This window comes from Amblyomma maculatum, chromosome 1 (assembly GCF_055883805.1).
Source record: "Amblyomma maculatum isolate TAMU_Amacu chromosome 1, ASM5588380v1, whole genome shotgun sequence".
NCBI lineage: Eukaryota > Metazoa > Arthropoda > Arachnida > Ixodida > Ixodidae > Amblyomma > Amblyomma maculatum.
This window is the reverse complement of record NC_139344.1, coordinates 43,769,339-43,841,427: the sequence shown is the minus strand read 5'-3', so window position 1 is coordinate 43,841,427 and position 72,089 is coordinate 43,769,339. Positions and strand designations below refer to the sequence as shown.

At 44.9% G+C, this 72,089-nt stretch overlaps 1 protein-coding gene and 1 long non-coding RNA gene across 2 annotated transcripts; one reads left to right on the top strand and one right to left on the bottom strand.

The window, feature by feature from the left end:
* Positions 1-21,424: 21,424 nt before the first annotated feature.
* LOC146202234 (uncharacterized) lies at positions 21,425-38,619 on the top strand. The gene is made up of 3 exons (XM_084600498.1): positions 21,425-21,643; positions 35,582-35,840; positions 38,345-38,619. The coding sequence occupies exons 1-2, from the start codon at positions 21,425-21,427 to the stop codon at positions 35,786-35,788; spliced, it is 426 nt and encodes a 141-aa protein (XP_084456624.1). The 3' UTR covers positions 35,789-35,840; positions 38,345-38,619.
* Positions 38,620-42,315: 3,696 nt separating this feature from the next.
* On the bottom strand, positions 42,316-51,478 carry LOC146202233 (uncharacterized). Its single transcript, XR_014702065.1, has 2 exons — positions 50,895-51,478; positions 42,316-42,475 (listed from the first exon to the last, which is right to left on the bottom strand). It is a non-coding gene; the product is annotated as an uncharacterized LOC146202233 (long non-coding RNA).
* Positions 51,479-72,089: the final 20,611 nt, after the last annotated feature.

Genomic DNA, 72,089 nt, shown 5'->3' with positions numbered 1-72,089 from the left:
ATGTGAATTTTTTGTAGTGCTGTTATTTTTTCAATGTTTCTGCAAATTATGAACAATTAATTTCATTATCTCCTGAACTAATTGGCCAGTTGGAAAAATGGTTACATGTTTAATATCAGTGCAAGAAACTGAATCAAGATGCCAGGTTTTGTTAAATTTTGTCAAAAAAATGGAAAATAATTTTAAGAACCATGTCCCCCCTTAGCAGAAGTGAAATGCAATACAGCTGACATAATTCGTGGTGTGTTTGGAGACTGTAAACGGCCCATTCTTACCATTCTTTTTCAGCGAATTTCTAACAGTCTAGAGTTATCATGGGAAGACGAAAGAGTTACACTGGCGGTACTGCCCGAATCCGTGAGAGTCTCACTGACTGTCAGAGGTTGGGCACACTACAAGCTGTGGCGCACCGCGCCAGCGCGGCTCGTTCATACACAACCCTTCAGACACCACGCTCCACATCATGTTATACTTGGCACTTGCTGTATTTCATTTTAAACCAGCCAAAAGACGAGACAGAGAATAGAAGTGAACGAGATGAGGCTGGCTTCTCTGTATCTCGTCTTTTGGCTGGTTTAAAATGAATGATTACCAACTCGCCCAGTCGTTAACCTTGTTCGTGTATTTACAGGGCATTCCCACATCTGCTACTGTGGTTTAGTTTAGCACTGGTGAACGCTGTCTATGTTGGGATACATGCAACATAAATAGCTTGAAAGTAAAAGATTGCACGGCCATCATTGTAGCTAGTTTGTAAAGCATGGGATGCATAATGTGGAGGTCTCGGACCTCAACGGTGGCATGTTTGTTGTTTTTGTTTTGTTTTTCTAGTTTGCAATGAGTTATTTTTCATTTAAGAGTAGATACTTTGCCAATTACCGTTCATCACCAATAATAATAATAATAATAATAATTGGTTCACAGGAAGGGAAAGGCGCAGTATGTCACACTTGTTATGCGGATACCTGAACCGCGCCATAAGGGAAGGGATGAAGGTGGGAATGAAAGTGGAAAGCGAGAAAGGGGAGCCGTAGTGGAAGGCGGCCACCTGGGGATCTTTATCGTGTGCTGACATCGCACAGACATCACCAATGCAGATTTTGTATTTTATTAGTTAATTATATGCTTTCCTCAATTTCATTCTGTTGGTTTGCATACCTGTGTCGTAACAGGGCCTTTATATATTTTTCCTTTCCTGCTAAATAGAAGAGCATGAGCCTCTCATAGCCTGTGTTTCTTTGGGACGTTAAATCCCATAAGCCAGACCAGCATGAGCCTCGTTTCTGATAGTCGTAGATCTATTTCATTGAACCTCTTTGTTAATAATAAGCTTGTCAAACTACGTCATACAAAAACATACAGTATTATGGGCGTGACAACATGAAGGTGTCAATCATTACAAATGTCACAAGTGTTAGGCAGGCATGGAGGGCCTATCATTAACGTGTTAAAATTAAGGAAGCTTCGGTGCCACTCAAGCGAAAACGTGGAGAAAAGGGCTACCCTTGAGTGCAGTCTATCCTCACTGAAGGGATCACTGACCAGTGCCTTGGAAATTTTATCAGAACAGGCATGGATAAAAAAATTATATGCTCAAGATAGGGAGTGGAAATGTGCTGCTTATTGATGTCAACTCTGAACTAGTCTAGTGGTGCTTGGGCACATCATAGTGGTATAGTCCACATTTCTCAAGCTAAAATAGTCACGCTTTTAGTCAAACTTATCGTTCGGGCTTCAAGTATATAAACAAGCATTGCATTTTCTGCTAGTTTGTTCCAAATTGTTGCTGAGGTCATTTGTGTTATTTGAAACATCTGTACAATGTTTTGGCTGTTAGTCTTGTATTTTCAGCAATGCATTGATCTTTGAATAAAAAGGAATCAAATAGGTTATTTTGGTATGTCGGGTATAAAAATTTCAGCTAATAAAATCATTTGACTTTAGAAACGTGCTCCAAAACAATTTGAATGCTTCAAAACTCCCGTTTTATAGCTTCAAAGTGCTCGAGCCTGCTTCCACCTCTCCAAGTTGGTTTGTGGTTCAGGTCATTATTGACAATTCTGCATGACTCAATTGATGTCTTCAGTTTGGAGTTTTGGGGAGGGTTGCATCCATTGGGAAGAGTGAAAAATGCTGACCGAAGATAAGAAATGCTGCATTGTGAAAATTGCGATTGCTATTGGGCATCCATCTCATGGATGATGGCACTTGAAAGCGTTTTGACTGGAGGTACTCGCACTGCTTGGGCTAGGCCAGTGCAGCACTTCATCTTACAGGAGCATATGTACCTAATTTTAGTCGCATTTTGCTTGTTAACAACATGCAAGACATTACTCTGTACAGATCATCACCTGGTTTTTATCTTCAACCGCTAAATAATTTATGATTGATTTTTTGTCTTATCTGTTTCAGGATGTCTATACTCCATTAGCACACTGAATGTTAGTAGTGCTGCTACTGCACTTAAAGTCAAGTGTTGGTCTCTGTTTGCAATATTTTTTAGCTGCTTTGAGGGTATGATGCTCATGGACAGCCTCCTTAACAACATGAACTGGTGTATTTGTGATGAAGACTGTATATCAAAGACAGCCAGAGGTTTTAGGATGCTAGCATTGTAACAACTGTCATGGTACTGCAGTTTTGTGAGGGATTTGGCCATCTCGTGGTTGTTGCCTGTTTGCTGTGGCCACCTTCAAAGTAAATAGCTATGGTCCTGTCACATAGTTTGAGAACTTCTTGTTACTTGTATGGAAACTACTGTTTGGCACAAAATGACTTGTGGCTGCCATCATGTGCGTTATAGAGGGCGAGCGACTACATCTGGGTGGAACAGTTCCTCATTCTTTTTCACAGCCCATAGGAAGGATTTCGCAAGTTTAGAAAATGAAAAGTCCACAGCTGAGTCAGTCGCAATTCTGGAATCATGCTGTGTAGTCGACAAACGCTACAATCTGAGAGCAACGCATGTCGTCTAATGAACAGTGCAAGCGAAACTTCTTGGATGCAGCAGCAAATGAAAATGCGCACACATGGTTTTCAAGATGTCTCAACATTTATTTATATGCTTCACAACCTACCAAAGCCCACATGCTTGCGTTATACCAAAGCACAATCTGTTCTGATGTCTGCGGCCAGTGTTGATAACTTCATATCAGTTCTTTACCACCTACGGTGTCCATTTCTGCTGTGCGTGTGCACTGCAGTGATACATTGTCGCACGCATGCAGAGAGCACTAGTACTGGCCTTACTTAGGGTAACCTTTTCGCTGTTTTGGCTTTTCTCATTCTTGAGCTGTGCTACATGGTGCACCGTATTCAGATATGTGGCGCAAACAAAGACAAACACAGGAGAAGATCCACAACACACGCGCACACTACCAACTGTAAGAAGAACCGGAAAACACTTCCTCTTCTACACTCAGGCACGTCTCAACTTCTTCTTCTTCTCATCTCCCTCTTCTTTGCCAAGGGGAAAATGTCACACTCTTCCTCGCACACCATAACCTTGTCCAAACATTGTTGTTGTTGTTGTTCTCCTCTAATGTGATGGCACATACCCACATAGGGGGATCGGCCAAGAATTGGGGTGCAGAGATATTAGATTTTGAGATGTATAACTACATCGGAAAAAAAATAATAATAAATGCTAGGGAATAGAAAAGGAAATGTAGATATGATAAACCAAAATATATAATAGTAAATACTAACGCACGCAGTAAGAGAATAGTAAGATTTATATGTACAGAATAAAACTTCAAAGCATATTAGTCAGGTAGACGTTTTGTTTCTATTAAGAAGTTTTGAATGGCGTTGAAAACATACCTGTGGCTGTACCCAAGCATGGTGGCACCGAACGATAATAAAATTTGGCTGCTCAAATTAAGACCCAGCTGTTGTAACGGCTTCTCTAAGTACCGTTTTCTCATCATGGTAAAACGGCGGCAAAATATCAAGAAATGGTCTATTGTTTCCGGTTCCCCGCAGAATGCACAGACAGGAGAAAGCGCCAAACCAGACCTGTGCATATAGAAATTTAGGGGCGGAATACGACAGCGTAGCCTTGTTAGAGAGACCTCAGTCTGCCTTGATTGACATGATTTCCTATTCCACGAATACTTGAGGTGCAGGTAGTCATCCGAGGATAAAATAGATCCAGACTGCGTGCTTAATAAGGCACGCCGCCGAAATCTTGCTGCTGTTATGTACGCTGTTGCCGGGAGGATGGGCAATACAGGGCCGTTCAGAGAATCTTTGGCTAGTCTGTCTGCAATCTCATTGGCTGTCACATTGCTGTGTCCTGGTACCCACACTATATGTATGAGCCTCAAATGTGAGGGGAGCAATGAAAGAAAGGTGTTTAAAATTTGCGAATCCATATTCGAAGAAAGCGACAAGCACAAAGAATAAGAGTCTGTAATTACAGCCACTGTTGAGTATGTTGTGTCTAGTTTGCGCAGAGCAAGCACCACCGCCAGCAACTCCGCCTGGAAAATTGGAGTAAAATCCGGAAGACGGACTGAAAAAGCCCAGTCTAAAAGCGGACAGTATATTCCAACGCCGGCTTTTTCATTAAATTGAGAAGCATCCGTTGCTATTGTTATGCTAACTGGAAGACTTTGTAAATGATCTTCTAATAATCCATTTAAAATGTGAGGTGCTAAGTGTTTCGCATTATTTGGGAAAATGTCATCAAAGATAATTTGAACCGACGATGCACTTACTTTTGTTGGAAAGATGTTAGAAAGGACTACGTGCAAAGGTTGTAACAGATTTTGCACTAGAATTACCTGCGGGGTATGAAACCGAGGCCATACGACTCCAAAAAAGGAGTCTGGCTCGCAACAAAAAATTGATATGGACCAATCTCTTCTTTCTTTTCTTCTATTCTTTCTCTTCTTTACCAAGGGGAAAGTGACACTTTCTTCCTCTCAGCCCAAAAAACATCGACCAAACATGACAGTCACAAATTCTATACTGTCTTGTAAATCCACACCACTGCATTGCCCAGTAACTCCTACCACACTGGACAGGTAAAAATCACCACATAGTCACAAATCATACACTAAAAACACCACCACACAAATACAGCAAATACAGTAGGACATGTCCATCTACACACCATAACTTAAGTAGTCCCTATCTATTGAGAAACTATATCTTGCCAACATCTAAGAAGCCACGAGGCCCATGTACTTAAGGGGGCCTCGTAATAATCAATACAAAGACTTGATGCGGCTGGTTTCCCGGGTATGATTATATGTGGGGTGGCAGAGTCTTTGCTTCAAAAAATGAAAGGGAAAAAAAGATCGCCAGATATGTTGAGGAATAAACGACCACAAGTGATCCCTTATATACATAGAGTTGTACACGGCCTGAAAAAGGTGGCTAGTAGGTTTGAGGTGCCAGTTGTGTTTTCTGCCCCCAATAAACTGGGTGGGTTATGTGCAATAATAGGGAGAAAAAACAAAGGGCAATGCGATAAGAAGCATGTTAAGAGTTTTATTGGATGTCGGGTGGGGGTGATTTATGAGGTTCCTCTGACGTGCGGTAATCTATATATTGGGCAAACAGGAAGATGTATTAATGATAGAATGAGGGAACATGAGAAGTCCATAGAAAATGGCAAAGGGTCAAATTTAGCCTTGCACTGCCAAAAGTGCAAGTGTGAGCCGTTGTTTAGTAGGTTAAACATATTAGGCAAGAGTCGGGATAAGATGGCACGCGAAATTGTAGAGGCGTATTGGATACAGAAGAAGAATGAAAGATGCATTAGTGAAGCTTCGTTGAGTTTACGTAGAAAAGAATTTAATTTTATTGAGCAATTCTCTTGAGTTATGCAAAGAATGAGATTATTATCGGGCCTCAAGCTGTTATTCTTGGCCTAAAGTTGTTATTCTTGGACTCATCTTACGTTTTTGGGGCCATGGGAGTTTGCAGAATTTTTTCCCCCTTAAGTACATGGGCCTCGTGGCTTCTTAGATGTTGGCAAGATATAGTTTCTCAATAGATAGGGACTACTTAAGTTATGGTGTGTAGATGGACATGTCCTACTGTATTTGCTGTATTTGTGTGGTGGTGTTTTTAGTGTATGATTTGTGACTATGTGGTGATTTTTACCTGTCGAGTGTGGTAGGAGTTACTGGGCAATGCAGTGGTGTGGATTTACAAGACAGTATAGAATTTGTGACTGTCATGTTTGGTCGATGTTTTTTGGGCTGAGAGGAAGAAAGTGTCACTTTCCCCTTGGTAAAGAAGAGAAAGAATAGAAGAAAAGAAAGAAGAGATTGGTCACCGCCATGTTTGGACAAGGTTATGGTGTGCGAGGAAGAGTGTGACATTTTCCCCTTGGCAAAGAAGAGGGAGATGAGAAGAAGAAGTTGAGACGTGCCTGAGTGTAGAAGAGGAAGTGTTTTCCGGTTCTTCTTACAGTTGGTAGTGTGCGCGTGTGTTGTGGATCTTCTCCTGTGTTTGTCTTTGTTTGCGCCACATATCTGAATACGATGATGCACCAACTAGCCTCTCAAGCCGTTATTTTGAGATACATGGTGCACACTTTTCTTTTGGTCTGGTTCCTTTGACGAGTCATGAATTCAGCATTTGTGCTTCTTTCCTTTTTGAAGGTGTAGTGACCATATGCAAATCCACTATTAGAATATATGAGCTGCTGCATAGTCTGCAGTCCTGTTATCTTTTTATTTAAATTTGGTGCGTCTCGTGAGTTTCTCTGAGTGTTTTGTTATTGTTCTGAGCTTGCATACTTTTTGTTTTTTCTCCCCATGACAGCCGATCCTGCACGTGACTGATGCTAGTCGAGAGATCACAACAGCTGCCCACCTTTCAAAGCATGGCATTCCCTGGTCCAAGTTGACTGCTCCCTGTGCTACTGGCTCAACAGTGTACTTACAAGTCTGCACTTCACTTACGAGCGTAATGGCAACACACACACGTTGGCCATAGCTTCTGTGTCAAAATAAAGTATTCCTACTTATGTGCCTTTTCATTCATTAATAACGCACATGATTGGAGTAAAAAACACTCCAGTGCCAAAACACCATGTTGACACACTCATTTATGTTTAGACTGCCTACCTTCTGCATTACTTCCCTTTTGTAACCTACCTAGAAAGGTAAGCATTTACTGTATGCGTCATAGAACCACATGTATTTGTTATTCCTTTTGAGACGGGAAATAATCCGCAAAGCCAGTGAAGTAAGAAAAGTTCACAGATATAACAAGGGGGAAACAGCGCAAGCTAAACACGGACAGAAAGGGAGGACGAGCTTTTTGTCCGCGTTTAGCTTGCGCTGTTTCCCCCTTGCGATGAACCAACTAGCCCGCAACGTTTTGTTCAAGTTCACAGATATGTTTCGTAGACAATTTTTAGAGGTAAGCCTAATGAAGATGTTTCGAACTGCAGACAGGGACTGATGATAAAAAGGCAAAGTGGGCGGTGTTTGTTGAATTGCATAAGATTGGTTTAATTCAGTATTTTGCAGATGAGCAGCAACTTTCTTAACTGCAGTGCCCTTGTCTGTGGGATACTTACACCCATACTGTCACCTCATCTAATGCTCAAACATTTGGCAGTGCTAATCACTTTACTAAAATATTGAAATCTTGGCCCTTCAAAGTGAATTGCGTTCAATAGCGAGGTGACATGCTTGTAGCAATGAGATTCTAACCTTGGATACCCGCTTAATACATTATTGCTGTGCCTCTATGCTACTGGGATGGTGAGGCAGCATACTAACAAGGCATAAAAAGAAGCGTGTGCTGTAATTCTTTTACATGTAACAATAGTTGAAGCCCTCGCCTAATTTAATGTGACTGCATTAAAAGGCCATATTTACCAAAAAAGGCAATTTGAGCGACAAGGATGAGTGGCAGATAGTGTGACCGGATGAATTGCAGCTGCCTACCCAAGCAGCTCCTTTGACATGAGAAAAACGCATTGCCTTTCAGAATCCCAAGTCAGATGTGTGAGTTGGGAGTTCATTTACATAATGTGGTAATTAGTAATTTTACAAATTGGTGTGCGTGATAAAAGCGCAAACTAATATCGGTGGATCAACAAGTAGCCAACTAAATGTACAGGGATGAGGATACAGGAGTCTTAAATGCTGTGGCATGTTTCCTCAACAGCGGTGCTGAAGTGCTCCGAAATATTTGTTGCATTTGCTCAATTTAGGTGTATTTCAGTTTCTGGTATAACCTTTAGGCACAGTAATTGTAAGTAAAATCGGCAGTTAAAAAAATAGCATTGTCAAGATGACAGCGTTCCAAAAAATTGAGAAATAGTAATTAAGGTACGTATAGCAGCAAAGGTTGCTATACTGTACCATCAGCATACACGTGTGATCCCAGCCATTTTTGGAACCATAAATGCAGTATTAACATCAGTAGTTTATCAATTCAGTTTCGGACTATCCTCATGTTTGACAAGATTTTAATGATGAAACCTTCAGCTTAATGCCTCCAGTAGCCAGAGTATTCTGAAGCATAGCATTGTTGCCTTATTTAATTACTTGGCACACTTTCCAACTTTGCAGTGAGAAATTTTCTTAGCTTAAAAAAGTGAAAAATTTGGCATTACTCTTTCAGGGATGAAGCAAGCTTTTGGAAAAGGAAAATAGAGTAAATGTCTCCGAGTGGACACCGTGCACTGTGAATGAAACTAATGAGCAAAAAAAAAATGCTTTCAAGCAAAGTATTGCAATGCTTAGTTGGTTGGTTGGTTTGTGGGGTTTAACGTCCCAAAGCAACTCAGGCTATGAGAGACGCCGTAGTGGAGGACTCCGGAAATTTCGACCACCTGGGGTTCTTTAACGTGCACTGACATCGCACAGCACACGGGCGCCTTGCTTTTCGCCTCCACCGAAAAGCGGCCGCCGAGGCCGGGATTCGATCCCGCGTCCTTGGGAACAGTAGTCGAGCGCCGTAACCACTGCGCCACCCCGGCGGGGTTATTGCAATGCTTAATATTACATAGAATTCCTCCTGGCACACATAGATTTCATATTTCAAGCTGCCAGTTTCCATCATGCAAGAACGACATCTGCTAGTTTCTATTCGCCGCGAGATCGACCTAGAGGTGGCGCCACCATCACTCCGGTAGTGTGGATCGGCAGCCGGCGGCGCTGGCAGGAACGCACGCTGCGTAGGTGTACTTCCGAGTTTACGGCGGTTTTGTTGGCGATGAAAACGTGTATTCTGCAGTATTTCTGCAATATTGCAGAAAGAAATCCAAGGATTTCGCCAATGCAGCAGAAGAAGCGCGGATTTTAGGAAAACAAAGCACGCAACCACCAGACTTCTAGATTTACTTTGCTCGTTTCTTGCGCTGTACCACGCTCACACGCCTAATACTTGGGCCTGCTTAATGACAGCTTTGTTTTTCTTATCGACTTTTAAACAGTTTGCACGTGTCTCATGCGAGTGAGACCGGCGAATTTAGTGTCGAGCCCACGCACATACAAGGTTCGTGCTCTGACCTGCAGTACTTTAGATTGAATCGAGAAAGCCTGATTCATTATATCCTACTTGACTCGAGAATTAAGCAGGTTAAATGTAGCACTGGCAGCGTACTGCATGGCGAGTTGCTTTAGACTGAGTGCACATCAACTCTGGCCCCAGACAAACACGCACAAGTATTCCCCAAAAATGATATCACTCTGACACTATACAGGAAACCTCGCCGCACATGAAAGCTGATTGTTGACGTGTACAGCGCTGAGTGGATTGAATTTGCCAAGATGCTTTTTGCGGCCACTGTCATAGAATGTGATAGTGTATTACTGCATGTGCCACTAACTGTAAATGATGTCCTGAAACCGAGGAAAGTATAAGGGATTGCTGATGTGTATGATGTTACTATATAATGGTAAATTGGTAGTGTAATTATTTCGTTTTGCAATGCCAATAAATTTCACCATGTGAGAGAACTTTTACACACTTGACTTGACAGAATTTACAATAATCAGCGATTAATTTTTAGTAACGTTAAAGTGCAAGCTATCAATTACTCGCTGCGAAGACATCGTTATAAACTGCGCATGGGCACTGTCATGTTCTGGGAAGCAATTTTAAAGGCCGGAAATTTCTTTATCACTAATTATTTAGCAGTGACTAAATCTTCTGCGAAGTAAAATATTAGGGTAGCTTCCAAAACAGGTGCTGGATATAAAACTATTTCGAAAGAAATGGAGGTCGTCTTATAATGCGACTATAAAAATATTTATTCCCGAACTAAACACTGACACTTAAGCCCGCATGAAGCTGTTTTACTCCCCTTGTCAGAAACGACGAGTTTTCTCGGAAGACAGCACTTGGACGAAAAGGGATTATAATGATTACAATAGGCTACCAGTAAAGTACATTATTCTAGGTGTATTATGAAGTATTTAGTGTTACAATTAGGTGCAGGGAAGATGTTTCTCAAACATTCGAGCATTTCTCTAAGGCAAAATGTGCTCACTACCACTTTTACGGATGCAGAGAAACCTTCAACAGCAGAAAAACAAAAATAAAACGATATTCATATTGGCCCGGATTTAACGCATGAAAGCGGCATCGGCTATAACAGATGATTGCAGAGGCTGGTTTTGGTGTCGTTTTTCTTTTTCTTTTTCATTGTTTATTGTGCAGTCAAATCCCACAGCAGAGGAGTGCCTTTCGAAACGGTCATGATTGAATCCCCCGTTCTCGAAATCAGCAGTCGAACCCATTACCATTGAGACACCGCGACAGAGGTTTAAAAGCAAAAAAAAAGAAAAAGTACTCACACAACTCTATCGTGCATACAGAAGGCATAGCAGGCACAGTTCAAACTGCATTCTGCTATATGAAGCAGTCTGCGGTGGCATATGTTTTAGTGGCTGCGGTATTCCAAACAGAAACGGAAATATGCCATTTCTGAGCATTTGCATTAACTTTTATTCACGGCAGCGACCTGTTTTGCTTTGACACGGCGCTAACGACAGTACCACTTCGTTTGAGACATTGCATGTCAAAGGATCTCGAGCGCCGAAGACCGCGATGGATGATGTCCTTATCCAAGCATGACATAATCGATACGGACAAGTATTTTTTTTTAACGAAGCGTGGGGTTATAGCCTGTTCATATTTATTTTGCAAGAGGCATATAGGTAACCAAAAGCGCACAGGAACCGCGAAACAAACAAAAACACCCCTGTACGCGCCGCACGCGCGCGTATATCAGTGCGGGCTGGCATGCGACGCATTCACACTGGGTAGGTTTCGCCGCTGAGCCGCAAGGTGGCGACTCTGCTCGATCTCGAGGCCAATACAGCACCTTCGTGCTTTCGCACTGGCAAGCCATGTTTTGCGAGAGGGTACCTTTCTAAGTGGACTCAGCTAGGTTTAACCTGATTTCCATGAAATATATATGGAAGGGTGCTTAAACCAGATGCTATCAGGCTTTAAGTATATCTGCAGGTAAGGGCCCTGCCAACTACTATTTTTAATAAAGAAAATTTGATATATCTAGTCGTCACTTAGTGTTTGGCATATATACTCCCTCAAGCACAATTATTAGTGGTCTGATCGAGCTGCTTGGTTGATACTAAAAATGAAAACGCAGCACTGACACCAAACATGGACGGGCTACTGCTCAATTAAAACGCCTGGAGAGAGTGCAACGTAAGTCAACTTAATCGCTTTCACTTCTTTTTTCTCGACTGCGACGTAAAGTATCGGCAGCATGCAGTGGTCACCTTTACAAACCAAGCATGCAATGCGTCTGGTCATCGACTGGCAGCTGTCGGCCGACGCATCGTCGCCGTCGATTCTCCCAGCGACGCCACGCCCTCCGCGGCACGGATTCAACCCTCTTTCCAGTTTGGTTGCTAATGGCCATCAATTTTCGCAGGTAAGCCAGCTCCACTAATTGAGCACATAAATAAAATATTTTATCGAGTTTAGTTTACAGCGCAGCCCTATGGCAATCGCGTAACCGGCGAAGCGAATAAAGAGCACATCAGAGGATGAAAGTTCGGCGATGCACTTTGATGCATATCTTACGCACTGGATTTGTTAGAGACCAACATGGAATAATTTGAACAAATTGTTCGATATACGCGGTCATTTGGCTGCCGGATATACCATTGCTTGTAAATCCGGCCGCGCAAAATATATAGTAAAAAAAAATTACTTCTTTTTCCACATTCTATGTTCCCAACAGACATATATTGCCTATAACCACGCACTGAGATCAAGCGCCACATGAAAATTTGCGCTTCCACTTCAGTTCGAATAATAGCTCTCGAGGTCAAATGTTCGAATGAGTCGCGTTACATATGCTGTGTATGCGAGGTGGGTACGTGGCGGACGAATTAAACTGCACTGCAAAAGGTGGTTTGGTTTGGTTTATGAGGTCCCGAAGCAACTCGATCAGGCTATGAGATACGCCGTATATAGTGGAAGGCTCCGAGAATTTCAACCACCTAGCTGGGTTTTACCGTACCGCGCAGTACACGCGGGCGCCTTGTTAGTTTTCGCTCCCATCGAAAAGCAGTCACCCCAGTGAGGATTGAATCCCACACCCTTTGACGCAGAAGTTGAGTACGCCAACTGCACCAGCACAGCGGGGGAGGGGGGACACTGCAGAAGACACTGTTGCGTTGTTGGGTGCTTGGTTTTGCCCGCGGCTGCTACGTTTTTGTGACATGGTCATGCAGTCCCGTTCCACCTAGCTTCCACTGGGCCATCGCAATTCAATTTCGACCTCCTATAAAATCGCAGCCATGCAATTCCTGGCACAAAGTCACCTCCTGGTCGAATTAGCATGGTTTACCCTGCTCGAGTCGCCAGTCAGTTCGTGTATACACGCTCGCCAACAAAGACGTTGGCCAGCGGCTCTTAAATGATCACAATGGTGCACTGCAATGCCGATCGACGCCACGTACACGCTTACGGGTGGCATGCAATTCGTTGCAGCACTGCTGCGGGTGCGAGCCGTGAAAAAAGAAACTATGCCGGGACTGCGGGCATTGCAGAATTAACATGCAGTTTCACGGGTTAGTTCGGCTGGAGGCTTTTAATTGTGCCCGTGTATGCGGTGCGATTTCTGCGGTGGTGTGGAGCAGGCAATAGGTAACAAGTGGTAACAATTTATTAAGCAGGCGCTGGTATATAACTGATAATACTTTTTAACTAGTTAAGCGCACTAGCGCCTCATTTACTAACAGCTATAGGTTTGCTGAGGTCGCAATTATAATATCTATATCAGTTTTTTAATTTTTGGAAACACCATTATCGTCCCCGCTTTTAGCACATGAATTTAGGCCGCGCATGGCAGAAAACGAAACCTCTCGGTAGAGGATAATTTAGTACGCGCGGCATATATATGTACGGGTGAACGTTGTAAGAACGCTTCGCTAGCCATTCCTCCCGGGCGTTCCCGAACATAATGAAAGGAGTGACACCCGCGGCGGTGCGTGGCGCGTATTGAATCGTAAAGATCAGCAATCATGACTAGCATGGCGATTTGCGCTCACCCGCTGTATAGTTTCGGTTTCGCCTGTGTACGGCCGAAACTACCCGAGCAGTTAGCGTAGATGGCAGCGTACTGCTCCGAAGTTGTCATTTGCTCCTTCGTAGCGCCCAGGAGGGACGGCAAGCTTCGAGAGCAAGGTATACCCGCACATATGAAGCGGGCGCATAAGAGAGCCAGGTCATAGCCTCCTCTATTTTTTCGAAAAAATAGAGGAGGCTATGGCCGGGTACGCACTCGATCATCACAGTGGTTTTAATTTAGCCCGCGCATCAAAATTTCTTGCGCTAAATACGCCAACAGAATTAGGTTTTGGGAAAGTTTACACTGATATAGATACTGACATGGGCGTCGGCGTGACCCCCTGCATGGTGCCAACAGGTTCTTACCTATTCACTGAAACTGCATTGTCAGAACACTTAGTGACATAATTTGTTCATTCTAGAAGGACAAACTCGTGGAAGTTTAAATTTTGGGGCTTGTGTTATTAAATTAAGGAGAAAAGTATGAGAGATGGAATAAACCCCACCCTTTACAACCCCCTTTACTGATACATTTTCACCAGGTTTGATTTGGTTGTTTAATCTGATGCAAAAATTCATAAGAATAGCAATAAATGGACAGCAGAAGACAATTAAGTGGTTCAGTTTGGTAGTTAAAATCTTAAGGGTCACTGTATCAAATGCTTTTTGAAGATTAAGAAAAGGTAGCTAATTTTATTTGAGTTGAACATGCCCATGCTTCTCATTTAGTGAATCAGTATATACAAAGCACTCATCACCTGATGGGCCTGCTCATCAAGACACTTACCGTAATTGCTTAACTGTGGCTGCTTCCTCTTTGTATGAAATAAAAAACTAACTTGAATTTGAGGCAAAAATTTCTAAGAAAGGAAAAGGCGCGAGTACTGAGTCATCAAAAGTGCCCTAAAGTTGAGATACTCGCTTAAAATCAAGAGACTTAGCTGCAGTATATGCAGCCAAAGAAGAAACAGAAAAAGGCTTTTGAAATGTCAAAACGAGTGATCTTAATAGCACCCCCAGAATTCAGCAAGAGTACTGGGCAATTTTAGACTGTATGGTTAAAGCAGAATTCATTTTACCCAAATTTAATACTCAACTTGGCTGTTCTGCCAATGCCAAATTTTTCTAAAAAATTGCAACACTTAGAAGCACAAAAAAAGCCTAGCCCTGAAGGCTTTTGCTTTCTTTTCTAGAATGCATTCATATCTTCAGTTAGAAATGTTAAGGTATAGAAGCAAGTTTAAAAGCGACCATTCAGAGCTTCATTGTAACTATCCAAAATATAAGTTATGAACTGAAAAATAAAACGACCCCTGTTTAAGGTCTAATTGTGTTTTTTAAGTTTCGCTCTCAGCTATGCTGGTCCCTGTAGACCTTTCCTCAACTCTTTAAACTGTACTTCAAGACCTAGTAGAAGTAGTAATAATAAACTTTATTTGGCTACAAAAATGAGTGCCAAAGAGGTTTGCAACTTGTAGAACCAGGGCCATCTGTCACTTCGACATGGAGGACTCCAGCCAGGTACACCAATTAAAAGGAGGAGAGTCAAGATGAATGGGGGACTGAATGGCAATGGTGCAAAGAAAAAGCAGTGTTCTAGGTTAATGCAAATGAGAGATATAGTTGGGACAAGATGCTTTAGGTGGAAACGGTAAAGAAAGAAATGCACTGGGAGAAGGAGGAAGAAACTTTATTGACACGGAGTATTAGGCACTGAGAATGTCCTGAGTACGGGTCACCAAGGCCAACCAGTCCGTCAGCTGATGCCAGACTAGCCAAGCCCACCAGGTCGCGAAACAAAAGTGCGGAAAATGAAATGTGCCGGGATGGTGAGAAAATTTGTTCCTATTTTACGTTTGACATGAGATTTAGTGACAGAAGAAAGGAAGAGATGTCAAAAGAAGAATGAGATAATCTCGAAAATGCCTGGAAAGCAGCTTCGTTCATCAAATTGACAGGTTGAAAGAAGCCGGCTATCCGGAACGTGGTGTCATCTCAGTTGCTGAAGGAACCTATAAAAAATGAAAACAGCAAGGAAGCTATGCCTAACACAGCAGACAGAATACAACAACAAAATCTGGTTGCAATACCCTATCTGCACAGCATATTGCATGATTTGAAACGAATAGGCAAAAAAGTAAATATCGAAGTAGTTTTTACAGCTTCGGAAAAGTTATCGAAGCTTTGTAGGATCACTCAAACGTGTGGAGTGCAGCGACGCGCATGTAGCATAAAACACCCGACTTTATTTCTACCCTGCAGCACAAGTGTGGTGTATGAGATCCCATTAAGCTGTGGGAAACGTTACATTGGACAAACGGGTAGATGCCTCAATGAACGGCTCTGAGAACACAATTATACCTATGAAAAACTTGCAAAAAAGAAACATCTGCAAAGGAAACGTTGCTTTGCACAGCAGCAGGTGCACAGGTTGTATGCCCTGGCTTCTACAGGGCTTAAAGCCAGGGGGTGTGTCAGAGACCCCCCCCCCCCCCCCTCCCCTCGTAATATTTAAGAGGAGTCCGAGATCCCCACAAGCTTGAATTCAAGCATGAGGACTGTAAGAATACAAACCAGGTAACCATTGTTTTGTTCTTGTCAGTGGTGTAATTGGAAGATTTCTTCTCTATCATTTCAACAGTTTCACATTGAGTATTAAAAAAAACCAGAGATGGAGAAAAATAATGATTTCTCCCCTTTGTATAAAAAGATTTGCGAAACAGGCAACCAGCCACTTTCTCTCTTTATTTCCCTTTCCACCAATGCTCGAATCACTACAGACCCCCTCCAATTGAGCCAGACTTTAAGCACTGGGCTTCACAAAACAAGGATTATTGGTAGAAGCAACAAGCAGATTACAAGAAAGATTCTGGAGGCAAGAGTCATCAAACAGAAAAAGGGCTTGTGCGTCAGTGCACCTTCGATTATGCTCAGTGAAAAAGAACTTGAGATCCTGTAAGTAGCGTAGGTTTACTCAAAACGCTTAGTATGTTATATCTTTTCTTTTATGGCAGTTTTCGGTTCTATAACTGGTGATTTTTAAGGCTAACGACACGACTTAATTCTGCTCATTCATACTTTATATTTTGACAATGGAAGCCCATATACAGCTCAACCTGGCTTTTTCATTTGTCTTCATCGAATGTTTAGCGGTGAGGCATGTGCTTGCTCATGGTGTATACTACTTCACTTGCGTTTTGGATTTTTGTGATTTCTTGTTCATTGTTACTTTTTTTTGTTTTTTGTCAATGCTTTGTTAGGAAAGAAGACTGGTATACGTGTATATGACGTTTTGACTTCGGCTGAGTCACATGTTATGAAAATGTGCATAAATTCCTCAGTTTTCCAGTAAACCTCAGTTGACAGTCAGTGCTGTGTTCATCTCCCTACCTCTGACCACATCTATTTCAATCTCAAAGACCTCATTCCAATAGTAACATGCAGAAGTATTGATACAGTCATAAATTTATTACAATGAATAAGACTTTGCTGTCAACCATGATGAACTTGACTTTCTGCAACATCTAATGTCAATGTCAAAGTGAAAGTGATCGCTCCTTCTGCTTATATGCTTCGCTTATTATTAAGGAGATTATTAAGTTGGTTAAGACCTCAAGGCAGAATATTAGTTTAAGTAGTTTAGTCACAAAACAAAAAAACACGGGAAAGAAATTATAACTGAGCTTTTTCTTGGTTGAAGCGCCGTACAGGGGAGAAAGTAATCATATTTACACAGGTGGAAGCAGGCTTAAGCATTTTAGAGCAGCTCAGGGAGCAGTAATAAAGTAACTTCGGAGCAGCTTTGAAGCAATAAAGTGAGAGTTTTGGAGCAATCACATTATGTCTTGGAGCAAGATTCTAGACTCGCTTTTAATAATAGAATTCTAGCTTCCTCACTTAACTCTTTGACTGTCGAATATTCAAAAAAAAAAAAATCACCTCCAGTGTCGAACTATTTCAAACGCTATGCGTTTAGCGCAATACCTGTACTGCAAAAACGCCGCGGGACGGCATGCGGCCGCAGCACCTGTACGGCAAAACCAGTCAAAGGGTTAAATAACAGCAAATGGAATGCTGCCTTCTACACTTCATAATTGAAGATCGTTTAACTAAGAGATTTATACTGTTTTGTAAGATTCAAAGGTAGACTTCACCACTTTGATGCACTCAAGTATCGCCACTAGTTCGAAGTTCACATCAATGAACAGTACATTCCTGCTTTCTATCTTGTGCATATGCTTTCTGATCCTGCGCCTGTGCCGATAAATTTCTGGATACTGGCCAGTAACGCCTTCAGGGAAGATAGGTGGCACTTTAAGTATAGCCTTTTTCCCCTTCAAATTCATTACTTTATGGCCCTCTGTGGCTGCTCAAATTATTGCTTGAGCTATCTTAGTTTCAACACACTGGCGATAGGCCCTGTATGACCTTCCAACACTTTTGAAAACACATTTAGTGACTGGCACCTAAGTGGCATCACCTCCATAAGAGTTCCAAGTGTGCTTTTGTCTGTCGTAGGCATGACAGGCTAGGTGGTGAAGCACCTGCTTGTATTCACAGCAGAATCGCTAGAAACAAACCGTGTAGTTCGTTGCAGCTGGACAAGTTTCCAATGGCTCGTAGTCATCATCGGCCAGACTATACCAACTGCAGGATGAAGGCCTCTCCTATACTCCTCTACCTATGCTAGCTGCATCCACTTTACTCCTGCAAACTTTTTAACCTCATCCGCTCACCTAACTTTCTGCTGTCCCCTGCGACGATTTGCTTCCCTTGGAATCGTTTATTACCCTAAGCGAACATTACATGCCCTGCCCATGCCCATTTCATCTTTTTGATTTCCACTAGAATGTAATTAACTCAAGTTATTTTTCTAACTCACTCTATGTGCTTCCTATTTTTTAATGTTACACCTACCATTTTTCATTCCATAGTCATCTGCATTGTCCTCAACTTAAATAAAACCCTTTTCGTTAGCCTCCACGGTTCAGCTCCATAGGTAAGTGTAAGATGCAACTGTTGTATACCTTCCTCTTGAGCAATACCGGTAAGATACTAGTCATAATCTGAGAATACTTACCAAATGCACTCCATCCCAATCTTATTCTTCTAGTTATTTCCCTTTCATGATCTAGATCTGCAGTTACTACCTGTCCTAAGTAAACATATTTGCCTACCACTTCCAGTGCTTCGCTACCTCGTAGTAGTTTGGTGCGCCTGCTTCACTCGCTGATCTCATTTTCCTCACCACAGGCGATTCAAAAGGCTGGGAGTAGGTGCTATATCAAGTGCACAAAACATTTTCCGTAACGAATTCCTCAAATTTGCTTATAAGCAAACATTATGCTGCATACTTTTCTAGTATATTAAAATTTTATACGTATTAGGCTCGGGTGACATGCATTACACCTCTGCTACCGGTGTGCTGCCATCGTTTTGACTACACCAGCCACATACCCTGTATACAGAACTCATAACAGACCATTGCCCAGCTGCGCTTCTCATAGTCGCTTAACTTAATCGTCTCGGATTGCGGTTCTTGCTGTCAGTACCAGTAATGGCCCACTGTGCCACAAAACCGTGCTCCACTAAATTTAATGCAGTCGAGTTGGAGCAATTTTGGAGCAGGGAAAGCAGGCTGGAGCAGAATGAAGCAAATGGAGCAGCACTTCCACCCCTGCATTTAAGATGCATGCAAAGAAAGGAATACTGCAATCAAATTCTAAGTTCATTCTAAGTTCAAAAGGCAAGCCACCATGTCAGTGTTACCACTCAGTATCCTAATTTCTAAGTTCAATATCACAGGAAAGACAATTGTGCCAAGCTCAAGTTTAACACCGTTCAACATGATCCAGTTACATATATATATTCCTGCCGAACATAATCACAGTTCCCATATTGTAAGAAATCTTTATCAACCATGCTTTTAATTATGTGTTTATTGATACCTCAGAGGTCCTAATGCGAGACTTTACAGAAGGGCTTGTGCACAGTGATAAATGGCGACAGGCTAGTGGTATACATGGCTATGATTAGACAGGTTCTTTGATGGCAGTATTGAAGCTTACAGGATCACTGATGAGGGATGATTCCAGTTGTGAACAGTGCTTGCGAAGAATGACTCATGAAATGTAGTTGTGCGGGCATGCGGTGAAACGCCACTTTTACGATGACCTGTGCGAGGTGTTCTATACACAGATTAGCCGAGACGACTGCCATGAGGTCTTGTATGAAAAGCTTGTGATAAAGGCAGGGGCATGAAGTACAGTGACCAGAACAGAGACTGTAACAGATTTCATGGCAGAGATGCTGAAGGAGTATTCGAGGGAATGAAACTGGTGGCATGGTTTTGAACAGGCTCATAAGGTTCAGTAAAATTACAGTAGTGTGGATCAACTATATGAATGGTATATTAAAGTTGTGATCACACAAGGGTTTTGTAATCTAATAATTTTACGCAAGAAGGTGCCAACCATGGGTAGGTTACGATAGAGGTATCCAACAGTTCTATTAGAGTAATTAGTTACATGGCTTACAAGGCAAGACAATGTTAAGCCATTAGTGAGGTGAACACCAAGATACTTAAACAAATTCTTTGAAAAAGTAGTACTAGTGTTAATTTTGTAAGTAGGATGTGTTGTTTTGGCAGTGGTGAGAAGAAATCAACAGTCTAAAGCTTCTCAGGGACGGAGGCCACATAGCACATCATTATTGTATGCGAATTAGATATAAGGCAGAAGCGTCAGACGAGTTGGTTACAGATCAGCGAAGTACACAGTCAGCAACTAAAATGTAGATGGTAGAAGTTACTGAAGGGAGATCGTTAAGAGTAAGGGACAGTGCTTTGTGGAACACACAGGTGAAAGAAAACTTTGAAAAACAGGACTGGGTATTTGCAGTAACAAACCGCGCGCGGTCGGTCAGAAAGCCTTGGAACAAATAGAGGTTTGTTCAATTCAGACAGCTTCAGCAGAATGCGGGCAACGTGAAAAATGCGTGCAGACAGGCGACGGAACTTCGGAAAAGCGGTAAAAGAAAATCGAGTACCGAACCTGCTGGATATTTTTTTCGAAGTTAATATTGGGATATATTGGGGGCGAAAGGCACCATTTCGGCTCCATCTTAGTGCCTATAAATGTGCGATTCAGGGAACGTAGGAACGGGAGAATGCTAAATATTTTTTACATACTCTTGCACACTACGCGAACGCGCACACCTCGTGAATAACGCGAAATAGAAGTGTCCTTTCGCTAAGGCAGTTTTGGGAAAACTGCTCGCAGCTTCGAAAAGACCCGTTTAATCTGGAGTGCCCGGCATTGCAAAAGAAAGAGCACATAAACGCCCTTCCAGAATCAGCCAAGCGATCACATACGGTGATTACATAAACACCGCAACCTTCAAAACGAAAGCCAAGACCACCTACACGTTGAGAATATTCTTCTTCCATGGCAGCACAAACCAAATCACGACCCCCATACACAGGCCTTTTACATACGCTCTTGGTTTCTAGTATGCCACACTGTGCACCATTCATGCTTCAAAAATAAATCTAAGACGCCCTGTTTGTGAAGCAACACGCAAATATGATTTGTTGCAGAATGAAGGGAGAGACCGACGGGGTCCACAGGGAGGAGCACTCTTTCAACTTCCGTGGATGCACGAAGCCTCTACTGCGTCTATCGCCTCTGTCGTTACTAACGTAATCCATGAAGAAACTGCAAGATGAGCACTGAGGCACGAAATGTGCACGGCGCAAAAATCGCGATTCACACTACCACCCATTCCAAACGTCGCTTACAAGCACACGACACGTGATCTGCCTCGGGCTTTCCTGCAAAAACGCCAATCCGAAAATAATAAACAAAGCCAAGCCAATCCATGGGTTGCATTAATGATTTCCGTATTTTCACCCGGTTGCACCAAGCTTCTAGCTTCTAGCTTATTCCAACCGGGTCGCAGCAACGCCGGCCGTGTTCCAGGGCCTGTTCCAGGCTGTGTTGAAGCCAGTGAGGCCGAATTCAAGTCAGCAGGCAAGAGCCTCGCCTCGGGCATTGCGAATCCTATGACCGGCCTGTTCGCTGAGGAAGCCAAACCCAAGCTGGCGATTGAGGTGCGTACTCGTCTGGATTGATACATTTTTTCGAGCGAGTGAAGGGGTTGCGTTTGATCAGACCAACCACTACAGGCCTTGTAGATAAATCAGCTGCATATGCAAGACCTGCGAGGTATTGTCTCAATCACAGTATTGCGGGATGCGGAAGACCGTGGCAGACCTGCGTTCCACATCATCTAAAGGCACAGGTGGGCAGTCTCGTGCCTTGATTTAGTTATTTACCCTCACTTTCGTCTTTCCCATCCCGCTAACATATCGGAACATGCGCGGGGTGCCACTTTTATAGCTTTTGCAGAGAAATATCGTGCGTTGAGCGTGGGCGCCAAAGATTATTGCTGCACAAGACTGCTGCTCATATGGCGGCGATTTTAGGAATAAGGTAAAGGGCGTGTTACTCATGCATTTCGTCCCCCATGCTTCCTCTGGCACGCTTCACAGGCGTGGCTGTCAATTTTCACTTTAGATAGGCTAACTGGTCGCAACACTAAATGCCAATATACTGTACTACTCTGATCACAAACGTGGCTCGAACGGCAAGACAAACAAGGAAACGAGGGGATCGAGCGAATTATTGTACAAGTGAACGGAACGTCTTGACAACCGGTGCAGATGCTTTGCTTAGAGAGCCTCCCTGTGGGAGCCATCTAAGCGGCACCGGATGAAGCTTCTATGTATGGCGCGCGTACGATAAGAGTGATAATGATAAACCCCTTTTGAGAGAAGAGAGAACGGGTGGATTTTGTTAGATCGTGCGGAACGAAGTTTGTCCACGTGCTCTCACATTCTGCATTATTGCGATCACGACAGTGCTTTTTTTTTTCTTCCAGAAATGACCAGGCTCCACGGTTATCTTTCTAAGCTCTGGGTGTGCTGATGGCGCATCACAAATTATAAATCACTTATTCCTAGGCGACCCGGTGTATCCAGCTTTTAGGGATATATTTGTTTGTGGGGCGCATGAGGATTCGGTTAAGGGCTGGGTCAGCGTTGTGAGCGATAAATCATAAGCATGGCGATGGTAGGTGGCACCTGAAAGGGCCTAAGCCCTGATTGGGGCGTAGGGTTGTGTGACGTCACGCGGCAGTGTGACACAGCCCATTTGGCAGAAGCAGCGAGGGGATATAGAACTCTCAGGGGTTCTTGCACACCGATTCAGACAGATGCTATATATACCCTTTGCGATGCAGGCTCTTGAGAAGGGCTTTATATCTATGTGCGATTATCTTTCACATAACATTGTTGCTTACAGCGGCACGATAGGGAGTATGCGTGAGATAATAGGGACACAATTACAGGATTAGTGATAAGTGTTTTTCAGAGTGCATACACACCAAGATCCGCACGGCATCCACGGATGGAAATCGTTAACACTGTCGCGTTGGTACTCTTGTACCTTCCACGAAGGCTCCCAGGTCAGTGAGTTCCACGAAGGCGTGCCTGGTCAAGCTTTAGTTTATGGTGCAAACAATCTTTGACCACGTCAATGTTTACAAATTATGTTTCCGGCGCTTATGGTTTGGTTGTTTGCGGTGAGGGTAACGGCGGGGCGAGCCGACCAATTTTAAACACGCAGCTTATGACATAATGATTGCATGTGGGTTTCGGACGTCTTTATTTTCTTCCGGTCCATACTATCGGGGGTCATGTAGATGAATGATGACTCAAGCAGAAGGGACTTTGTCATGCAACCTGACAGGTGGGCTACAAATGAAGCTTGAATAACTTCTTTTATATGTATTAAAGTCTGTGCCTCCGGAGTCCGGACACGACCTACGTGTGTAACAATAACCTACTCTGCACGAATGGCTGAGACCCTGCAAGTTTTAGGCTACCTAACGTCTATAAATCTTTGCGGCCAATCGTGGATATTAGAAGGTATTCAGTCGACAACCTTCGACGTTGAAAGCGTATTATGTCATCTTGCATTGAGAGACTGTCACACTTGCAGTCAGGTATTCCGTGCTTGCTGAAAAGGTAGCACTTTTGGCACCAAATGAAATGCGATCAGCGGACCACGTGGAAAAAAAAAAAAAATTTCAGCTGAGGCAGTCTCAATGCCATCGTTTGAGATGGGAAATTTGTTCCGTTTTGCGACTGTTTTGCTTCTGTTATTTATTTAGCAATAGTCTTCTCGTTGTGCAATTGGAGCGCCACATTTAGTCTCTTCAAAGATGATGGCTTGCACAACATGGTTTCGCTGTCTAGCGGCTATAGCCTGCGTGGGTTAAGTGAGCGCTCTTAGCTCAAAAGGCATACAGCGTTTTGATTTGGCTTCCGTAATATCACTCGCACCACCCACATATGTCACAGCCTCTTCCGGTTGCGAAACCACCATCTCTGTCTCTCTCTCTCTCAAGCAAGAAAAGAAGTCGCAAATCGGAAGAACGAGCCAATCTCTGATGATGATAGGCAGACTGCCTCAGCTGGATACTGTTGCATGCACTCCGCTGTTCGCATTTCATTTTAGGGCTCAGGAAAAAAGTATTTTACTGCATTTTACAAAGAACACATTGCATTTCATCCAGCATTCCTTTTAGGCGAACAATAAGTCGTCGATTTTTTTATTGCTTTTGTGCTTCTTAAAAAAAGCAATTGTTTTGAATCAAATATGAATATAGGTCTAGGTACTTGATATATCAAATAATCTAAACTTGTGTTGGGCGTATCATAGCCATAGTTGCTTATGCCTCATAAAATCCCATATAACTGACATTTGACGTCGATATTGCATACAGGACTGGCGGAAGCAGTGATATAAGACGAGGACAAACCCACAAGCTGGCTGGACAGCATCCTCCTTGTCCTTTTCACTATCATCCTTATCAGCGACACAGCTGAGCCACCCATAGGTGGCGCGTGTTGGCTTTTTCAATTCCAAGTGATTTATGCTGCAGCACTAATGCCTCCACTTTGAGTCTAGAAGATCACTGTGATCAAATTTGGGTAGCATTTACCCTATTAACATACGAGCTTTTTTGCTCGGCGCCATACTCAGGTAGGTTGAATGTGGTCCGTTTTGGTTTTGGTGCACCTGTACACCACTTAGTGTAACAAGAGCCTAAGGGATTCTGCAGCTGAGGAATCGCAATGATAAGGTTTTTATATCCATTCTATATCTACGCGTACGGAATTGCGGCTAATACCTTGCGAACATGGCAAAAGTACTTCTGAAAAGGATTTAAATTACATTACTAATTACTCTGCTGAAAATCTCAGAAGAGTAATTAAATTACTCATTACTGCTCCTAACAAGTAATGAAGTTACATTACAATCACTTCGACAGAGTTATTCAATTACTTTCAAATTATTTTCTAATTGTTATCCATGCAAAAACGAAAGTAAAGCTAGTAAACAAAACAAAACTTATTCTCCAGACATGATTGATTGAAATCCGTTTATTGACAGCCCTGAGTCATGCACTTTTGCTTCATGCATCTGTGTGGGCATCTGGTGGCCGAGGCGGGTGCTGAAGCACACACGTCTTTTCGTCTTCCCGCCAAATTCCGTCCCAGAGAACTATTCCTTCCCTTTTTCCTACGGCACCTGACATTATAAAAATAAGACAACCGCAAAAAAGAAAAAGTAGAAGCATGGTCGAAAGGTCGCGAAATGAGCTGGCCCGGAGCTGTCTCCGCCATTTGTAGGAGAAGCTAGGTTATTTATTCCTTCCGTAGTTCCAGGTATCGTCCTCGGCACCTCGCGCTCAGTAATGCTCACGCCGTGGACCCTTCTGCCTGTCTACGCCGCCTCAACCCTCGTTCCCCCCGCGGTGACGAGTGCAACCAGGAACCACTGTGCCTTAGCCGACGCAACAGGGAGTGCCTCTTCGCCGCGCTTCCAACTAGTTTTCAACTCCGTTCTTCTTGCACAATTTGTGCTTCGGCATTCCCTTGAAGCCTTGTTTCCTGCTGCTTAGAGAAATGTTGCATGAGATAGCCGCACAGTGAACCTGCCACACAGGAGGTCTCAGACACACTGTTCTGCTCCATGCTGCCTCCTTTTGTCGATCTGTTACGCTGGCTTCTGCTTGCCGCATGTCGTTCCTGCTTTTGCAGCATTCTACTTTGTTGTCTATTGAAGGAGTAGTGGTGCATTTAAGTGAAAGTAATTTCGAAAGGAATTCTGTTTGCTGCGAAACCACTGCCAAAAAGAAATTCATTACATTACTAAACTACCAAGCCAAAAAAGTAATTCATTACATTACAAATTACCGTGAAAGTAATTAAATTATTTTTTTCATTACTGTAGTTCAAATACTGCCATGTATGCTTGCTATTGGCCATCCACGGCTGCATGATCTATTTGAGTTCGTTTTACGAATTGGCGCAGGTAGTCATAGGGGAAAGCTCTGGGCTTACCAGTTTTAGATGGGCCTGCAATTCGTCTTTGCAGGTTAGCGTCTCATGCGTTTGTGAGAACGAAACAATTTCTTTATGTCAACGTCCCGATTCGATTTACCGTACAAGTGCTTTCATTGAATTTGTCGTCCACCGCCCTTACGTGCACGTTCTATCGGGAAAATCAGCAAAGGGATACGGTGGCTTTCTTCGTACTCTTTGTGCCCAGTATTATCGGCTCGACCGCCCTTAGTTTATGGAAATGCTGGGAGGCGCCTCTCAGTAGAAGGAATATTTATTCGGGTAAAGACAAAACAAAACGCAATTGGTGGCGGTGAGAGGTTTGAATTTTATTTTCTAGTTTTTCAGTATGATACTTGTGGTAATTACAAAAATGGAGGCGTCCATGACAGTACTGCATGTGTATCTGCGAGTAGAACTTATAGCGATACTTAAAATTTGTATTGCTGTGACAGAATCGGGGTAAACTGCAAAAGTCGAGGACGGGAAAGGCCGTGTGGTTGGTGAGAGCGGTGCCACTTTGAATGCTCTTTTTGCGCACAGAGACGACTAGTTTCACGGGTGCGTATTTTTTCACTGTGTATTTTTTCACTTGAGTTGTGCTTTAGCTTGTTGGTATGATTGCATGGGCAGATGATGCTGCGCGTTATGAAGAGGGCGAAGCTGTCCTGGTAACTTTTGTGTTCATCGTCGTGTTTTCGCTCTGCTACCTCTAGTCATCTGCTACGTTTTCAACAACGTCGCAAGAATTGGCCGCGTGTGTGGCCGTTTTTCAAGCGAAATATCTTAATCGACTCTGCACTTCAAAGGTTGTAGACCTTAGACTTCAAGAAATCCAGGATTGGCCACAACAAATCTCTCGGCTTGTGCACTATGCGTACCCTGTAAATTATGTGGCCTGAGCCACTTGACCACAGTAAGTGCTGGTACAGGTAGGTACTATCAGGAGGCATATAAATTAGCAGTCAGCGAAGCCATGCAAACCATAGGAGTTAGTTTTTTTAACTTGTGCCGTTGACCTGAATTGATACTGTAATCGTATTCTAGATTAAATATAATGTAGCAGATAGAAAGCGGAACAAAACCAACACTACGCTCATGGGACAGGAACCCATGGCCCCCGACATGTCTCATAGCCATTAGTCGCTTCGGTACGTTAAAGGCTATAAACTGAACGAAAATTCGCAGCAGTTCAGATTCTATAGATGCCCTACTGATATAACTTGGCCCGGCATAGAGCCGCCAGAGGGCCGCCCGTGGACAACGTCACAGCCGATTGCAGCCTGTAGCTCGGAAATTTTCTCGTGCCCTTTGTTCGCTATAGGCCCGCGTTTAATTAAGGGAGACCGGGGTGTAGTGGTGTACAGTATTCTCCAGGCACTCAGTTCTTTGTCGCCACACAAGTGTTTGTCTGTACGTGCTGATGGCGAAGCGATATATTTGCACCAGCACGGATGGTTCGTGTATTTATTCTCCCATTCGTGATTTCGACAAAGCGAATTCATGTGAAAAAACACGTTTTTGTGTGCCATGTAGTAAAAGTTTGTCTTCGTGATTGAACTAAGATACAATGAACATCTGTAGGGAGATTTTAAATTAGAGGACAATTTACATTAATATTAATATTAGCCTTCACTGGCTTTTCAATGGAAAAGCGCGTCTGTACTCATAGGGCGAGTGTTAGGGATAGAGAAAGGCTGAAGGTTTTGGTACTTCCTCCTGTTTAAGGAAGAAGATGCATTATTTTCTATTGGTAGCTACTCAAACTTGCTGTGGCTTTTTGTGTTGCTTTAGCAGAAAGTGTTTGTTTGCCATGCGAAGTCATTTTCTGCCGCTCAGGCTGGTACCTGTGTTTGTAGTTTGTGGTGAAATGATGATTTCGCATCGCATGTTTTTTACGTTGAGTGGTTTAAGGGTAAAACAAGTATCTCCCATGAGCAATATTAGCTGGCGTCCACGTGAGTGACCGTCCATGCAACGAAATTCGGATAACGTCACCACGCCGCCGTAAGATGTCAAAGCACATGTTAGAGTATGCGCATAGTCATGATTGACGAAATGACGTTCTACGACCAGAAAGAAAAACATCATGTTCATAATCAAGACACCACTTCAAGCCAGGAAAAGAGCAGCATCACTCAGCACTTTCCTTGCTAACGTACTGTAAGGTGCGGTGTCTGCTCAAACATTACTCATATTCATGCCTCAATTTGATAGTGCAGTATCGCCATGGCCGCCAGCGGCGCGCCAAGGAACAGATGCCACGCCGGTCAGCGAGATAGCAAAACCTCGGTTTATTTTCGAAGTAGGCTAGCCCTTTATAGGCATGCGTCACGTTTGAAAGGGAAAGGGAAGAAGATAGAGCGGCTATAGTGGCTTCCGCTCCGAGCGCTGACGCGTGCGCAACGGAAAAAATGCTGAACCAGAATATGCCACACTTTCTCCGTAAAATAGGAAACGCTGCACTGGTCTGCGTTGCCTCGTAGAACGCCTAAGGGCTTGTTCGGGGCTTGCGGCTTCCTCTCTCTGTGCTGGTTCGGTCGTAGGCTGACCTGGAGAAGCTACGCCGGGGAACTGATTCGGAGAGTTTGAGCCGCTGGGAATGCAGGTCCTAGGAGTAGTATGGTCTGCAGTCGTTGGCGAGCTAACTAGGGGGTTTTGCTCGCTCACATGACTTTTGAGGTGGTGGTCATCCGATGTACAGTCTTATTGCAAATGAACTTGATCTGCATCTCGCCGGGCCAGGCTCATCGGGGTTGACACCGTGGCCATCCTGGAACCGGATGCTGTCGTAGCCGTCCCGATTTCCACTTGCCCCCCTTCCGCAGTTCCGCAGGAAAACATTTGACTCCGGTAGCAGGGTCCAGGCATCTTGACCCTGCGGTGGCTCTGCAAGCGTAGACGGAAAGCTCGAGTCCAGCCGGGATCGTAGTTGGTAACCCAAAAGCATCTCCGCAGGGGATTTTCCACTTTTCAGCGGAGTTCTGCGGTAGTTGAACAACAGTTCTCAAAGCTCTTTCTGCGGCTCCATTCGACTTACGGTGACAGGGGGCGCACCGTAGATGCACTATATTATTTTTTTGTTGCAAATGTAGCAAATTCCTGGCTGGTAAATTGCGTACTGTTGTCAGAGACTAACGTTCGTTGGACTCCGAATCGACTAAAAATGGAAAGCAGGCAGCTAACAGCAGTTTCAGTGTTGGCATGCACATGTGGTATGGCTTCCTTCCATATAGTATGCGAGTCGACCACTACAAAGATCATTTTTTCTGCGATTGGACCTGCAAAATCCACGTTAATACGCGACCACTTTTCATAGGTGGATGGCCAATTAACTAGCGGAGCGGCCGCTCGAATCGGCAGGTTCTGGATGCAGTTCAGAGAAGTAGCTGATATTTCCTCAATGTCCTTATCTAATCCTGGCCACCAAAACAGAGAACGTGCAACTGCTTTCATAGCCGACGATCCCTCATTAGTCTCATGCAGAAGACGCAACACCCTTGTACGAGCTTCTTTCGGTATTACCACACGATGTCCCCAGTACACTAGTTCATGCGCGACTGACAATTCCAGCTTCCGATCAAAGAATGGCAGTATGAAATGGGGTAATGAGTTTGTGGTTCTGGGCCACCCGTTCATAACGTAACAAATAACCTCCGTCAAAACTGCGTCTGCGGCTGTCCAGGCAATGAGCTCACGTGTTGTCACGGAACCTTTGTCCTGTCTTTCTAGTTATAAGACGTATTCTGGAGGTTCATCATCCCCGACCGGTTCCGGAGCTCGTTGTTGTAGGCGGCTCAGGGCGTCGGAGTTGAGTATCTGCTTGCCCGGAGTGTACTGTAACTTGTAGTCGTAGGCCCCGAGACAGAGTGCCTAGCGCTGGATGCGTGCGGCGGCCATTGCTGGTATCTGACGATCCGGTCTCAGCAGGCCCAGAAGCAGCTGGTGGTCAGTTACCAGCGTGAATTCTCGCCCTAGAAGGTAGTCTCAAAATTTTGTTACACCAAAATTGTGTGTTAGTGCCTCTCGTTCTAGTTGGGAATAGTTCCGTTCAGCTCGTGTTAATGTTCTAGAACGGAACCCAATTCACCTATGAACGTTACCGACTGTGCGGAACAGGATTGCTGCCACACCCATCGGGGACGCGTCACATTCCAATTTCAATTCCTTTTTCTTATCGAAAGGCAACAGAACCTGGGCAGCCGTAAGGCTTTGTTTAGCCACATTAAATGCGGATTCGTTTCTCTTTCCAGCGCTAGCGTGCATTCTTTTCCAATCTCTGATATAACGGGAAAGGAGTAGTCGACATGTTAGGCAGGAACTTGGCGTGAAACGTCGGCATTCCGAGAAATGCACGCAGTTCCACAACATTACGCGGGCTTGGTGCATCTACAATTGCCTCAACATTCTTTTCTATCGGGTGAAGACCGTCTCGGTGAACTCGGGGCCCCAGATAAGACACAGCCGGTCAGCGCAGTTCGCACTTATCGTATCTAAGTTTCACTCTGTGTTCTCGGAAGCGTTGTAGGACGCTTCTTAATCGCTTAACGTTATCGTTTTTTCTTTCTGAGACAAGCGCGTCGTCTAAATAAGCTTGTACGGCCGGATAGCTTCCCAGCACCTCATCCATCTTTCTCTGGAAAATTGCCGGTGCCGATGCTATTCCGAACGGTAGCCTATTAAATTAGAAAAGCCCTTTGTGCGTGTTAATGATGCAGACGTTTTTTGCCGCTTCGTCAAGTGGTATTTGGTTTTATGCATCTTGCAGGTTCAGCGTGCCAGAAAAGTCACCATCGCTCAAACGGGCAAACATGTCATCAATAACGGGCAATGGATGTTGCTCGGTGGCACAAGCTGGGTCCAAAGTGGATTTAAAATCGCCGCAGATTCGGACCGTGCCATTCTTATAGCACATCTACAATTGGTGTTGCCCATTCGGAATGCTTCAGTGGCAACAGCACGCCTATAGAAACTAGCCTGTCCAACTCCTGTGTCACTTTATCGCGCAAAGCCTTGGGAATGGGCCTGTAGCCTTACTAAATCTGGGAATGAATCCCTCTTTAAGGTGAAGACTAGCGGGGGTCCCATTGATGAAGCTTAGAACAGTAGAAAAGATGTCCTGGTCATCATCATCATCAGCCTGACTATACCCACTGCAGGATGAAGGCCTTTCTCATATTTCTCCAAATAACCCGGTTCTGTGCTAACTTGACCCTTGCGAACTTCTTAACCTCATCCGCCCACCTAACTTTCTGCCGCCCCCTGCTACGCTTTCCTTCCCTTGGAATCCAGTTTGTTACCCTAAGCGTCCATCGGTTATCCTGTCTTCGCACTACATGTCCTGCCCATGCCCATTTATTCTTAATTTCCACTAGAATGTTAACTTGAGTTATTTCTCTTACCCACTCTGCACGCTTCCTATCTCCTAATGTTACCCCTACCATTTTTCGTTCCATAGCCCTCTGAGTTGTCCTCAACTTAAGTAGAACCCTTTTGGTTAGCCTCCACGTTTCAGCCCCATAGGTGAGTAGAGGTAAGATGCAACTGCTGTATACTTTCCTCTTGAGTGATACCGGTAAGCTGCTAGTCATAATCTGCGAGTGCTTGCCAAATGCGCTCCATCTCAATCTTCTTCTCATTTCCTTTTCATGATCCGGATCGGCGGTCACTACCTGTCCTAAGTAGACATATTATCCTACTAGTTTCCGTGCTTCGCTACCTAACTTAAACTGCTGTTTCTTCCCGATGCTGTTGAACATTACCTTCGTCTTCTGCATATTGATTTTCAAGCCTACCATTCTACTTTTCCTGTTTAGGTCATCAATCATTATTTGTAGTTCATCCCCCGAAGGCAGTGTCATCAGCAAATCGCAGATTACTGAGGTATTCTCCATCTACCCTTATCGCTAACTGCTCCCATTCCAAGTCTCGGAATACTTCCTCTAAAAGGGGTTTGAATAGTACTGAGGAGATCGTGTCTCCTTGCCCAACACCTTTCTTTATGGGAATTTTGTTACTTTATGCAGAACTATGGTTGCTGTGCAGCCACTATATATATCTTTCAGCACTTTCACGTAGGGTTCGTCTACGCCCTGATTTCGCAATGACTGCATCACCGCCAATGTTTCAACTGAGTCAAATGCTTTTCCGTAATCAATGAATGCTATGTATAAGGGCTGATTATATTCCGAACACGTTTCTATCACCTGATTGATGGTATGGATATGATCGATAGTAGAGTGACGTTTCCGAAAACCTGCTTGATCCTTTGCTTGATTGCACTCTGGTTGTCCTGATTGTATTAGCGATTACCTTAGTAAATATCTTATACGTAACAGACAGTAAGCTGATTGGTCTGTAATTTTTAACGTCCTTAGAGTCAGTCCCATTTCTTATGAATGAGGAAAATGTTTGCATTCTTCCTTGGCTCCGGTACCGTCGATGACACCAGACACTGCGTATACAGGGTGACAAGTATACGGGGTGACAACAAATCTGTAGTTATCTGATCCTCAACAGCTGATTTCCCCCATTTCATAGTTTCTAATGCTTTCGTCACCTCGTGATTCGTCACTGGTGCTTCGTCTGACTGGTTTTCCCTACCGCCAATCTTATTACTGTCTTGACTACTTTGGCTACTGTAGAGATGCGGTAGCTGCTTTTGCGGTCTTCCAGCGAGACGTCTTGGGCTGCTATCTGCAAGATTGGAGCTCCTGCGTTGTTGAGTAGACTAAGCAAGTCACGTTCATAGAGGCTCGGTCCCGCACAATCTAACACAGTTAAAGGGCACACAACGGACGCCCCTTGGTAGCGGACGCGTAACTGAAGTTCTGCTAGGACAGGGAGGCGGCCTACGTAGCAGGAAAACTTCGTTTGATGTTTTCAGGCTTGGCCACTGCTTGCGATACTTCTCTTTGAGTTCGCGAGGGATGACGCAAATTGACGACCCGTTATCTACCTCCATTCTCAATTCCATGCACCCCCACGAGAAACCTCTGCGAATAGTTGGCTCCTGAAAATAATTCCTTTCAGATGCTGGTGTCCAAATGTGCGACGTCTCTGTTTCATCGTTCGGCGAGCCTTCTGCGACAGCCAAAGTGTTAGTTCTCTCGCCGCCCACGTCTTGTCTGGATGTGACACACGACGTCGGCACTTCCGCGCAAGATGACCTTGCCGCCCGCACCGGTAACACCGAGACTTGGCCCCGAAGAGGCGTTTTCTTTGTGTTTCTCACTGCCGCATTTATTGCAAGATTCGGTGTTGTAACGCTTCTGTTCAACACGATCCAGCGTCTTTCCGCATGCCTCTACTTTGAGTAGTGGCGTCTCCTCGGCGTTCATCGTTTTTACATCGGTTTCTGCAGCCTCTGCTGCAATTACTATTGCCTCCGCTTCTTGTAGCGTCAAGTCCCTTTTAGACAAGAGCTGTTTCTGTAGTGCACTCGACCTTAAACCGCAAACAATACGATCCCGTAGCCTCCGGTGCAGACTGCTTCTAAAGTTGCATTTATCCGCAATTCGCCGTATTTCCTCCAGAAATTCCTAAATTGGTTTCCCTTCAGCCTGGCAACGGTTACAAAATTTAACTTTCAGTGATTTCGTTCCTTTTTGAGTCGTTTGGTTTGGTTTTGGTTTTCTGGCGTTTAACGTCCCAAACCACTGCGCCATCCCGGCTGGGCTTTTTGGGTCGTAAAACTCGTTCAAGGTTGCAATTGCTTCTTCATAAGTCAATGCATTGGCGTGCGTGGAGCTACTTTCCCTGTCAATATCTGGACAGTGTTCATGCTTAATGCTGCCACAAGCAATGCTCTCTTCTTTGCTAATCTGCAACGGCTTTTCCTTCAAAGTACGCTTCAACGTTGATAAGGTATGGTTCCCACTAATCTGTACTTTCGTAAAAGTCTGGTAGCTTGAGATGCGCCATGCCTTCCAACGATGCAGTCCGGTGCTGGGCTTCTTTCACGACTTGTGCGTCGTGAATCCTCGTCGCCACTGTAGCGTCGCCATGGCTAACAGCGGTGCGCCAAGGAACAGAAGCCATGCCGGTCAGCAAGAGAGCAAAACCTCGGTTTATTATGGAAGTAGGCTAGAGAGCAAAACCTCGGTTTATTTTGGAAGTAGGCTCACCTTTGTTAGGCATGCGTCGGGTGAAAAAGAGAAAGGGAACAGGAGAGAGCAGCGATGGCGGCTGCCGCTTTGAACGCATGCGTGTGCAACGGAAAAAATACTGAACAGAATATGCCCCACATAGTCACGACTACAAGTCATAAACACGCGTATTATTACTCAGCACTTTCGGAAACAACATGTTGTAAGGCACAGACATTTTATTATGAGCACACTTGTGTCGCTGCATGGTACATTCATACTATGCATGACGCAAAAACAAACGTGAATTAAAAACAGATGATGCAAACAAAGGCGCCTTTAGACATGCGCGTGTCTGTCTCTTGGCACGCAGCTCAAGCGGAGGAGAGGATGGAGCGTGCTTAGAGAGATCATCAAGCATAAGTTACGCCAGATGTAGCGCGAGAGAATGTTTTCGCATTTCCGCGCATAAGCAGTAGTTAGTGCCTTTAAAGAATTTTTTCTTGCCTGCAACAATCTGAAAACGAAGGCGAAATAAAACGTTTTGGCTGCAAACCGCTGAACTTACGAGGTGTCATGCCAGCGAGAAATTGATCGGGGTTTTTAAAAAGCTGCCAACTTCTGCCGTGTTGGGCGTGGTAACAGCCGCCCAGAAATTCAGCCGGGCACCAAACTCCTCCGGCGAACACCTCCTTCACAAAATTCGGGTGCTTTCCTGCAGAGCAATGGTGCACTGGACGCGAGCCATGCCAAGGAGAGCGAAGCGGCGTGTTTCAACATGAACTGAGGAACGAGACAGCTCGGCGCCGTGGCCCATGCAGTAGAACCCTTCCCGCTCCGCGGCATATTTGAGGCAAGAGCGCTGCAAGCTCTCCCATTGGTCCTGCGAAAGTGCTGCCGTCAGATTAGACCATTTCAGTGTCAACGGATTCTCGGTTTACGGAGACTGAAGTGCTTGTGCTCGACACTCCGATAGTTAGTTCGTCACTAGAATCCATTGCGAGCAGTTCGCCCTCTCTGAGCCTCAGAAAGCGGACGCGGCGTAATCTCCCCGGCCGTCGCTGTGCGAAAACCGTCGCAACTTTCTGCCGCAGAGCTGATCTCGTTGTGTCAATGCCTGTAAATAGTGTATAAAGCTTTTTCTTCATTTCACTAGTGCCGACTCGGATCCATCGCTACCGTCTAGGGAGCTGGCAGCACTCGTTCACGAAACGGGTGATGAGCGCTATGCAACCAACTCCTTGGCACAACCCTGTTGACGGTGGGATACTGTATGATAACGCCACCGGCACAACAGCCGAGTGCCTCGTCAGTTCATGCCGCAGTGCCGGTCTTGAGCTTCGTCCTTTGAGGCGTGATGAACAACTTTTGGTTGTAAGCTCACTTTGTTGCGGCGGGTTGAGTATCCGGATGTCAGGGTTCCTTATGCACAGTAAGTGGCGCAGTTGGGGAAAACTGTAGGGTCGGTCTATTTTTTCTCCTTGCGCAGTGCAAAGAAGTCGTCATTGCTGGCCCTGAGAAAGCGTTCAAGCTGATCTCCGATTCTGAAGCCTGTAGCATGGCGCCATGTGTTACAGGCCGCTTCCTAGCCAGTGAGACAAGCTGTGACCAGTCAGCCATATTAGCCCCTGGCTTTCTTGGCCGTACTGAAGTCAGTGAGACCGGTGGCAACTTGGAAGCCAGCAGACTCTTCTAGCCCCATGAGCCGCCTAATCAGGCAGCAAGCAAAGTCCAAGTTTGCCATCACGGTGCGTACGCTTTTGGACTACACATTTTTAGCTCGATGTAATTGAAGGGGAGTGTTCGATCGAACAAACCTATACGTGCCTTGTCGATGTGCTAGCCACGTAGGCAGGACATGCCAGGTGCCGTCGTTGCTATTAATAACCAAGCGGCGAAGTTTTGTTTCATACGCTGTATTGGAGCGTTTATACCTTCCCTTAATTTATAAGCACCTTGTGTGAGAAGGTGGCCCCTTGGTTTTCGCTGTTAAGGGTGCTCTCGTTTTCTTGGGGTACGTTACGGAGTCAATATCTGAGAAGCCCTGCAGCCTTGTTATTTTTCGCAAAGACGGTATCTAATTAGCATACGTTCTAATAATTATTTTTGAACCAGGAGCTGTACCGCTGTCGACTAAAGACATCGTGCATGATATTCGGTGTAGATTTAACGCGATAGCATTACAGTTGCTGTGCTCTCGAAATTTCTGCGTGAGCGTTGTGAGTGAGAAATCAAACCCTTGGTACTGGTACCTGGCAGTAGAGAGCGCAAGGCACTGATTGGTTGCAGGGTTGGGCAACGTCACGCAACCACGGGACACAGCCAATTTGGCACAGGCAGCCAACTAAGGCTTCTCACGTGAGTTGGGTGAGTAAGTGGGATCAAACACTCGGGAATTTTGCATTCCGAGTCAGACATATGCTACCCTTTGTCATGCAGACACTTTAGTGCGGTGTCATTGAGCAGGGCTTTATATCTATGTCCGGTGGTCTTTCACATATTATGGTTGCTTACAGCGGTACGATAAGGATTATGCATTACACAACAGCGTCACAATTCAAAGATCAGTGATTAAGTTATTTGCAGAGTTCATGCACACCAAGATTCACATGGGGAGCCACGGACGGGAGGCGGCCCCACGCAGCGTCTGAGTCAGCACACTGTTGACTGTGTTTCGTGACAGGTGTGAATTGCAGTGCTGTAAGTTGGGAAGATACGTGTAATAAATTAGTGGTACTGTTCAAGTATCCTACAAAAGCTGGTATCGTCAAGCAGCATTGCGAGATTAATTATAAGGCGTGAGGGGCTACTGATTTGCAACTTGGGCAGAGATGCTCAACAGCCTCTTTATAGACAGTGATCACACGATCTTGTTACGTTAGCATTCAGTCGTAAGCTACTAGTCATAGGCGATCGTGCCCTCTTTAACCAGGCCGTAGGAACGCGACGACATGGCCTAGGAACAACGTAACTCACTCGTCATACAAGGGCCCCGAAATAATGATTTCTGTCAACCCTGCCATTTCAGAGGAGCAGCCCGAGTCAGCAGATCTTCCCAAATTTGTGACAGGATATGGTATCATCACATTTAACAACCCATCGGGTAATAGTGGTCGCCCATGTGATCATCCTGAGATGGCAGTGGCAAGTAGGTCAAAGGTCAAGGTCGTGGCTCACCAGTAATAATAATAAAACACAACTACTGTACTGAGGGTTTAATCCCAAGAGTAAAATAACTGATAAGGTGCGAGAGCAATAAACGGAGAGTTCATCATATAGAGGATGAGAAACAGGGATACATTTATACCAAATAAGAAGGCGGCAGTATCTCTCAGGCCACTTGTAACATCGGAGGTCGATCGACAATTAAAACATGTGCATAATAAAATCTTCGTTGTCTGTCACTAATATTGATTGAAACTAGGGATATATAAGGCATGGACTTTGCAATTGTTCTTCGATTTCTGGCATAAATAGAAATTGGATATTTCGGTTTAAATTGAAACAGAAGTGATAATAGAACTGCGAGTTTAGTTTGCGACATTCCGTTTCAACTGGAAAGGGTAATTATTCTCAGACGTGCAAGATATGGTTAGGTGGCTATTAGTTTGGTTTTGGCTTTTCGGGTTTAATGTCCTAGAGCAACTCATGCTATGAGAGACGCCGTAGTAGAAGGCTCCAGATATTTCGACCACCCGAGGATCCTTAACGTGCCCTGAGGTCTCGCAGCACACGGGCACTTTGCTTTTTGCCTCCATCGAAAAGAAGCCGCTGCGGCCCGAATTCGATTCCGCATCCTTGCGCATAATAGTCCAGCGCCCTTTTCAGTGCACCACCACGACTATGCGTTAGGTGGCTATAGGGATTTACTCCTGACCAAAAGTGAAAATAAACTTAGCTAGGATAGCAACAGCGGTGCGAAACGATGTGACTGGTGGTTGAGCATGCAGAGTACTGTGATTTCAGGTGTGACTTTGGTACCTTACAAGCTCATTATCATTGCGTGTTTTGAATGGTTATTCGGTTACGCACGGTGTATGGACTTTGTTTAGGACAATGACACTGGGCGCCATGAAAAGGTCTCATGATCTGGCTACTGCGACTACCGAGTTCCATTACTGCCATCAACACACAGATAACGTGGTACCTCGCTTATCTCCCTCGACCTGACTCGACAACCCAAAGATAAGATGGCAACCTAGTTCTTAAAAGTAAACTTTCGTTTGCGTTCGTGTTCATCGGCTATTTCCAGGATGGGGCCCACTTTTCTGCCGAGGAGAGCCTCTACGATGTCTGGAAGGATGAGGCCTGCGTGCGGAGGCGACTTTTCACCACCCCAACGCCGACAGAGGGACCAATCTGGGCTCCCGAAAACAACTGCCGGGCGAGGGCGGCCTACTCTACCCATCACCGGTGTAGGCGCCAGTCACCGGCTCAGGCGGACTTAGCCGATTTCTGTTAAATAACACAAAAGCCTAATGCGAAATAATGATTAACGATGATTAGTTATTAAATAATGATAATGGTGCATAAATATATTGAAATAAAAAACAAAAAAAAACATCCGGGTACGCTGCACATTCGTCATCCCAGCCGAGCCGGTTATCCGTTGTCAGCAGAACTCCTACAAGAAAAAACAGCGCAAACAAAGCCGCGGGGTTCGGCGCTCAACGCCAAGGACTGCGCTGGGTTTTTAGGCTGGACGAAACAGCATGCCTGGGCAACACGGAGAAGGAGCCCTCAGCATCGTGCAGTGAACAAGAGCGGGAACCGTCCTCGAAAGAGGAGGCAAAGTAGAGATTAGACGAGTGAGACGATGTTCCGGAAACGACGAGCGAGACGATGTTCACGATGGATGCTGTTTCCCGTCACGAAAGCCTTCCTGCGAGTCGTGATATTTTTTTTAACTCCGAGAACATCTGACAATGAGTTTCAATTATGTATTTGTGTTTATTTTAATATTCTCTAGCGCCTTCCCCTGGCACCGCAAAGGTCGCGACCAGCACTTGGTTGCCCGAAGGAAAAGACCGCATCTGGCAGTGGCTAGCGGAGACTGTCATCAGACATCCGCCCACTTGCGATATTTTTTTAATCTCGACCGCAATTCATTCTGCGTACATACTTCTTAGCACTAACAGTGTCTATTATTAATTAACCTGCTCCGAATAATGAGCTCCGAATGACTTTGGTCACACATGACTGCGGCAATAAACAGCTTATCTTACGAGGCAACCAATACTCTTCGAAAAAATTACCGGAAGTTGCATTTTTAATTGTGAAAAAAATAACAGAAGTCCAACCCAGTCATATAGTTCTCGAAATGGCAACTATAAGCGCGAACGTTTCTTCATATTTGACGCTGTACAGTTGCGCCCTGTACTTTTCATATCGACGGCTAGTTGAAAAAGTATTTAGTTTGCAATTTAACAGCTGTCCTGATTCGAATGACCACACCAATTCCACTTTGGGGATTAGCTTTGAGTGCCTCCAGTATTACAGGATATGCGGCCAGCGTACGCAGCGCACATACTAACCTCCATGCTCGTCTTGACCCCCAGCGTGGATTAAATAAAAGTATTCGCCGCACTGAAAGACGCACTGCAAAAAGTAAGAACCCAGATAAGTCAAGCTTTATAATGTGCTGAGTTGTTTGCAAATGAACGTCTATTTTTGGCGGCACTATCACAGCAGCGATTTCATGCTCCTATCGATCAACATTTTATGGCCGCAGCCAAAGTCAGATGTAGGTTCTTGAGAATCCCCGATTATGACTTACTGCTGGGGGTCAAAAGTTTCGAAGCCCTCCACTACGACATGTCTCATAGCCTTAGTCGCTTTGGGACGTTAAATAAACTAAACGAAAGTTCGCAGCGGTGCAGATTCGATAGACACCCTGCCGATACAACGTGGTCCGGCATAGAGTCGCCAGAGGGCCGCCCGCGGACAATGCCGCAGCCGATAGGGCGGTAGTTATCTCGTATCCTGTGTTCGCTGTAGGCCCGCGTTTAATTAAGGGAGACTGGGCTGTTCTGTGCACAGCATTCTCCAGGCACTCGGTTCTTCACTCAGTACGCACAGGCAGACACACAAATGTTTGCCTGTGCGTACGGATGGCGAAGCGATATATCTGCAACGACACGCATTGTTCTTATATCCATTTTCCCGTCCGTGACTTCAACAAAGCGAATCTATGTGAAAAAGCTTTTTTTTTTGGCATTAGTAAAAGTTTGTCTTCGTGATGGAACTAACATACTATGAACATCTATAGGGAGATGATAAAGCAGAGGACCATCTTGGTAAAGCTATATCATTTGGAAACAGCTCTTTTTTTGCATTGCGAATAATTATTTTCGCTTTTCCTTTTTCACTCAATAAGAGCTAAGGCCCCTTGACAGTAACTGAGAGCAGTGAGGGTCAGTTTGTTGTTCAGAGGTTTTTTCCCGTTGTGAGGATGTTACTGAATGGACACCTGATGTGCTCATCGAACGTATACATCTGACCGCGATAAACGCCTTAGCACGGTTTAAAAGTGAGAAATATTTAATAACGCTAAACAATCTCGAGCGATCAGCTTGCTCAGCTGATGAATTCAGTATTTTACGAAAGCGTGAATGAAAAACCAAATGAATCCATCTTTTGGAACTCAACTTGCTCCAGTTTAAGATTCACTTTGCGTGCCAAGGTGGGAATATTGGCGCGTGACTGGTAGAAAATGTTGTACGAGGCTATGCGTGGTTATCTGTGCGTGGTTATCGACCCGCACAGCGCGAGAATGTGCGAACGAGAATGTGCGAACGAGGATGTACGAACGAAGATGTACGAACGAGGATGTGCGATGAGAAGACGCGCGATGTGTGCACGGTGGGAGAACGTGCAACGTGCTCACGGCGCGAAGGCGTGCACACTGTGAGGACTTTTGTACCCGTGTGTGTGCGGCAAAATTTGTGCATAGCTATCAACATTCAGAGTGCATGGATGTGGGCACTCAAGGCCCCAATATAGTCCGACGTAGCGAGCGCGAGCCGACGCGGCCCAACGTCGCCGACGCGCAAATAGGAATTCGCGAAATTTATGGAATTCTACAGGAACTGCGGCCAGCCGAGAAAGTGATCCTCATTACTGTGTAATCTCTAACTCCTCTGTAATCGTACATATACTTAATGTTTGATTAGTTTTCAGTAAAACACGCACGTATACAATCATCGTTCCATCTGTAGCCGTCGGCGGCGCGGGCTCAGGCCGTTGCTGGGCTGGACGTCTCCACGGCTGGCTGTAAATGCCTTGTGCCATTTGAACATTCGCAGTAAACACATCGCGTCATTGCCTTGATCACAACAGTAATTAGTGCCTTGATAGGCTGCAGCCAGGTCCCTGTAGGTGCCCTGTCGTCTGCTCGAAAATGAACCCCGAAAACGTACCAGCCCTCGAGGGCGTCTTCTGCGCATGCGCACCGCGGCATCGGGCACGCCAGCTGCGCCAGACTGTAAAAGCGGCAGTTTTTTGACGCGCCTGTCGTAGCCGTCGTGCCGTGGCTAACGTCGCAGACTTAGCCAGTCGCGTCGAAAACGTCGGACTATATTGGGGCCTTTAGTGCAAGGAATGATGTTTGTTTATGGGGCTTAACGTCCCAAAGCGACTCAGGCTATGAGAGACGCCGTAGTGGAGGCCTCCGGAAATTTCGACCACCTGGGGTTCTTTAACGTGCACTGACATCGTACAGCACACGGACGCCACTCCGCTTCGCCTCCAACGAAACGCAGCCACCGAGGCCGGGATTCGATCCCGTTTCCTTGGGCACAGTAGTCGAGCGCCGTAACCACTGCGCCACCCCGGCGGGGCAGTGCAAGGAATGAGTGCACTCTGAAGGTACAAGACATTAGTCTGATCTCAGACGATGAGACATTCAGCATGGGAATGCTACCATGCTATGGTGATACGCTGCATGGTTGCAAGGCTCCTACATCACACCTCATGTTAGTCTGATCTCAGACGATGAGACACTTAGCATGGGAATGCTACCATGCTATGGTGATACGCTGCATGGTTGCAAGGCTCCTACATCACACCTCATGTTTGTGTTGTGCATAATACTAGTATGTCAGCTTTAGGCCTTGTGCAAGGCCTCAATCAGTTTCTGCTACAGTTATGACACAAAATGTTTTGCAGAAATGATGCTCTCCATGAGATGAGTCTCAAGTGCAAAGAATGCAAGCTTTCAAAAGATACATGTGGTCACCTGGATTGGCTTTATTGGCTGATACACTGTGGTCACAAAACATCTGCTTTCGGTCCACCAGGTTCGAGCTTGGATGCAGGTTTCCTTCTTCAGCTGCTCTTGGCCTGTTGGATTCGAGCTTGGATACAGGTTTTCACTGTGCGACGTCTGCAAAATGCAAAAAAAAAGCAGGACTATATTCCAAAATCCGAAAATTCAGCTGTCTTTACAAAACATTCTGAGAAAGGGGTAATTAGGTGCTCTATTTTTAATTGATTATAATTCAAAAAGTTTCGATTCTGAACTACAGAAATATGACGAACCGACACAAGAATACAGGCGTTCAGCATCAGTCCATCACACAATCTAATACCTTAGTCGAACAGATATTTCAAGGGTCTTTGAACCAAATCCTATCAATCAAAGACATCTGAGCACTGCTTCATGGAAAGCTACAATAACTAGAGTTAACAGAGCAGTGCAGAACTGGAGATTTAAATGGACTTTGAGAAATAGAAGTGTGCATTCTAGGATATGGCTTAGCACACAGGGCTAGGAATAAAACCAAACCTGAAATGAAAGATTATGCAATTCTACATATATGATCATAGAAGAAAAACAAAATTGCACACAGAACAGTATGGAAAGTATATCATCATTGCAACTTGTACAAAAACAGTTGATAACACATCTTCAAAAGTGCACGAGTATTACTTGAGCCCAGCAGCGAATTATCAATGGCAATAGCGGGGTACAAGAGCTTAGTGAGATGATGGAATCTTTCAATGGTGATCGAGAATGCCATGTAGAAGTGGCACAACTCTCCCCAAGTTTACTAAAAGCTTGGTTAGGATTCATGACGGCCCCTCAGCCTTCCTTCTAATAAGGTCGAGAAATACCCTAACCACCCGAGGCAGTGGAAACAGTGCATAGGGATCAGTTTAACTGATATTCACAAACATGCCTTGACTAACACCTTTACTCCAAGCGGTCCTCGAGGCCCCCCCCCCCCCCCCCTTTTTTTTTTTTTTTTGAAATGAAGCTCCACTTGAATTGCTCCTCGAGTGCATGAGAAAACAGAGCATCTATAAGTGGCAATGACACTACTACGGGGACACCTAGACTTCCACTTGCAAACATGGGGCATCGCAGCTTTCACACACTCTGCAGACTTCGTTCTACTGCATACCAAGCCTTTCATGAAAGTGGATACAATAAGGATTCACAGACCCACTCTCTGAAGCATTGGCTCCGCGAACCTCAATCTGACTCGAAAATACTGAAACATCGTTTCAAGTACGACCAAGAAAAGCCTCCTAAGTTTCTGCGGCTGACGTTGAGCATGGATAACTATCGTCAGTTGCAGATTTCAATGCTGTAGTTGATCATCGCATTACGCTACTGTGGTGTAAACACATTTCAAGTCATCACCAGATACCTTAGCAACATTTCAGAGCACGCCGAGTGCCAAGTTGCAGAAAGTATTTGATGGCTAACAGCAAATGAAACATGTGCAGTGGTTTCTGTGAACCACTGTGGACAGTGGTGCAATCGTGGGGAATGTCATATTGCAAATAGGAAGACAGCGAGGTACCGGAGGTGCAGTTGTGCCATGGAACACCTGTGCTGCACACATCAATGGCTTTGATTGCCTCAAATATACTTGTATGTCTAGATGCAGTGCTGAAGGGGGGGGGGGGTCAATTCTGTCTTTAGCTGTGGAGAGATATTTGCAGTTGGTGGAAGGCATGGCTTTACAAGTGCGCTTAAAATTAAAGCTCCTAGCTTGCTTGGAAACAGAAGCGGCATTTGCTTCTGGAAAGACAAATTTGTTGGCTTGGGTGCATGCGCTATAACATGCTTCTTTGAACCTCACATGTGCTCAACGCTCGCCGCTGAGCACTCAGAGGGCAAATATGCAACTAGGTCACTAGAGTTCACAGCAGTTCGAGCAGTTCTCAATGCCTAAATCCTGTTCTACATGAGCCATATGTCACTGGCAGTGAATGTTGGTAGATGTGAGTTGTTTTCAGCCATTTTTCACAGCTGCCTTGTTCATGCAGTCTGCAAAACATATTTTACTAGGCTGTGACTGTTTTTTTAACGTCCAAAAGCGACTCAGGCTATGAGAAATGCTGTAGTGGAGGACTTCAGAAATTTCAACCACCTGGAGTTCTTTAACGTGCACTGATGTCGCACCGCACATGGGCGCCTTGCTTTTAGTCTCCATCGAAAAGCGGCCGCCACAGCCTACTAGCCAGTGACTCTTGAGGCAGCTTGTGGATGCTGTTCACAAGGACTTGACATTAGAAAATGAGCATGTTACACGTAGTGGCATGCACTTTCCGGGCCAAATTTTGGCCTTATGGCCCATTCGGTTGGGGGGACCAGAGCAGAGGTGCCGAGCAGTACAGAGAAGTACAGTAATTTTCCTCCCACGGGAACGCTCTCTGCGTGTCGAGAGCAGTACCCCACGACCATTGTGACCGCACTTCCCTCCCCAGCATTCTCCGCCTACCCGCAGTAGCAGCAGTTGCAACCCGAGGAGAAGCAAACACTCCATGTAGAACTGCTTTGCATGCCTTTGTTCTCACAGCGTGGCGATCTGCCTCCTTTGGCCCTTTCGATGCCAGCAGTGACTCTCAAACCTGAGCAATGCTTTGCAGCCGCCATTTAGAGCGTCACGGACTCGAGAAAAGAAAAAAGATAGTGCGGATACACCGCTTTATGTCATGTGACTTCCTCTACACTCGCTTTAGATGAGGGAGCAGCCGGGAGTGCATTCAGGTGCTCTCAGCAAAGGAAAAGACCTCCTCCTCTACCATTGGAAGCCAGTGATTCTACTCCTGCTCTACCACTGGAGGGCACCCGCTTGTCTGAGAGCACTTTCGAAGTGCTCTCGAGGGCGCCTGCTCTCCCACTCGAATTCGCCATTAGTCTTGCCCCGTATGCCACTTGTGCTGTCTGGAGTGGAGAAATATTTCTGAAGGGTAAGTTGGAGGAAATGCTGAAAAGCATTCAAGAATCTGAACTGAACCTTAAGTAGAGAAAAGACTGTTTTCTGCACTTTATGGAGCTGAGGTAGCGTCGAGTGGAGACATGTTTTTGAATTCGGCCACAAGGGTAAAATTTGAATTAACTATTCCACACGCAAAACACTCATGTCCTAATGTCAAGTCCTCTGAACATTCAGAAGCAAACTCGATATTCACAGGCTAACAGAACATGTTTCCCGGGCTGCATGAAAAGGCAGCTGTGAAAAACAGCTGAAAACGCTTAATGTTAGGCAAAATGTCGCTGCTGCTGTGATATTGTTCATGTAGAACATGACATATGCATTGAGAAATGCTGTGAAATTTAGTGGCCAAATTTTTTATTAACATTTGATTTGAAGTTGCTGCTACACTTGATCTTTGAGCTTGCAGGGCTCAGGGGAGAGGGAAGAAAATATGCGTGCTTCTTCGCTACATATACACCCAAACCAACAAATTCAACTCGCTGATTTCAGTTTCCAAACAAAGCTTGGAGCCACAATGGTCACTGCACTTAAAAAGCCATGCCTTCTGCCTACCGTGAATATCTCTCCACATAACAAGTGAACCAACCGCTTTGACAGCACCGTGTGTCCGAAGAGTACATAGTACCCTGATGTGACAAGCAAGCCATTGATGCCTGTAGCACAGATGTTGACATTGTTCACAAGGCTCAATCACGCTACTAGTGGCCCCAGCTTCCTTTATACGTACTTGCTAAGATCAAAAATGGGAAGACTGCAAAAATGGGGGGGGAGGCAGCATCTGTGTACAAAAGGGGGAGGCGGCTGCTACTTTCAGGCAGTGTCTGATGCGTCCTAATCTAAACATCCTAAGCATAAACACATGCAGCAGCAAGCATGCAATGCATGTCTAAAGGTGTGCGTCCGTCGAGATATCTGCAGGCCGCCACCAAATGTTCTCATTACGTCTCTATAGCCAACGCAAAACTGATCTGCATGCCCACCACCAGTTTTCTCTCAGTACCATCGGAGCACTGTTTAAATTTTTTAATGCAAAACCATAACTAGCCCTTTTACACGTAATTTCATCCGTGACCGTCGTTGGCTGCGTTGGTTCTGAAAAAAGAGCAATCACGCCATTGCTGAGCATAGAGCAGCTTAGTAACATAAGGCATGCGGCTGAGCTCAATAAGAAGGATCAGATAACATGACATTTGGGCAAAGCCTTTAACCTCAAGTACACTGAGTGGCTGCCCTTTGCTGAGATCGAAAGCGAAGCCAGCACAGCATCTATATCTACTGTGGCTGCATTAGCTGTGCATCGCTGCCTACAAGAAACGCAGTACACCAACTGTTTTCACAGCCAGCGACACCTACTCTTGCTCGGCTAAAGTCTGCTTTGATTGATTTCCTGCTTAGCCAATGATGCCGATGGTGCTAGTGTAGCCTCTGATGGAGATGCTCGAAATTATAATGCGGCTGCTGATTCCTCGGTGCTCGTTCCGCAAAAAAAAAAAGCCATTCTTTGCAGGCAGAAGCCCCTTATCGGAAGATTTAGGGCAGTGATCGTGCAATCAGAAAGTTTGGTCAGACATCTGAAGTCTTCTAAAAAATCGGAAGGGTTGGCTGCAGGTATGTACGCAACATGCCTTCCCCACAAGTGTGTCCTTGTCTGTGGAAGCCACCAAGCAGAGCAAACTTACTATTAGTCCTCAAATTTGTACCGTAGCTCAGCACTAAGTAGGTTCTGAAACACTGCTTATATACAGCAACAACTTAAAATGTGCAGCCCACAGAAGTATGTGATGATCAACTACAGCACTGGAGTTAGTGATAGACCATGATTATGCATACTTGGTGTCAGAAGCTGGGATGTCAGGAGGGATGCCAAAGCCATACCCAGAAAAAATAATGTGCTAGAAGTTCTAAGTTAACCACGGTTGACCTGGGCTGTCACTCAGCCAATGCTTCAGAGAACAGATCTGTGCATACTTACTGTATCCACTTTAGTAAAAAGTTTGTAAACCCGCAGAACAAAGCCCACAGAGAGAGCAAATGATAAGATGTCAAGTGTTTACAAGTTGAGTGCCAGTCTATGAGCCCTCAAGGTCACATAACTGCCAATAAATGAAAAGCAGGCATTCAGGGCTACGTGGAGTTGAAGTAAATGTATTCTTATGAAGTGAAGATTTCCTGTCACTATACTCAGTCTCACAAGCTGTCTGCTGCACCTGGCCCATTCGAGATCATATAGATTATTGTAGGTAATTGTGCTCTTAAGTGCCTCTCACCCCTTGAATTGGCCAGGGTGAAAGTAGGAGCACAATGACCTACTTGGACCCTTTGCAAAACTCAATGCGTGACCTATATTATATAGCAAAATCCTTGTGGGAGAATATTTTTGCACATCTTGGGTGCACAGTCACGTGACACATGGGTGATGTAGCCTATATGTCACATACACATATCTCCTAGATTTTTTTTACAGAGGCATGCTGCTCAGTCAAAAGACGCGATGCGCGGGAGTGTAGTGCGCACCGATTCTGTGCGTTTGCAATTTTTTGTTTTCGTTCTGCTTCTTCCGATAGTTTGGTGGAACGGCTGGTATGCAATGCGATGCGGGATTCTGGAGTCGTGAGTCTGTTTTTTCGCAGCAAGTCGCCGGGATGGTGCGTTTGCTTTCTGCAGTCTAAAAAAAATGTGCAAGAGTACTTGCCGTGTGCGGGGCTGCATATATATTGAGTACCAGAGTGAGAGTTATTTGCACACACGCATGCCCATACGTGCCCATACACATGCAGTTTTGTAGTGGCGCAAAAAAAAGTAATTCTGTCAAGACAGAGCATCTTCTAAAGGGCACGTAAACTTTGACGTTTGGATTAAGCAATGGAATTATACAAGATGTTTCACATAAGGTTTGCTTTATGGGGTTTAACGCCCCAAAGCGACTCAGGCTTGTATCACATGGGGGGCTTAACTCAAGGTACAAAACCGGCCCATGTGTGGACACAGAAGCAGTCAAACCTTCGGTGCTACAAAAAAAAAAAAAGAAGCAAGCATGCACACTGCTCTGTGCTTTGCCGAGGCAGCTCCAAGCCATCACTCACTTGAAACCGTGCTGCCTGCGTTGGCCAGCCTGCCCCCCCCTCCCCCCTTCTCGATTCATTCATTTTTTCCGCACTGCTAAATAAAAAAAAAAGAAAGCATGCATACTGCTGTGCGTTTAGCTCGCAGGACAGCTAGACTCCCCTCCCATTACCTCCACTCCCCCTTCCCACCCGCCACTCATTTTAAAGGACGGCCAACATCCCAGCACCCTTGCGTCCTTCCCGCACAGACCAGGCAACCCTTTTCTCACTCCCTCCCAGCAGAATGAAAAAAAAGCCGATGCAGGAAATGCAGGAGTGACATAGCCACGTCACTTTTGTTTCAACGAGGTTTGGGTTGCTTTGACCTGAGAAGCAGTATAGGGATCGCTCAAGATTTGATTGCTTCTGTGCGCAGCGCGTTAGAGCACAGGGCTCGATCGGCAACCTTTGTACCTTAAGTTAAACCCGTTGTGTGAAACGATAGTGCCGGAAAATTGTTGGTTCATGAGCTAAGCCACATCTTTTATGAATTTACAGCTTAACTTCAAACACCAACGTTTATGTGCCCTTAGAAGATGCTCTCAGTCTTGACAGTTATTTCTTTTCTGCCACTGCAAAACAGCATGTGTGTGGCGTGCGTGTGTGCAAGTAACTCATGCACTAGCCTTGCATGTTTTCATTAAAATGAGGAAAACAAATGCACAATCCCAGCAGCGCACTGTGAAGAAGCAGACTCTTGACTCCGTGTCCTTGCATTGCTCGAATACCACTAACCCCACTAAACCACCGGAAGAAAAGAATGAAAGCTAAGCAAAAGATAGCAAACGCACAGAATCGGCGCTCACTCTAAATTCCCTTGCATCATGCTCTTTGACTGAGCAGCGCTTCTCTCTCAAGGAAAAAAAGAATACAAACTCCACAAGATATGTGTACGTAACACATAGGCTATGTCAGTGATGTATCACGTGATTGTGCACTGAAGACATGCAAAAATATCCTCCCAATTCCCTTTGGGGCAGAAGTTGGGTGCAATGCTGAATATTTCTGTATCAGACCTCATGTTATGCATGAATCTGACGAGGAGCATGCCTTCACTATTGAAAACCAGAAGGGCGGAAGTGGGGGGGGGGGGGGGTTATGAATTTTGTTACTGAGTGGAGCAGGTAATGGATGTGGTCATTGTCACAAGAAATGTCTCCTGGCAGCCACCTATTTCTGCCCCCAAAACAGGTTTGGCCGCCACAGTGAAGGGGTTTGCGCTGAGCAGAGAAGCATTGCAGAAATATTCTGCCAGAAAAACCCCATACTTCATTCATGGTCTATGATTACATATGGTATAGTATTATCAATAACACTCCCCTGTTTTCGCTTTTCACTTTACATACAAATTATATTCGCACTCAGTTTAGCTACCAAAAAAGTGCAGGGGGGCCTTTTACAGAGGAAATTTGTCAGAGCTGATTTATAAGAAAGCGGCCATCAACGGGTCTAGTTGAAGACAGGAAGACCAGAAAAATAACCCTCCAGAAAGGTCTTCAAGGAGTTCCAATTTGCGAAAAATTTATTCACAGCAGTTTTGCATAAATGTGTGAAATTTAGGAAAACAAAAACAAACATGCTGAAAAAATGAAAAATTAAATAGGGACAAGAGAGATGGCAACTGCGAAAAAGAGAGCCACCTGTAACCATGGTCTGGACGCATGCCAGGCTGTCACTGGGTTTGTATTATATAGGCTCATGCTCTCTTCGATTGTTCCCTCTGAAGTGCACTTTTAGTTTTCATGTAGGCTCGCTTTTAAAGAAAAACCATGCAATTTTTTTGAGAATTTTAAGAAGCAAATAATTTCAGGAGTTCCAAAGCTCCTTGAAATAGTTCCTGAAAACCAAGGGTACTCAATGATATCAAAGGCCTGTGTAAACCACACTCCATGATCATCATATTGAAGGGAATGGCTTACCAGCCCAGCCTCTGGGGCCTGTGCCCAATAAAGTATGGATGCATCATGTAGAACTTATGAAATCAGCTGGTAATGACATCTGTTTCAAAACTTCTGGCTTTTCCCATCTTAAAGTAAGCTCGCATTTTCAGTAAGTAGCACTTTAGTGGATAGAATGCAGTAATTTATAATAAAAGACAGCTTCAGCTTGTCCTCAATGTCCTTTTATTACTCTAAAGCTGAACATGAGCTATGAGAGACATCATGAAGGAGGGCTCTGGGTTAATTTCCAGAGCCCTCTTCCACAAAAGTTCTTCAAGCTATGCAGTGGCACCAAATGTGGGCAGGCAAATTTGCATTTTGCCTATATCAACAGGCCATAGGCACCATTCCACTCCACATTCTCAAACTCAATAGCCAAATGTCATAGCCAATAAGCAACGGCAGCAAGCAAAGAAAACACTGAAGAAACCTAAATGTCAAAATAAACATGAGGGGTCACAAATGCAGCAGTGGGTGAGGCAAATAAAAAACTACACATACTGAAAGATGTCTTCAGTACTTACATCAATGTCCTGCTTCTTGCCCACCACAGCACAGCACAATTCCGGCAAAGGGTATAGAGCTTGAAGGAGCCATTGCTTACGAAGCCACATGGAACTTGCTGCAAGGTAAAAAGTACCATGACCCAACAAATTAGTGAAAACGTAATATGGTGCAACACGTACATGCAGAGGCTTTGTGAGCAAGAAATAAAGGCACAGAGTAGGAACACCGCAATACTGTTTTTTTTTTCTTGAAATGATGCACGACATGCTGGTGCAGGTCACTGCATGAAATTTGCCTCTGCCTGCTAAATAATCTTAAATTATTATTTTTTTAATTCAAAATTTCACTTTGGGATTCAATTAGTTGAAGGGCGATTGCCTACAATGCCAGAGAAGAAACAATGTTGACATCACCCGAGACATACCAACAGTGAAATAACTCCTTTCACTCCATCTCGTCGCCAGCCTGGCAAAAGAGCAAGTCAGGCATCACAGTGCCCCTAGTTACAAATAAAAAAGCATTTACTTGACTTTAACTGCAAGTGCATTTTAACAGCCTATCCATAATCCACCAGTTCCCACTAGGTTCGAGATCAGACAAGCCCTCCCTTTATGCTTTACATCGAGCGAGCACCTTAATTGGCCTGCAACTACAATACTACTTTTCTAAGAGATGTGGAACTTCATTAAAATTCATTTCATGACCGAAGTAGCAAAGATTGTATTTTATCTTGAAAGAAGCAGCAAGAAAAAACAAGGGTATGAAAGGAGACAATACGGGCACTAGCTTACAACTAATGTTTATTGAAGCACACATGAAATATATAAAGAAGACGAGCAACAACGGAAACCACTCAATCACTGATAAGCAAAAAGCAAGACACGAATCACTAAAATTTAAGAGCAGTTCCCTATCTAGATAACCGAACTCACTGCATGGTAACATGATGGATGGCTCACTAACACATTCATTACCTAGTTGTAAAATATGTCTAGCTTCAATGATTTCCCAGCTGATTTGCAATGGATGACAGCCAGAATGTGCACAGCAGAAAGAAACTGAAAGCAACTAGTGCATTCTTACAATGCACAGCCAAGTTGACCTCTACCTATATCTACTCAAATGGAACCGTTCGGAAGTTTTAGTGATTCATGTTTTTCTGTCTGCTTATTGGTGATTGAGCGGTTTGCAGTGTTGCTTGGCATTATATATTTCTTAATTGCATCAATAAACATTAGTTGCGAGTTAGCATCTGCTTGCTTCTTTTCACGTCCTTGTTTTTTCGTGCTGCTACTTTCAAGATGACACCTTACCAACTCACCCAAATTACATCCTTATGACTGTATTTAATCAGTGAAATTTTACTTCATGTGACACTAATCAACACACATGACCACGTTTCATGGAACTTAAAGCCAATCAATGAGAGCCTCATCATAAAGCATGAAAGTTGGCTCAGATATGCAGCTCTCCATGCCAAAACAGCTTGCACAGACATGATTTTCTGTGGTAAACAAAACACTGGGCTGCTGCAAGGGTGGTACAAAGCAAGCAGAGGGTGCTCTGACACTGAGAAGAAATGTGGCATTGAATCTTGCTGTACATGGGGACAATGTTTTGGGGCTATGCAGCCGAGTCTAGGTACGAAAGAAAAGGAGAAAAGTTTCTGTCCCCTTGCCGTGAAGAGTGGTTTGCTCACTATTTGGGCTAGGAGTGTACTGGGCTGAAGTGAAGGAAGGAAGTTGGAGAGTAAATGCAAGGTCACTAGGGCTGAAGTAACCCACTCTACATGGCAAGGGGAAAGAGGTATGTTGCCTCTTCCTTTCTGCCTAACTTCAGCTGCATAGCCACAGTTATCCCCGAGTATAGTGATGTGCTACCATGATCAAGACTTGTAGAACTGAAAACTGAAAGTAACAAAGGGGTATGGCATGATTAAAATATCTATGGTGTCCAGGTGAATAGCACGCTGCACTCCAGGGTTGCTGACGGCGCATTTACTTATTTTATATTAAAAAAAAACAGTAGTTAGTGAACCATAAATATAATACTTCTGCTAATGTGAGGATTCCACAGCTATGTAAACTGCATGAAGAAAGTGAAACTATCAATAGCTTGCACTTACAACTCACCAGGCACCCACTGGTGAAATAAAAGTGGAGCAAAATGTCATCTGCATTCACCACATTCATCATGAAGGTACTGCAGACACTAAGCATAGTTCACCATCATAGCACTTCTGATATTATATCCAAGCCATCTATAAAGCTACCTAGCTTGTCACATGAACATATCAACAGATGACTTTTCAATGGTCATATGACTGACCAAATTCTCATGAAAAAAAAATGTTTATGACCAAATCAGCACTTTTCTCAGAGTTCACTGCATGGGAGTGAGTTCGTCAACTGCTAGTGTTTCAGAAAAAGGGGTCATCAAACTGTAAGTAACCTGAGTTGAGTTGCAAACATCGAAATTTCGGAGAGTGGTGAGGGGCAGACTTTGTGGCATTACGAAGGTCATCTACTAACGCTAACAGTAGGCAACCTTGATTTGATGACAGGGTTCAACATGCCAAAGAAACTTAGACAATGAGGGTCAGCAATAGTAGGTAGCTCTGGATAATTTTGACTATCTGCACTTCTTCAATGTGCACTGACACTGTACAGCACATGGGGACTTAGCGTTTTGCTACCACCGAAATGTAACCACCCCGGCTCGGACCGAGCCCGCGTCACCCAGCTCACTAGTCAAATGCCCTAAACACTGAAACCACCACAGTAGGGTGCAGGCAGCCTTGAAGAGGGTTACATTTGCAGGCATGTTTTGTACAAGCCCAGCCTATATAAGCTGGGTATGGCCAAGCTGCGGCTAATGAGTAGCACGAAGCTCCTTGCAAAGTGCAGATCACGACAGCTTGGCACCTGTCCACCACCCGCCATTTGCAGTATTTCTGCCTCTACAGCCAGCTTCTCTGTTCTTTCTCCTTTAAGTTCCAAACCACCTATTGTTTAGAGTACTTTTGAACAATGAAACAATATGCCACCCTTATGGACATACATCTAACAGAGCTGCTCACGACTGTAACCATGCTCATTCGAGAATTTCAATATGCTTGCTTTACAAATGGGGCAGTAGAGGCATATTAACAATCGTGGCATGAGTTCTTCACTGTGACCACCAGCTTTGTTAAATGAAAAAAAAAAAGTCATTCTTATCATTTACTTTGCTTTTTGTAAAATGTTGCCTTTTTAGTCAAGAGTTCTCATTAAAGGTATGGCAGCAGTTGCGTAGGCCCATAGCTAAAGAGCTGTCTGACATATGCCCGCATTGTATTAGCTTGCTCGTACATTGAACTGAGCCTTAGCAAGCTTCGCGGTGATGCAAAGAGATGTTTGCCCATGCTAACATCTCAGCATTTCCATAATGACGCAGATCAGTGTCTTCACTCTACTTGTGCTATGAGCATTCCTGTCATTAGCACATATTGAAAGTAAAAAGGATGACAGCAGGCAATGCGACATATGCCAGCAGAGACACGTTCACCTGCTTTTCCTCTGCACATACAGTGAATTACAATCCCAGAAGTGAAGTGGTCTGCCTGCTCCGCAAAAGAGCACCTGCATCCAGTACAGATTGTGTCCCGATTGCGTTTGGAACTCATGCCAGCGCAAGTAGGTGGTGCCCATGAACTGACAGAAGAATTGCCTGTTATTCTGTGTGCTAGCCCGTGCTTCGTCTACACATGCCAGCTGTTTTTAAACCTGTAATAGGTCTGCATTTCTCCCGCTGCTTCTTGGGATGGCATTGACATCAACAGTTTATGCCATTCTTTCGTATAGCCGAGTGCGGGCAAGCAGGGTAAGATTTCTTTGGCACTATTCTCAAATAAAAGCAAGTCGCAGTTCACCATTTTCACTGTTTCAGAGTTCAGGAATGGCTTTAAGATCATGAATAGCACATAAAGATGATTTCCGCACAAAATCTTCTAGTCACACTCCGAGCTGAGGTCTTTAAAAAAGATTATTGCATAATACTGCTACTCTTAGACTTGCTGTCCTCAAGAGTAAGCACTAGTTCATGACAGCAATTTGCATTCATAGCAGTGGCAAGTAATGATCATCTATTATGGAGCACGGAGGGCACAGTCAGCACAGCAGAGCATGCTACTGGAAATAGAAGGTGCAGCTGAACAAATACTCAAGCAAACCTCTAGCCGGTTCTGTTGATTTCGGAAGAGCAATCCACTGCTCCAGGGACCGATCTTGGCTCAACAATCGCTCCCCATCTGGATTAGGAAGATGGGACCTGCGTTCCGGATCTGCATTTGGAATACAGTTACTCCAAAAAGAGCAGAAAATAATGTTCTGTAAGTCACTAAACCCTGTGATTGCAATTGACCATTAGTAAAGTCTTGTCATCTATCACCTCGATCTGCTCATAATTTAAGTAGCATTATAAAAGTCTGCGATTCTGCAGGAACCTCTGATCTCACACTAAGAACTCAGTGCCCATAGCAGGCACAACACGCATCTAGAGATGCCAGGTAATGTAGCTCGAAAGAAATGTTATGCTAACTCTTCTTTACCTACTGAGAGAGCAAACAGTATTTCTGTCATCGAACCTCCGTTTAAACACTATTTCATGGCAATGGCAAAAGGCATTTCGAGTCAACTGGAGGTCTAACCTAGTACAGTGGCGATGAACGAGCCCCTGAGCCTGCCATGTGCCAAGGCGTAAATGCACTTCACTGCAATGTACGAGTAAACAAGTGGAAGGCTGGAAGCTTGAACAATCTGTTTCCAGTAAACAGTAACGTTTGGGTGGTTAGGTTGGAATACCAAGCAAGCACTCTGCCCATAGCTTTATCTACTAGATTTCCTCTCAAAGGTATAACCAGCAAACAATGTCTGCAACTTAAGCCAGGAGTACAATCCTAGCATGTTCTGAATGTTCTGAAGACTTCGATCATCACATTGACTTTTTAATCATGCCAGTCACCTCAACATCAAATCAAAGCAATATATGTGGCAGCTTATGGAACCCTCGCACATACAAAACACACCGAGAAATGCAAGCCAGTCAGTCTAAAGGCAGCCTATCATCAGCATACTGTTCATGGCCTTCACAGTGCCACCAAGTTTGCTCCCTGACCACCCTATGAGCATGCAGTGTTTGCACCCCAACTCGGGTTACAGAAAATGTGGCGGCTCTTTAAACGAAATAGGAGCAGTGCACCAAGAAAGGCAAAAGTTCGTCCCTAGCTCCCATTATGTCAACTGAAGAATGTGCAGAGTCGGACAAGAAATATGGATTTCTGAAAACATGCATTCTGTATAGAAATATGAGTGATATCTAGGAATCTACGAAGATAGTGGTACCAGTGCAGTAAGCAGTCTGCCCCTTAGGCATCATGAAGGGCCAATGCTCTCGAACTTCCAAACCTTTTATCATGCCAAAACATGCTCACCCGATCAATTATGAATTGTGAAAGGCTACACACTCTAAAGTGGAAACAGTTCCATGCAAAAAAGTAAAAAGAAGCCAAATGCAGAATGTGATGTGACTGTTCAAACAATGTCTGGAAGTGCATGTGGCAACCAAGCAATTCATAAATGTGGTAGCCATTCATAATCTAGATCCAAACACAACACTAATTCCATATCAACATCTACCGTTGCTTCTCCAAAACATGCATAAATTTAAACAAAAACACCACAACTGAATGATACTTTAAGCAAAGGCTTGTTTTGCTTGGAATTCTGCATGCACTCTTCATTTTGAAACTTGCATGAATTTCATATTCTCACATCTGTGATGAATCAGTGGTATACTGAGTATGGAAAAACTGCACATTTTGATTCACATTTCATATTAGAGAAGATGCCAATGGGGCATCTCAGCACTAAGTCAGATTTTTTTTCGCTTCATTTGTAAATAATTAAACAAGAAAATCAATACTATTGGTACTGTTGAATGCATAATTACCTTTACACCTTACTGACATTTCTGGACTGAAGGTCTGAGTTTGGTGTCTGTCATTTATATGCGCTTAGTAGTTTTTGGGGATTACTTCAGTCACGACCAAAGTATGAAAAAGAAAATATCAAGCCCAATACAGGCGAAAAAATTCAAAATAGCTGAAAACTTTTTTTTTTCCCTTCTACTACCCAAGGCTCAACAATGGAGTTTAAGTACGATTGCTGCTGAATCATACTGCCGTCGCATGTTCGCCGGCTCCATATCTCGTAATCCGCAATATTTATGGAACATAAGAATAATGATCTAGCCCTGTTGTAACGCAGGTAGGTTTTACCGCTTATTCAATCTGTGTAGTTGCAACTGCACAAGCGCCGGGTCTTGAACTGCAGCGCAACATAAGGCCCGGGTCGAGGCACTTGGAACTGGCCCATTCTAAATTCTTGCCGAAGGCTGAATTGCAGTAGGCGCCAGCATCGTGCACCCCGCAATGGTCTTACGAGTGATGATTTGTACGGCATATTCTATTCTGAGCGTGCAGCCCCTGGCACTAACTGTCTCTTTTCCTAGACACTGCAAATGCATTCACCCTTCCCTCGTCAAAAGCAAACTACCGTATGTTATAATGACATGCGCGTCTTGATGTTTACGAACTAGCGCTGTGTTGGCATGCATCATCAGTTCTGCGCAAAGTTTTTAGGAGAATGTACAGGGAAGATGGAAATTAACTTACCTCCGAGATGTCAAATGTATGCCGGGTGGTGGCCGCCCTCCAATAGTCCCGTCGTCAGCGTAGTGTTTGCAGTGAGAGCGCACAAAGGAAACGCACTACCTGTCGGGCACGCGAGCACACTTTTTGCACAGGTATGCACCCCTTACCACGCTTCTGCACATCGCACGAGCTATTTTGTTGCGCTCTGTGCCTCGTATATCTCGAAATAATGAAGCCGCCAGCAGCAAGGCGCCCCAACAGCACACAAAAGAAAAAGGCGCGACGCCACCAACTCATACTTTTTTTTTATTCTTATAGCGCTGACGAAACACCACAGGAAGAAAGACACAAATAGACAGAAGCTTCTGTCCTTTTGTGTCTTTCTTCCTGTGGTGTTTCGTCAGCGCTATAAGAATCAAGATCATGTACCAACTAACCCGTCAAAAAGTCCTGCTGCACCAACTCATAATGGCTACGGCTAGCACTTCGATCCGCTTCGGCTGCCTCGTCTGGTTTCGACTTGTTTCGGTTTCGGAAGTCGCTGACCTAACGACTTTGCTGCTCGCCGAACAGTGGCAAGCACGATGTCGGGCGTCTACGCGCTAACGCTGCATGTTTGTCGTGTATACGCGCCTGTAGTTTGTACATTCAAAAATTAGCAGTGCTAGCGAAAGACCACCGTGAGTTTCGCTTCTTTTCTCGCGATGCTGGACAAACTAACTGCGTGCTTTGCTTGTCATGGACGTTAGGTTGACCGCGGTCTGTGGTTCGGCGAATCGGAGCTTTGGCCCAAATTCATTGCCAAGTTCCTTGCGAAAACTCCTGTTCATAAACAGTTACAGTGGCAATTGTTTGTTTGTTAATATTGAAAGACTATACGGCGTTTTACAGATCAAGTGATTTGTTTGGAAACAGAAGATGCTGAATTGTGCTCACTCATAAAAAACAGTGGGCGAGCCCAATTCGGCTCGCCTGCTGTTCCTTTATGGGCGCCACATCTATGGCTGTCAGCTCCAACTGGTCACCTGAGAGCGATCATTTCTTGTGTGATATGTGCCTCACTACTTCAGTGTTTAACTCTTAAATGGTTACGAAATTTTTTAATGCCTGTAGCTTATAGCAAAAGCAAGGACAGTGGGGTGAAAGCCTGAATTCTCAATCAGGAAAGATATGCGATATGCAAAAATAGCTTACCGGTCAAGCTTCAAGTGAAGGCAGTGTGGGGTGTTTGCATGCTCTTTACTTCAATTAAGAAACTGACCATACAAATATTTCAACTTATCTCTGCGGCCTACAGCATACAGTAAAGAAGCTAAAGCAATCAAGCTGCTCTTTCCATGCAGCATAATGATTATGCACTGCTGGTGGAAATTGCACAACATATATTCGTGGAGTTGCACGTGCAGCTTTCCTCAATGCATCTCGCGTGACGCAGCCTACAGTTACACTGAAAAATATGCCATCTAAAATACATTTCCTTGCAATATGATGATTCATCATATATGTGTATAGTGTGCATAGCTTCAAGATGCAACACATACTGTTGGTATCACCTCTCATAAAGTACTAGGATTTGTGTATCTCTTCATTAGTCTAAGATCACCGATTCAATCCTTTCTTTTTTTTCTTTTTATTTGACATTGAGACGGACAACATTTGCAAGTGTCATTACGCAGCAGAAAGCTTCAATTCAGAGTAGTGCAGTTCAGCAAATTTTTGCTATAGTCTCAGGAAACTTAAAAATGGTGTATATAGGTGTAGATGTGCAAGTCAAAACTCAAAAGGCTGTAGGAGCTGTTTTGCTCAGCCTATCCTTGTGCTGAAAAAGAGAGTCAGGCTGGTTGGTTATAATGAGTCGATTGAGTGAACAGTGCTCTAAGATAGTAAGGGAGATAAAGAGGCAGAATTGTTGTCATCTTCTCTCCCATCCCATCTGTTAGTGCTGTTCAGTCGTTTGAGAATTGTCTTTCTGTGGTCTTTACAAGTGAATATGAGCTCGTGAAGTTTGGTACTGCAGTTGGCTTTCACATTTCTGCTATCACATTTACTTTTCCTTCTACAGATGAAACTCCAAGCCAGCTCTTCATACAAACTTATGATGCCTAATGGTGGTAATACTGTGCAGTTATAGTGAGTTGCCTCCATTCATATGCAAAATACAATGTAAGGGAGATCTTTATCGCCAGTTTGACCGTGTTCTTGGCAGGCAACACTCAATGTTGTGCACACAGCCTTTGTCGTGCATCTATGGCTCCGTCCAACTTTCAGAAACGAATGGTTGAAAGAAAAGCAAATGATGTTATTAGATCTAGTTGAAGTATCTCGCTTTTGACATTGTTTTACAGTGAGCTTGATATGTCGAGTAGTTGTTGCTCAGCTGCATGTTGTCATATAAAGATTTCTGCATAATGAAAGGAAACAAGCACTTTTCTACTAATGTTGAAAATGTGCTGCAAGCCAAGACCAAAATTGTGAAATATGAAAAAGTGTACCTGTCGCAAATAATCATGAAGTAATCATTATATGAAAGCTCTAACTTTGACCTCTTTCATATTGAAAGGACCTACACAGTCTCAACGACTAATTTTTTAGCAAGCAAGCATGTACATGGCCATGTAGTTTGCATGCTCTCTTAGAGCATCTGTTGACGCACTGGCTCCATGTGCTTCTACAAGCTCGCACAAATACGTGACCAGCTCATTCTCATTCAATCTTGCACAGTGGCTGTGCGTGCTTCTGTGAGCTCGCTCATGGGCTCATTCAAACTCACAAGGACTTGTACAATCTCATGCGTTCCTGCACAGTGGCTCTACGTGCTCTCATAAATCCACGTTTAATCTCCCAAGAACTCACATATTCTTATACATTCTCATTCACTCTCGCACTTTATTGTACAGCTCACATACAGTTTTTTTCAGTAAAAAAGAAATCGGATTAGCACGGCGCCTGCGCGTTATGTGTGACTCATGAGTGCAGCTAACAACTTGCGAAACGCGGCGCTACTGTTGCCGTACGCGCCGATATCCAGAGGTCAAGGCACACTACATTTTGCAAGCGGGGTTGGGCCGCTGACCCGGCCTCACCCTACAAATCCCGCATTTTGCTTTTGACAGTGCATCGCCCAGCAAAATTTTAAAAGGGCGAACTGCGATAAACTTACCGCATCTGGGAAAGCCAGAAAAAAACCATCGTAAATCATATGGCCATAAACTATTGCTTATAATGCGGGATTTCGGATAAACCAATGTAGGGATGGGCTGCTTCTGCCGGCAACGCCTGCTTCGGGGCAACAAAATGTGCCTGGCAGACTCGCTATCGGAGTGTACGGTAGGAACAGTGCAGCGTCTCGCAATTTTTGCCACGGTTCATGAGTCGCTTTCAACTTCGCAACGCGATGAGAGAACATTAACGCTTCGTAGCTTCAGAAAGCCCCTCAAAACTTTAGAGGGGCTATTAATTTTTAACTCCATTGCAAAGCGTCCGAGTTGCCGACTGCTACACATCCACCTGTGAACGAAAGTACGACAGCATGATGGCGTTCCACTAATCACGGAAACCGGTAGTAGTGGCGCTTGGCAGATGCAGGGCGCCTATAGAATACAGGATAAATTATGGCAGCCGTTTCTGGCTCTCATTAACGACCTGCGAACATTTGTTGAAAACTGTGCACTCTGTTACTTAAGTGACACGCGCCATGACACCTTGGTAGACCGTCTGAGATGTTCGAAGAAATTATCAAGGGCTCTCACATAAGGTATCTCGCTGCGTTTAGCATTCCATATAAGGCATTATCCCACATTTTCATAATGGATTTTTTATCCATCTGCTGAACAGGTTCTAGAGCCTAAAGTGAAAGTATTAGAAGTGTGCCGGAGCGCCACGTTGGACAGTAATGTTCTTCTGAAGACGAAGAAAACACTCATAGGAGCCCACAGTAATGTGACAGCCAATGAGGTTGCTGATAGACTAGCTAAAGAATCTCGGAATGGCCCTGTATTGCCCATCCTCCCGGCAACAGCGTACATAACAGCAGCACGATTTCGTAGGCGTTCCTTATTAAGCACGCTGTCTGGATCTGTTTTATCATCGGACGACTACCTGCATCTCAAGTATTCCTGGAATAGGAAATCATGTCAATCAAAGCAAACTGAGGTCTCACTAACCAGGCTACGCTGTAGTATTCCGCCCCTAAATTCCTATATGCACAGATCTGGTTTGGCGCTTTCTCCCGTCGGCGCATTTTGCGGGGAACCGGGAACAATAGATCATTTCTTGCTATTTTGCCGCAGTTTTTCCACGATGAGAAAACGGTAATTGGAGAACCCGTTACAACAGCTGGGTCTTAATTTGAGCAGCCAGATTTTATTATCGTTCGGTGCCACCCTGCTTGGTTTCAGCCACAGATCTATTTTTAACGACATTCGAAACTTTTTAAGAGGCTTTGCTCGCTAATCGGCTTTGATTTTTTATTCTGTACATATAAATCTTAGTGTTCTCCTACTGCGTGCGTTAGTAATTACCCTTTTTTATTTTGGTTTTTCATATTTACATTTGCTTCTCAATTACTTAGCAATTATTTTTATTTATTTTTATGCGATGTAGTTATACATCTCAAAATCTAATATCTCTGCACCCCAATTCTTGGCCGATTTCGCTGTGTGGGTATGTGCCACCCAATTAGAGGAGAACAACAACAACCGGCTGCTTTATCCCCTAACACCAGCTTCCGAAGCAGCGTGCGCGTGTGGTACTGATTCTCGTGTGACCTCCGGTGGAGCCAAGTCAAATATAATTTGAGTCTTTTGCGGCCAAAGGTCAAGACTTTGATACCGATGGTGTGCGCCCGTGGAAAGCGCAAATGTGCAGTTGTCGACGGTGGCGAGCACGGTGAGGATGTCGTCGCCAGCGCTTCTACGTATCTCGTCAAACAGCGAGACCCTCTCCGCTGTCTTGCAGAACGAAAAACAGGACTCCGGACTTCAATTATAATCTACAGCGCCGCCTGGGAAGAGTCCAGACTAGCTCCCAAGGACGACCCTAGCAAAAAAGACCAATAGGGAGTGGTATTGGTTCTATAAGAATCGGTATTGGTTCTGTAGGATTCTATGTGTTTTATCTGCATTTCTATGAGACTTATTCAGAAACTCATAAATTTATAGACTGGTACATATTTGTCCTATAGGCAATAGTATTGGTTTCATAGGTTTATCTGTGGGTTGTATAAGAAAAGTATCAGACCAGTGCAGAAGCCCATACATCTTATAGGCTGATACATGCTTGTCTTATAGACCACTACATATTGGTTCATGTGTCTGATACATCAGTATGCCTTTGTTTATGGGTCTTGCATGCAGGATCAGTACGTTGGAGATTTTAGGTCTTTGTCATTGTTTCCTTTTCCATCTCGGACACATCCCCAAAACTCACGCATTCATCCCGTTTATTGAGTGTTTGCGTAACGTACAATATTAGCCGCAATAACAATTGAGAACGCCGCAACACAAAATATTCTCACCTAATTCTGCGCGCGGTCTCAACAAACTACGTACGGTTGGAGCCGCAAGACGCGCGACGCTGTTGCTACTGGATCACTGAATGGAGATGGGAAAGCACGCGGATATAGCACGGTTCTGTCGGGGCCCAGCTTAGTCACAATTACCTACATGTGCAGAGCAGGGCGGTGAAATGGATTGAGAGGCGCGCGTCCAAGCAACTGCAACCGCCGCCGAAGCGAAAGGAGTCGACATCGAGCACTCGACGAGTACGGCTCGAGCTGCCGACGCGGTAGCGCGATGCCGGCGGTGCTTCGCAGCGGAGAGGTAGGTTTCCTTTCTCTCACTCCTACTCCCGCGCAAGCGTTCCCGTGCTGGCCTCTCTCATTCTCCTTTCCACCTCTCCTCTGGGCGCGCATGCGCAGCTCCGTAGAGGGATTGGCGCTGGCGCGATCGCTGATCGGGCTGGCCGCAGTTCGGTCGGTTCCCTGTGTTTATAAGTTTTGCCGTTTTTCGGGGTGCTTCTCGAGGATATCAACGTTCCAGCGCACGTTCAGCTTTTGATCAGGTGCGTGTGCATCACTTGCAACTTTGGGCTGACGTTTATACTTTGTCAGTGTATGATGTGGCTTTGCATTGCAGAATGTCGTTGCCTGCGCGCCAACAAAGGAATTTGAATCGCGCGGTGTGATATAACGCAGCGTCGAGTTTGAAAGTTGTCGGTACGATTTCTTGAAAGTATTGATGGAACTTTTTAGCGTTAATCTGTTTTCGAATATTGTGCGCACTGTGTTCAAGTGGCAGAACCTGTGGTGAGGCGCAAGGCGGAATGTTGGTTCAGCAGCTACCTCGGCGTTCAATAATGGCGGCGCCTTTCCTAACTGCCTCCGCATGAATACGCGCGCAATCGCGGTTGCCGGTATATGCAGTATATGTGTGGACCGATTTTTTGAAGTCGTGGTGGTGTCGCGCTCTTGAAATCGCTTATTTTTCAAGCTGTAACGCAAATTTTTATTTCTTTCAGGTACCTTAGTATTCGAGAGACATCATCGGGCCGAAAACCGCAATCTTGGAATCGAGGGCTACCTGGATGCAGTCAATGTTTGGATTATGTGCCAGTATGCGTTGCCGCTGCCATGTTGGATTAAAATGTGTATACATGCACCTGCTGCGTAACTCATCCCTAGAAAATGTAACATAGCTGCCCTCTCCTTTCAGGTGTCCGGAGAGGTAAACACCCGCAGCTACTCGATGAGACCAATATTCCATAGGGCCTACAAAACCAATAGGAAGCCTACTGGTTTTGTAGGTCTATCAGATTATTGACAGCTATGGATGTACTAGCATTACAGACCTATCAGTTTTACCAGATGCCATAGGACCGATAAAACCATAACCTATACGACCAGTAAACAATTGACCTATAGAACCAATACTCCAGCAGACCTGTAAAACCAATAGGCTAGGATACCCATAAGACCAATACTCTGGCAGACATATAAAACCAATATCAATAATCTGATAGGCTATTAGTTTTCTATTGGATTTTTTTGCTAGGGGAGCTACTGGATCGGCTAGAAGTCATCAACAAGGGTGGCATGAATCACAGAGCGCGCCCTCAAGATGTAACACACAATGTACTCACTCTTGGCGCAGGTGGTCAGCAGTCGCAGGGAGGCACACAATGTGCCGGAGTAGGAACTGCGGGCGCGGATGAGCGAAATCGAGGTCGAACTAAGCAAGCACCACACGGTAGTGAGCGAGCTGCATGCCATCATCCACCGCATGGAGGCCGAGAAGGCTGCCTGCAAAGAAAAGTTGCAGGTCTTGCTCACCGAGAAAAAGACCTCGAGAAGAAGGTGACAAATATGCACAAGCAGCACGTGCGTGTATTTCGCACTTGATTGCCTGTTGTCAAGATAGAGGCGGCCGAGGTGCAGCGCTTAAAGAGCCTGCCTATTCTGGGCGCTCAGAAGTTGGCCCGCGAGCGCACGAAGTTCGTAATCTCGGAGGTGACCAAGGCCAAAGTCTCCGATATTCTCAATGATTCCAACTTCGAGAAGGTCAAGGACTTGTTCTTGCAGTGCACCTCGCAGAACCAGGCGCTCCAAGAGAAGGCGAATGAGGCTGAGCAGCAACGGTTCGCTAAGCTGTCAGAGTGGAAGTCAACTGAGGCCTCTCTGCGAAACGACATCCAGCATTTGATCCAGCAGCGGGACGAGTACTTGAAGATGCTTAGGGGATACCAAGGAGATTTCGCAGTCGTGGAGGCCAAGTCTGAGGGTTCCACTAAGAGTGTGAGGGCGCCGGGAGCCTAATTGCGAGATGAGAATGTGCCGCCTGGCTGAAGTTTATTTCAGCGGCACTCCAACCTCCCTTTTGTCGCACGGCAGTGCCATCAACCTTTCTTGCCAAGACAAGAAAACGACGAGCCTGACTTGTAATCGTCTGAGTGACGAAACTAACACTTGCTTACTCCCGCGAAAGGCACTTGTCTGGCAAATTCGTCACGTTTCCGCAGCGCGCAATCACTGCTGCGAAATTATGAGCATTCATCAGCAGACTCGCTGAGAGTGCGCAGTGGTGTGCTGCGGAACAAATTCTTGGCGCGAAACGTCTTTGCTAGGGCAATGGGCTCGTTCCTTGCTTTTATTGATGTTCAGCTTCACCTTATCGCAAACACAGACTATAAAACGATGTAGGCTGCAAATGTCGCTCCGGTTGCTCTGAAGGGCATCTTGGGCGCCTCATCAAAAGACAATGGCTCATCCTGAAGTTCAGCCATGAAACTGACTTCACATCACAGGCCAGTGGCGGCGCACGCAATGCCAGTTTGTTCTGGCGACTGATCTAGGCACAAAAAAGACATTGGCCAAAAGACAAATGCTCCAATATACATACACCATGCAGCACCTGTGTTCAGCTTTGAATGGTTGCTTGGCAAAGACTGTCGCTGAAAAGAAAGAAAGGTAAAAAAGGGCAGTTCGTGGGGATAAAAAATGCGCGAAAGGTTGAAGGGTCAAGCATCTTACATATCCGCGATGTGTGGAACGCTAAAAAGTTTGTGTAATTTCAATTTGTAAACACCTAGTCTTGCTAAAATGTCCGACGCTAACATTTGCGAACCAGGTGTTCGCTGTTTTGTATCGACCACCTAATTCAAATATCAGTAGATTTACTAAGCGCCTTGAAAGCCTACAGAATTATGTTAATGAAAATATGCGAACTTTAATTCTCGGAAGGGATTTTAATATAATCTATGAAATTGTTTGTCTACTCAGGCATTACTTTCAAGGACTGCGGAACCGAATTTTGTACAATATTGGCAAGCATGGCGACACGTGCCAAAACACATAGCTCGGCACTCATTGATTTCTTTACCACGCCGCGGTAGTGCAGTGGTGGGTGATGGACTGCTGGGCCCAAGATTGCGAGATCGAATCCCGGCCACGGCCGTAACCTTTCGATGGACGCGGAAAGCAAGGCGCCCATGTCCTGTGTGATGCCAGTGCACGTTAAAGAAACCCAAGTGGTCGAAATTTCCTGAGCCCTCCACTACGGTGCTTTTCATAGTCTGAGTCATTTTGGGACGTTAAACCCCACGAATCAAACCTGACCATCGTTAATCTGTAATAATATCAGTGCAAGCCATTTGCAATCAGGAGTCATATGCAGTGACATTAGACCACTTTCCCATCCACATGCCCGCTGAATATGTATGTAAAATAAAAAAAAAAAACAACGTTTGGGCACCTACCAGTATAATCACGACGCAGAATATTATGCAATAGGTGCTCAATGCTTTTGGCGTAAGCATTTTGAACAGAATACGGGATGCCGTTTTTGCTTCAGATAGAGCAGATTCTGCGAACGAATCATTACTATCTTCGGACGGATTCATCACGATAATTTTAAAGGAAAGTGCTGTAAAAGGTGCAGTAAAAGCCGTAAGCTGTAGATATTCAAAGAAGGCATGAAAATGTTAAGGAAATAAAAAAAAAACAAAGCATTTCCGAAAGTTTATTAAGACCCGGTCATTCGATCGGCGATCAAAGAGCTTCAAGCAATTCTCCAACAAGGCTATTGACTGGTTGGATCATGAGCTTCAACATCCTAAAGCGACTCAGGCTGCAAGAAACGCAGTAGTGGACGGCTGAGAATCTGCCAGGTTTGATAACTCAGCGATTTTATCAACACCAGCAGATATTGTTTTTGTGTAGCGTGCGTGGTGAAGCGGTTATCACACTACAATTTGTTTGGGAAAGTCCTCGTTCGAAAGTGGCCATGGATCTGAGCAAATTAGAGAAAGCAGAGTTGATTTTGTTTTGTGAAGCGTTGGGTATTGAAGTCGGGGAAAGCCTTAGACAGCCGCAACTTGTGAGCACAATTCGGGAGTGTGGAGCTGAGGAGGATGAAAATTCCGAGACCTGGGATTTCATACAGAAGTTGAGAGAGGCTGAGGAAGAGGCCCGCAGGATTAAAAGAGCGAAAGAAAGAGAACTAGAGCTCAAAATATTGGATTTACTAATCGCAGAGATAAATCGTACCGGAAGTAATGTGACTAGTAATCAGTCAAGCTCGGTAGACGCAAAAATATAAACAGAGATCAGCCACTGCAACGAAGAGGATCGGAGCAAGAGCGCGTCCGATTCGGATTGAAGGTGGGTAGGCATAGTCAGGTGCAGTTTAATGCAAATGTGGAAGCCAAGACTGGCACCAGAAACGCGTCGGCTAATGCCCCACTTGGAGAGAAATGTGCAACAGGTAGCACAGTGAAAGAGGTGGTAAAGGAGAGGTATTTTAAAACTAGGAAACCGGTCATCTGTTACCGTTGTCAAGAGCCTGGCTATATAACGACTGGTTGCCGTGAGCCAAGAATTTCGTTTTCGTCTCAATCTAATGGCGACAAGTTGCGTGTTATGCAGCCCTTTCGGGGAGAGCGAGCGAAAAAATGAAAACCGCGTAAAGTTCCCCTTAACTCGGCAGCTAAAAAGGACGTTGTGCGCCCATTAGACGTTCGGCCTGCGGAGTTACAAGGCGAGCGTGCCCGTGAACGGCAGCTTAGTAAGGAGAGCAGTTTGCCTATTACCCGCAACGAGATCGAGGAGACATTTGGAGTTCCTCAGACAGAGGCAGCCGTCTCTCAAAACCTGCCCGAGTATTATCTGTATGGGTTCTCTGATCGCTCGGATATGTTGCTTAAAGAAAAGGGCCTTTGTTTTGGAGACGACGATGTTAGGGATCTTACCCGCTTACGACCTCAGGATAGCGCAGTACAAGTGAGGTGCGGGAATGATGAGGGGAGAAAGGACGCTGAAAGCGACTTACATAGTCACTAGAAACAGCGAGAGGTGACCAAAAATGGCCCTGCGAGGGAGGCTAGTAGCTTAACCTGTGAAGGCTCTACGAGAACTAGCGACGCGCCAGTGGAAGTTTCAGAAGGGCGGCATCACATAGAGAAGGCCACACAGGAGGTTTTTAGGGCAGATAGGAAAGTTCAGGTCACTTTCAAAGTTGCGTTGAAAACAAAGAGGCTACGTAAGCGAAAGGAATCGGCGCCTCAGCACTCTAGGGTACTTAAGCGTCGCATGAGAACTCAGGGAATTCGCAGATCAGCGTGTTAGGACCCCTCAGCATTTCGAGTATGTCTTCCCCTAACACGAGACACGCAGGTAGCTGTCCTTTGTCGGATGACATGTGTCGTTTGCTGAGAAGGGTGCGTTGCTGTCGCGCGAAAGGAGCACAGGATAAGTGCGCGAAGCAGGTATCAAAGCCAGCTACGGCACTGGCAGTCAGAGCGTAGAGGCTTTTGTGGAACTGAGTGTAAAAAAAAAGGGGTTACTTGTGTGTTCAGACACCACAGTAGTCTAATGAGAAGTGGCATGCGGAGGCTGCAAAAAAGGGTGCTTAGATCTTGCGTGAAAAGAAAGAAAGCAAAGCGCGCGCAGCGGAGGCTTAAGCTACCTGCGGTGCTATTGAGGTCAGGCCGTAGACGCTTTTCTAAACGTTTGAGACCCCTCAGCACTTCTAACGTGTGTTTCTCTAACATGGGACACTCAGGACGTTGTCCCTTGAGAGGAACCATGTGTCGCTTCCTACGGAGGGTGCGTAGCTGCCGCATGAAAGGCACACAAGCAAAGCGCGCGCAGCGTCGACGGAAACCACCTGGCACCATCAGTGTCAGGCCGTAGAGGCTTTCGTAGATCTAGAGGTACAAGAGTCCCAGATTCTTCGACTATGGCTACCTGTACCTCGAGACACTCAGGTCGTTGTCTCTTGGAAGGTTGCAGGTATCGCTTGGTACGCAGGGCAGGCAGAGCTCGCGTGAAAGGAGCCCAAGCGAAGTGCGCGCAGCGATGGTTAAAGCGTTAACGACGGCCGACGGCCTGGCTAAAGGGCCCATGAAAAGCTTGAAGCCGTGCTTAAGAAAGGCGCACGAGCGGTCGGCGTGCCTTTACTAGTCAGCAAAGCGGAAAGAAATTTTAGGCTACATATTAAAAATGACGCTCCTCCTCTCCCGTCGCTTTACCCTCAACTCATACACGCCGATGCGCCGGCCAAAAAGAAAAAAGAAAATGTCCGGGCGACGCTCCGCCCATAATGCGTCACGAAGTGACGCCACCGACTTTCGGTTTGTTTACTTTCGGTGGTGCTCCGATTTCTTCCCCTTCGTGTTTGCGACGTTCGCGTGTCGGTCCGGTCGCATGGATCACATGGATCTCGAGCTCGAAGCGAGATGGCGTGAAGCCGCCGCCGAGCTGGACTTTGATCCTTATGATTATACTCCGTTTCGTAATCCGCTAGACAGCGACGACAGCAGTGACAGCAGCACGCCATCGACTGGCCCGTCTGAACCACCCGCTGGCGACGGAGACGACGGCCTGCCATAGTGCGTTCCGTGGCGTGCGCGCCACTGCACATAAGTTATTACAACTTTCTTATTTCACGAAATGCCGTTTCGTGTTTGCTTTGGGGCCTTTTCACATTTTACTTATGCGCAGGTACCGCTGCGGCAGCTGCGAAAGCATGCCCACACCTGAAAAAGATGTGTGCTGCCGCAGTATGCCGGAGGTGCTGGTGGTGTGCCAGCAGGACGGCGGCTGAATTACGATCCACCCAGCGTTCCAAAGCGTGTGCATAACGCCCGAAGGAATTCGGGCGTTGCACATTGCACTAGAGGAGGAGGGGGCAAACATCGATGGAGACGGAGATGTGAACAAGTAGGTAGTGCGGAAGCGTCGGGGGACAGATTCGCATTATTTTTTTTTTATTTTTTTGTGTGTATGATCCGTTTACTGTAAAGCGTGGTATTTTCAGGCAGCACCGCTTCATAGCCTACCGCTTGTTTACCAAGTGGATTTGGGGCAGGCTGGGCGAAGGCAACAGGGTGGTGCGGCCAGCCTGCGTCGTTTGCCGGGTTCGGCGTGAATTTCCGTCGACGAGCTACGTGGATTCAGGCACCCTCCCCTTTAATCTCAGGTGATTGTCGCTTCACTGCATGCTGGCTTCTAAACTTTATCACGTGTGCTAGGCGCACTGCTTTGAGTGGTGCATGGAAGTGCGTTTATTTTTAAGGTGGAAAAATAGAGAATGCTATTTTATGAACGCCAAGTTATGCACTTTGTCGAGTGTCTGTTATGTGGCACTGTTTAAGAACAGACATCTCATTTCTCTGAAGTGCCAGAACTTGTAGATGTGTAAGCAAGAAAGTTGTAGAACTGTTAGCTAGTGAAAAATAAAGCCTGGGAAGAGAGTTCAAATCCCAATAAAAAAAAAAGATACACGTCCAAAAACAAGCCAGAATGGAGGACAATGCTGAGCATCGCCAAGTCTGCTTGGACACATGCTTCCAAGCATCTACCATAAACATTCATTTATTTGGAATGGAATTTTATAGAAAAAAAATTAAAATCAAAATACAGAATGCTTGTGCCGAGGCAGCACAAGCATTCTGTGTTTTGATTGATACTGAGTGTGTGAGTGCTCAATACTGACACAATGAAATGAGTGATTGAAGGTTTGTTTATTGATACTCCTAGCAGTGAATACATGACAACAGATCGCAGAATACATCCATTCCAGCAGTGGAGTAATACAGGTGAAGCACAGATTAAACCACAACTCTTGTTTCTGCATTTGCTGATCTGAATTATTAATTTGAATTTATTTACTGTCTAATACGCTTGCAGAGGGTCACATTTCTTATCTCCAAGCTGAAGTAATAGCTGGTCCCTTTCAGGTGTGTTTGCCAAAGTGTAGGGGCAGCACTGCATATTTTCAAAAAGTTGTGCAGGTTGAACTGTCCTTGAACCAAATTTCATGAGCATTAGCCATTGCCCGCAGTCACAGTTGCTGCTGCCGCTTCGATCTTGGCTCGCTTGCACTCTTGCTCAGCTTTTTGGCAATGGGCTAGTCTGGCTTCTCTTTGTTCACTGGTCTCGGCAGGCTGTCTGGCACGGTTGCAACCTCCGTCTTTAGTGAGGTGGCGTATGTGCATGGTGTATTTCCGTAAGTTTAATGAAGGAAAAGGAGTGGATGAAACATTAAGACGATGATCATTGTAGTGCACGAAAATGTCTTGCAGTTAGAAATTGATGGAGGCGATGTTCACTGTACAGTGCGAAAGTGTGTTTTAGGTTTACTACGAGGTGCGATAGGTTGTGGCGATAGCATCGTGCTCTCATGTCTGAGCTATAAAAATGACATTATTTTCTGCACAGCGTGAGAGTTCAAAGTCAACATTGCATTCACTTTGAGGTTTCTGCATGGGAGGAGTAAAGCGAATGCTCTAAAAGCCTTACTTTAGCGTTCTCGGTTATCACCAGCTGTCATGCCTGGACATAATCCCCTATTGCTTGATTATCAGCTGTATCTAACTGTGCATTACATCGCTCTCCTTTCGCAGTGAATATATATACACGAATTCTGCCAGCTACGGTAGTCACTGCTTCTCATTTTGGCGCCTGTACCGCAGGAATTACTTAGTCGGGCTGGGAGACCTTGTCGTTGCCTGTTCTAATATTTATCCC

Bases quoted from the DNA above. Each gene is read 5' to 3' on its own strand.
- LOC146202234 (XM_084600498.1), top strand. From the start codon at position 21,425: ATGATTTCCGTATTTTCACCCGGTTGCACCAAGCTTCTAGCTTCTAGC. The intron at 21,644-35,581 runs GTGCGTACTCGT...CTCCTTGCGCAG, and splicing joins AACCCAAGCTGGCGATTGAG to TGCAAAGAAGTCGTCATTGC.